This window comes from Paroedura picta, chromosome 6 (genome assembly GCF_049243985.1).
Source record: "Paroedura picta isolate Pp20150507F chromosome 6, Ppicta_v3.0, whole genome shotgun sequence".
Taxonomy (NCBI): Eukaryota; Metazoa; Chordata; class Lepidosauria; order Squamata; family Gekkonidae; genus Paroedura; species Paroedura picta.
This window is the reverse complement of record NC_135374.1, coordinates 126919894-126991339: the sequence shown is the minus strand read 5'-3', so window position 1 is coordinate 126991339 and position 71446 is coordinate 126919894. Positions and strand designations below refer to the sequence as shown.

The 71446-nt window shown below is 47.8% G+C and overlaps 1 protein-coding gene across 1 annotated transcript; it reads right to left on the bottom strand.

The window, feature by feature from the left end:
- Positions 1-48268: 48268 nt before the first annotated feature.
- Positions 48269-60164, bottom strand: LOC143840841 (uncharacterized). The gene is made up of 7 exons (XM_077344312.1): positions 60125-60164; positions 59398-59439; positions 59021-59215; positions 58788-58868; positions 48757-48843; positions 48518-48637; positions 48269-48384 (listed from the first exon to the last, which is right to left on the bottom strand). The coding sequence occupies exons 1-7, from the start codon at positions 60162-60164 to the stop codon at positions 48269-48271; spliced, it is 681 nt and encodes a 226-aa protein (XP_077200427.1).
- Between the last annotated feature and the right edge of the window lie 11282 nt (positions 60165-71446).

Below are 71446 nucleotides of genomic sequence, written 5' to 3'. Positions count from 1 at the left end.
ACTAGCTTACAACAATATGAGTCTCTTGTGGCGCAAGATGGTAAGGCAGCCGACATGCTGTCTGAAGCTCTGACCATGAGGCTGGGAGTTCAATCCCAGCAGCTGGCTCAAGGTTGACTCAGCCTTCCATCCTTCCGAGGTCGGTAAAATGAGTACCCAGCTTGCTTGCTGGGGGGTAAACTGTAATGACTGGGGAAGGCACTGGCAAACCATCCCGTATTGAGTCTGCCAAGAAAACGCTGGAGGGCGTCACCCCAAGGGTCAGACATGACTCGGGGCTTGCACAGGGGATACCTTTACCTTTTTAGTCTTAGTATAGTCCTGGAAGATACAATTAGGATCTGCATGTGACAGACTGACAGCCAAATCTGAGAAAACTGTTTCACGTAGTGACACCTTGTGATGGATGGGAGGGGGGGGAGAGATGTTGTGACAGTTATGGTAACAGAAAAGCATCAGAAGAGACCTGTTCGATCAGACGAGTGAGGGTCCATCTAGTCCAGCATCCTGTCTTTCACAGTGCCTCTGGAGGGCCCACAACAGGGCAAAGGGTCTGTGGCCTTCTCCTGATGTCCCACTCTGGCCCCGGGGCCCAGTGCTTCTGAATGTGGTTCCCCACAGTCCTCCTGGCTAGTAGTCACTGACTTACCCTTCATGAAACTATCTATCCATCAGTTCTGCTGATTTTCTGTGGAGATTTTTAAGAAGTTGTTTCAGCAACAGCTGCCCCCACAGTGCAACAATCTTCACTGTGTGCCTGCAGGGATTCGTTTAAAAAACAGAGTTTCTTCCTGAAATGTTGAAGAGTTACCACTAGAGTCATGCATAACCTTCCCCCTGACATCTTGCCTCTTGAGGGAAGCCACCCTGTGTCCAAATTCCAAAGATGCTCACAGACATCAAAGGTTTGGGGACTCTGGCCTGGGATGTACGTATAGACACACTCAAAGCTTGATCAAGGTAAGATTCAAGCAAGGTAAGATTCAAGTGTGTCTTTACCCATCTGGGACACGTGAAATTAAATATGAACATGCACAGATTTCTGAGGAGCTGCAACCAGCGTGGGAAGCAGACTCAATAGAAAAGGTATCATATAAGGAATCAGGTTATGATTTTGTACTGTGTGCTGAATGTATTATCCTGTTTGCATTGCATCAGTTTTGGATTTTTGTTATCCACCTTCAGCATTGTTTATGGTACATCTTACAGTGTTTTATTTGTTCTGTTGTTTTATTCTGATTTTGTAATCCCCTTTGAGCCTCTGAGTGAAAGGTGGAAGCAAATAAATATCCAGACAGCCTTAGAAATGCAGAGCTTCAAGAAATCAAATTCTTTATTAATAATATTTAATTACACAACTCTTTCCATAAATCTTCACTGACATGTCTCTTCTACTCTGCTCTGGTTAGACCTGTGTTCAGTTTTGGGCACCACAACTCAAGAAATATGCAGAGAAACTGTGTGTCCAGAGGAGGGCAACTGAGATGGTGAGGGGTTTGGAGACCAAGACGTATAAGGAAAGGTCGAGGGAGCTTGATCTGATTAGTCTGGAGAGAAGACAACTAAGAGGTGATATGATAATTATCTTCAAATACTTGAAGCACTGCCATATAGAAGATGCAGCAGAAGGCTAATTTCCTCCAGACCAGAATGACCAGGGATTCTGGTGGGGGGCACAATCTGGGCATGGAATTAGGGGTCACTGTGGGTGGGCAGGGGGTTGGACTTGATGACCCTGAAGGTCCCTTCCATGATTCTATGACTCTGTAAAATGTTTTATTTTATTATTTTATGCAATTCATCTCCCCCGTTAAAAGGGTTACAAACTTTGGTTTGGGATATCCCTGGAGATTAGGAAATGGAGTCGGGGGACGTTGGGATATAGGGAGGAGAGGGACCTCCATGAGAGATAATGCCATAGACCACACCCAGCAAGGGCAGCCACTTTCTCCAGGGGAACTGAGCTCTGCAGTCTGGAGATAAGGTGTCGGTCTTGTCTACTCACACCGGCAGTGACTCTCCAAGGACTTGGGCAGTGGTCTTTTCCATCACCTGCTGCTGGATCCTTATAACTGGATTCACTGGGGGCCATTCCGCACGAGTTCAAAGTAGCAGAAGGCTTGCAAATGGTAAACGCTACTAATTTGCCGTTCCGCATGACGTTGCACACCATCTGCAACAGTCCTGCAACACTAGCGCTAAAATCACTTCGTTGTACCGATTTCCAGTGAATCCAGAAAAGTGGATTCACCCTCAGAAAATCGCTACACTCCTGCCAACAACCTGCAACACTTGCGAAAAAGACTTGTGCGTTCTCAATGTAGCGGCAGCAACAAAGTCCCTCTCCCTGGCTCTCTCCTCCGAACTTCCGGCAAAGCCATTTTTCCCCCTCGGAGCGAGCGAGGAAAGCAATGAACCAGTGAGCCTTCATTCACCCAACGAGGCTTCTCCGGCGACAGTCCCTCCACAGAAGTGCTTTAAAGCAGTGGTCCCCAACCTTTTTTAGGCTGGGGACCGGCAGGGCAACTGCCCCGCCCGCGCATCATGCATGCGCGGCCGCGCCCGAGCATGTGCACATGCACCATGCGCAGCCAAAATCACGCATGCACAGCACTTTGCGCATGCACGCATGCGCAAGAGTGCCGCACATGCACAATTTTGGACGGGCATGGCGCATGTGCGCATGCTTGGGCACGGCCGTGCATGCACAATGTGCGGGCGCGGCCCTGATTCCCTCTCCCCCCTCCCGCAGTAAGAAGCTTCCCGGGCCGCAAGCTTGGGGACCACTGCTTTAAAACTCCCCTAAGTCCCCAAGCACAACACATTCCCCTGTTTGCAAGTTCCCTTTATTTTTGGCCGAAAATCGCACCCGTGCGGGGGGGGGGGTTCACTCGGGGGAGCGTGGTAATGATGACTTGGCAGCTCACACGCCAGCTAGATGGGTTTCTACGTTAGGAAGAATCAAGGCATATCCGTTGCAACGTGTGTGTGTGTGTTTTTAACCTGTGCTTAAAGGGAAACCAGTTGTGAAACCAATTGGCAACATTGGTCCTTGTGCGGAAAGCCCCTGGGACCTGAACGTAGGACCTTCTGTGTGCAAAGCAGTGTCTCTTCCATTGAGCCATGGCCCCTCCATGTCATACAAGCAGAAATATCTTCAAGTGGTAAAATGTTGTGCAAGTTTAAAAGTGAGAAATACCTTGAAAGATTGTTTCTTAGCAGAATGACACAGCGGGCTAAGGTGTAAGAGCCTCGTCTAATAAGTTGTTACTCTGCATAAATGATATGTTTTTAATCATTAAGTGGCACTTCATTAACCTCAGGATTGGGTCTACTGATTCTGAATTAAATCAATATTTGAAACACTTAATTTATAACTGGGGTGGGGTGGGGGGTTATTGTTGAATGCATGCTTCCAATCCTTGCTTGTCTTGTAGGAAATACATGTGTTGTAATGAATTGAGTGTTAAGGATTTGTGTTTTTCCCGGGCAAAGAAAAAATAAGAGATCAAGGCAAGGCTGAAAGAATTCCTGCTGTCTGTTAATTATTGTTGGCAAGAAGTGCAAAAGGCAGGAAATTCAGAAAACAAAGCTAATTACCAGAAACAGCATGGAAATGGGGGAGAGGGGTCCATACTTCCTGAATCTTTTTTTGTGATAAATTCTGGGGTTTAAATTTAGGAGTTGTTTGTCAATGGAAATAAATCAGCAAAACTTTATAGACACTCAAATCAAAAAGAGTTTTGTGTTGCCTTAAAGACTAACAGAACTAGCTTCAAAGCCCATTCCTAAGAACGGGCCCTGAAAGGGTCCCCTCTCCTGGCCCCCGGCCAGGCAGCTTAAGGTGGCTTTGGGCTGCAACTCGCAGCCAGATCAAGTGGGGTGGGTGGGGGCTGGGCAGCTCGTTAGCAGGGCCCAGACAGAGATTCTTAGCAGGCAGTCAGCAGGCCAGGAGGCCCTCGTGAGCAGGTCTAGCCTAGCAGTCCGGGAGGCCCTTGTTAGCTAGCCATCGACCATGACCCTTTGCCCAGGGCCTCTCCCCTCACCTGCTGCTGGCTCCAGGCACTGAGGCGTCTGAGAGCAAAGAGGCTAGAGTCCAGGGACGGAGGGCGGGAGCCGCATGGGCACGGCCAATCAGGGCAAAGCTGGCTGCACCCTGATTGGCCCTATTCCAGCTTGGACAGCCGGACACGTCCCACCCCCTAGGGGAGGGATGCATTTCCAAGGGGAGTCTGAGGGCATGGGCGTGCTTTCCATTTGAGAGGGGAAAGCTTTCCCCTTCTGCCTAAGGCCACAGAAAAGCCCCTTCTCACTTCAAATACTGCTGTGGCCAGCCTCACTGTTGGAGACAAGCCAAACATGTCTGTCCCTCACTCCCTGAACCTTTGAGACCTACCCAAAAGGGCTGTTGTGCAGATGAAACTGGATCCTCTTGCATGGGTTCTGTTGCCTCCACAACAACCCAGTGCAGTAGCCTCAAGTGTTTAACTCCAGAACAACCTGTGTGAGAGGCCACAAATGTTTCTTTTGCACAACAGCCTCCAAAGCAGCCATTTCTGCCTGGGGAGGTGATCTTTATAGCGAAGGTGGAGTTAGCTTGGAAGTTCTCATACAAAGGGTTTACAGGACTGTAGACAGAGACCTTGGGGGGAACTAGGTTTCCCACTTTTATTAGGCAACAATTTGGCTTTGCATATAACAACAGGAACTGCAGTTGCCAGCAGTAGGCCTCAGATTTCAGAAGAGCAGACATCATCAGCCAAGGAACAGACTGTGACAAAATGAGGCCTGGAGGTGGATGGGTGCTCTTAAATGGCTGCCCTGGGCCTGCTGGTTTAAATGGCTGCTAGGGGTTGATAGGCTGTAATGGCCTACACTTCCCAGGAGACTCAGGGAAGGGAGAGGGTCACGTGCCCCAATGAGAAGGGAGGAGTCAGGCTCCACCAGGGGGAGGAGCCTGTGAGTATTTAGGCTCCAGACCACCTGGGAGGGGGAGTCTCCAGGATCCCCAAGGGAGGAGGGGTCCGATCTCCACTCCAGAGAGAAGGCCCTGCTTGCCCGGGGCAGAGGAACAGGGCCTGGCCACAGGAGAAGCAGCCACCCAGGAGGTGGGCAGTGAGCCTGGCAGGGAAGTGGTCGCAGGAGCCTCTCCCCCTCTTCCGCAGGGAGTGTAGGGAAAGAGGAGTGTGCCAAAGCACCCAACCCTAATGTGATTAAAGAAAATCCATGGCAGCCATTTTGTGGTCATGCCCACCCTATCAAAATCTGAACTATGCCTGCAGCAACAAAAAGGCAGGGGTCCCCAATTTACATCTGTCGTGTGAGATAGGACAGCCAACCCTCAAACTACCATCTTTCTTAGCCGCTGGACCACACTTAATTTCAGATGAAAAGTAGCATGGTTTCCCTCCCACTGACTCAGCAGTCCTTGCAAAGTGTTTTCCTCTGCCCTCAACCAATAGCTGTGTGGGTCAGCACAGAGTTCGGTGCAATTCATTTTTAGATATTTATCCCTCACGTTTCCCCCCAAATGGGGACCCAAAGCTGCTTGTGACACTGTATTCCCCTCTGCTGTTTTTATTTATATGTTTTATTTATGTTTACATTTAAGCCTTGCCCCTGCCTAGAGGGGGACAACACCTTGAGGTAGGGTAGGCCAAGAGAGGAAGCAACTGGGCCAAAATGACCCCATGAACTTGTAGCAGGTGACCTCCAGCCACCTTGAGGAATGGTTTCTTTTAAAACAGACCCATGAAAAATGAAGAGACTCTTTGCCTGGTCCAAAGCAACCCGTCAGCTATTCAATCACAGGGTTGTATTGAGATGCTATTTTCTTTGATAGCCAATCTCTGGGTTACAGCCCTCGGAATGAAGAGAAGTTTATTTATTTCCAGGCATCAAGTTAAAATCCTGTATCCCAGCTGAAAATCAGTCATGTTTATCTTTTCTTTTTTCAAATTTAAAATCAGTCTAATCATTCTTGAAACGAGTAAATCTGAAAGGATCACCCTGATGCAAAATATGCTTGCAGACATAAATGGTACCAGAGACAGAAATGCACACATCCTCTTTATCCTATCCAAAGATTAAAGGATAAAATTTAGATCAGATGAGTCTTATGTAACCCACATCTGAGAGGTTCAGGGGTGTTTGAGTTGTGGCTACCTTTTATATATATGAAACACACATAGGGTGGCTGGGGAAAGGAGGGACTTACCAGTTGGTGGGGCCCAGTGATGCACTGACCATAAAATTTTGATCTAATGCCAGAGCATCACCAGTGTTCCCACTGACACACTGAAATAACTTCCAGATGCATGGGACATGATGCCAGTGTTTCTGAGCCCCCCCTCTCCCATTTTGGCACCCCCCCCTAAGGAGCATCATCAGGACCAACCCTAAACACACATGACCGTACCTAAACTCCAATTCCTCACCTCTGTTGGCATGTGAGTGCTTCTCTGAGCTAAAAAGAAATTCCCCATAGAAAATGCACATCAAAACAGCTCATTCAGAGATATTTCTGGGCAACAGTCCATCTATTCAAAGCGAATCTTTTCCAAGGATGGGATATTGAGTAGAAAGTGGTGAAAGAAAATTGTGTATATGTTTAGCAAACTGGTAAACTAAAGCAAATTGTCAAGCCTGTGGCATTTCCAGCCATTGCTTCTAATGAACAAGGGTGTGCAACAAAGTGTCATAGTTAGGGATGGGCATGAACCTCTTGGCTGGTTCTTGGTTCACAGACTTTTAAACCTCTGCTTTCTGTTCTTCATGAAAAAGAGCTGGCTTACTCAGCTGTTTGGTTTAAATGGCTGTGAGACATTTAAACCCCTGCTTTCTGCTGCCCACAAAAAGATGAGGACCAAAAAATGGGGTCATTTAAACCCAACAGCTAAGCTGTTCGGTTTAAATGCCTGGGAGCCATTTAAGGCAAGAATTAGAGCTGTTTTTGTACCCTGCTTCTTACTACCCAAAGGTGTCTCAAAGTAGCTTATAATTCCCTAGCCCCCCACAACAGACACCGTGACTGTTTCTGCAGTTATGATTTGCTGGCAAGTTTTCACCACATCAGATTCTAAATGTAGATTGTGAATGTATTTATGTGCACTCAATCACCATGCATGCATGAAGCACGTTGGCTGCTATTGCACAACTGTTTATCTGCATGGAAGAGCCTCTTGTGGCGCAGAGTGGTAAGGCAGCAGACATGCAGTCTGAAAGCTCTGCCCATGAGGCTGGGAGTTCAATCCCAGCAGCCGGCTCAAGGTTGACTCAGCCTTCCATCCTTCCGAGGTCGGTAAAATGAGTACCCAGCTTGCTGGGGGGTAAACGGTAATGACTGGGGAAGGCACTGGCAAACCACCCTGTATTGAATCTGCCATGAAAACGCTGGAGGGTGTCACCCCAAGGGTCAGACATGACTCGGTGCTTGCACAGGGGATACCTTCACCTTTACCTTATCTGCATGAAAGTTACGAAGTGCTCCGTTGCATCTGAAATCATGAAAGTAAAGTGTGTTTAGAAGCTGGAGGGGAAGATGGGCGATGCAGGATAAGGAATGTGGAGTTCTAGCTTTTGAATTAAGGTGAACTTTCTGGAGTGTTGCCAGAAAGTAGGTGCTACTGTTATTACAAATTCACATTGTAACATGATCATGCTAAAAAAAAAACTAATTTCTTAAAATATATATATGAAGGTGGGAGGAGAGGCAGATAATGGGTGAAGTTGACATGTATCTGTGACTGTGCCCCTTGAGGTGGGAATGGAGGAGGAAGCCTTCCAAAGGGAAATTGTTTTTTCTGAGGATTGTCAAACCACACAGTGAACAGGGATTGCATTCAGATCTACTCCTTAAGAAACCAGTTTTTGAGTTAAAGGTATGTTGTTCCACTGGACCATAGAAAGGCCACTGTGGCATTTTTAGCATCTGCTGAAACAGCTCCTGTGAGGTAGATGAGGCTGAGAGAGCTCTGGAAGGACTGTGACTGGCTAAAGATTACCCAGCTAACTAACTGCATGTAGAGGAGGAGGAGGGCTGGAAAGTCAAACCCAGTTATCCAGATAAGGGACCGTGTTCTCAACCACTACACCAAGGAGTGGGGAGCAGAAAGCAGGTGTTTAAACCTTAAGTGGCTCATGAACCAATATAAACTGGGTTGGTTCACGACCTAGCCTCCCTGTTCATATGCGTCCGTGGTTCAGCCATGAACCAAACCACAAAAATGTGGGTGATGCCCATCCCTAGTCATGGCAAAACTCTTGGGGAAAATGGCTACATTGAAGGCTAGACTCTATGACAGGGGTAGTCAAACTGTGGCCCTCCAGATGTCCACGGACTACAATTCCCATGAGCCCCTGCCAGTGTTCGCTGGCAGGGGCTCATGGGAATTGTAGTTCATAGACATCTGGAGGGTCGCAGTTTGACTACCCCTGCTCTTTGACAGTATAGTCTGCTGTGCATTCTCCCTTTCCCTCCCATCACCCCCCAAATCACCAGTAATTCCCTGGCAACCCTCGCTGCATACATGGGCCCTTATTAGTATTCAGGGAAAAGTTGGAAAAGAAACTGTATATTTCAAGAGAATTATGTCCTTTGTCTGCCTTACAAAATCTTTGAAGATGTTGTCAATGGAAGTCAAAGGGCTACAGATATAAGCAAAGGGGTTTACTCTTTGGGCATTGTGTGGTTCAGCCTGCACAATCTTAGCCAGTTTGGTGTAGTGGTTAGGAGTGTGGACTTCTAAACTGGCATGCCAGGTTCGATTCTGCACTCCCCCACATGCAACCAGCTGGGTGACCTTGGGCTCCCCATGGAACTGATAAAACTGTTCTGACCGAGCAGGAATATCAGGGCTCTCTCAGCCTCACCCACCCCACAGGGTATCTGTTGTGGGGAGAGGAAAGGGAAGGCGACTGTAAGCCGCTTTGAGCCTCCTTCGGGTAGGAAAAAGCGGCATATAAGAACCAACTCTTCTTCTTCTTCTTCTTCTTCTTCTTCTTCTTCTTCTTCTTCTTCTTCTTCTTCTTCTTCTAGCTAGGTGAGTAGCATGTGGTTAGTTCGCAGGAATAGTGCACTTAGTCTAGTTTGAAGACAGACACACAGTCTGTCTACTTCCACAAAGGGGAGATTCCAGATAGATGCCTGTTGGAAAATCGACCTGGTGAACAACCACCAATAATAGCAAGTTGCAGACCCAGGCAACGTCAAGGTGTTCTCCTTAAGGAAAGGTTTTGTAACCCCTGGTTGAAAAAAAAACTTCTTATAGTTGTATTGTATTTGTAACGGTGTTATTATATTGATCTATGATAAAGATCTTACAAATCAGTACACATTAGGTCCCAGTTTTTTTGCACTATGGTGTACATCTCTGACTGATTTATGTGGGTGACCTATAACATTTTATGTTTTTAAAATATTTTAAATGACCTTGAGCTCTGTTTAATAAATGGTTTATTTAATATATTTGTATATGTTTGAAAAGTGCATTTGCTGTCATGAAACCAAGTCGTATCATGGAGTGGCCGGAAAGGGTTTGTGCCAATTCTTATCAACCCAGGCCTTAGCTCTTTTAGTCTGTCCATTTGCAATCAAAACATATGAATAATTCCCCTCACACACAAAACCCCAAACACAGAGATGTTTGTTCTCCCAGCAAATGCTCCTTGCAGCAGCACTCTCTTCTTCCCATTTCAAAGTTTAAGCCCTTTATAAGCAGGCTCCTAAGCCAGGCGGCAGAGATACAGCCCAGGCTGCACAATCCCTTACAAAGGCCCTGGTTCCTACAAGCGCTTACAGGCAGCCAACGGCAGCCTTCTGCTCAATCAGGCTCAGCCACAGGGGGTAACAAGCAAACAGAGGTCATGGAGGTGAACATTAGCAAACAACAAGGCAGAAAAACTCTCTGAGAAATCCAGAAATGCAGGGGTAGTTAACTCCACGCCAATAGAAAATACTAGTATCGAGACTAACACTACAAAAAGAATCAAATTTAAGGGCATTTCTGCACATCAATTTAAAAAACGTTATGCCAGATGAATGGCAAATCTCTAGATTTTCTCGTGCTTCCGAGCCCCTCCTCACCTTTTCTGCTGTCTCGCCTTCCTCTGGGCCTTTTCATGCGCCTCACCCTCCATAACTGCTGCTGGAAATGGTGGAGGTCTCTCGTGGTGGGACGGGCGGGGGGAGCGTGAGGGAAGGAAGCCATGCATGCATGGAACCAATATGTGGATGAGGCCCAGCACTATCTTTTGCTGGATGGATGGATGGATTCCCTCTCCCCCCCCCCCCGGGTACATTGGCCAGATGTTTGGAAGCAGTGACTGGGTGTCTCAGTGACTGAAACTCAGCCCCTCCAAGATGGATTCCTGTGGCTGTGTGGGAAGGGGAAGGAACAGGCAGTGTGCCTCCGATGCCTGGATGAGGTGAAATTAACACCTGTACCCGCATCCAAAAATTTGGGAGTGATCTTTGATGCCTCCCTTTCCATGGAGGCTCAGGTCACTAATGTAGCCCAGACAGCAGTTTTCCATCTTTGCAAAGAGCACCCTACTGATTGTCCTCAGAACACTTGGCCATGGTGATCCATGCAACAGTCACTTCCAGGTTAGACTTCGGTAACTCACTTTACGTGGGCCCACCCTTGGCTTTTATCCAGAAACTGCACCTGGTACAAAATGCAGCTGCAAGGGTCCTCACTAGAATACCTTGGAGGATCCATATTCAGCTGCTGCTACAACATCTGCACTGGTTGCCAGTCTGCTTCTGGGTCAGGTTCAAGGTCTTGGTTCTAACGTTTAAGGCTATACACAGCCTGGGCCCTACCTATCTGCGGGACCACTTATCTGCTTATGCCCCCTGCAGAGTACTTTGGTTATGAAACTGCTGGTTGTCCCAGGCCTCTGGGACATTTGCCTAGCTTCGACCAGGGCCCTTTAGGCCCTGTCCCCAGCCTGGTGGAATGAGCTCCCAGGAGAGCTACAGGCCCGGACAGAGCTATCAATTTTCCGGGGGGCCTGGACGATGGAGCTCTTCCGCCAGGCTTTTGGTTAAGCCTGGGGAGGAAAGCTGTCCCAGGAGTTACGAACTGGAGGTCCCGCCTAGTGGGAAGCACAATGATTGGATCTTCCTGGCTATATCAAAGAGGGCATGCCGCTGGAGGATATGTTCTACCGACGGGAATAGGGAGATAATGTTGTTCCGCCATCTGTTGGATTGTTGGATTGTAATATTGGATTTTAGTTGGGATTAACTGAAGGGGTTTTTATTGAACTTGAATTGTTATATTTTATTGTTTTTATCAGATTGTAAACTGCCTCAAGCGGACTCTGTTGGAAGGGGTGGGGAATAAATTAAATTATAAATAAATAAATAAACAAACAAACAAACAAATAAATAAATAACTAGAATCATATATGCATAGTGCTTTTTGAGCACCATCCATCATGGGATCATGAGTCCTTTGAGACATTTAAAGATTAATCTCGTTCCTGATTTTGGTGGGGGGGGGGAAGAGGAAACTTTCGAGAGGCATGCTTTGTGTTACAATTTTGGAAAAAAATATTCTTTTATTTTTGGCATTGCCTGCACACTTGTCCACCTATTTGTTTGCTCCAGGAAGCTAGCCATTTTTAATAAGACATTCCCGTTCCCAGGAACCAGGGAGAGGGAGGCAGGTGTGGGGGCCTGATGAGGCAGGCACCTCTAGCATGTTTGAGCCTCAATACCTTCCCTCTGCTGGTTGCCTGCTGGCAGATAAGGGGGGAAATGGGAGGGGGAAAGGAAGGGAGTCTGTGTGTGTGTGTGTGTGTGTGTGTTTGCAAATGAGGGAGGGGGAGGAACTAAGGATGAGGTCAAGAAACCAATAGGTAAGGGGGGAGGGAGGGAGGCAGAGAAGGGAGTTTGTGTGTTTGCAGGGGAGGGAGGGGGCCCTGACCAAATAGCCCCAGAGCAGGTATGTGTCCCGCACACCCTCTGAGAGTCAGACTCTCAGTAGAAGTTTTTTTTTTATCAAAATGACATAGTTGCGAGATAAGATCAGTTTCTACTAACTCTCCATTTTGGACTTGCCTTTTTCAATTATCTTCAAAACTAAGGAGTATCTATTAGCAGAATAGCAAGCTGATAACAATGTTTTAATGTTAAAAGAATGAATGCTGATCGCCTTAAAATCTTCAAATAAATACTCTGTTTCACACTGTGGGTTTTGGACCCTGTGTGGCCCAAAGTGTTGGTTCTAGGTGGGCCATTGAGTTGACCCAACAAGGCTTCTCTTGAATTCCTATGTAGACTCCTAGAATCCTAGAGTGGGAAGGGGCCATGGAGGCCATCTAGCCCCACCCCCTGCTCAGTGCAGGATCAGCCTCAAGCATCCAGGAGAAGGATCTGTCCAGCCGCTGCTTGAAGACGGCCAGTGAGGGGGAGCTCCCCACCTCCTTAGGCAGCCCCTTCCATGGCTGAACTAGACTCCTAGAATCCTAGAGTGGGAAGGGGCCATGGAGGCCATCTAGCCCCACCCCCTGCTCAGTGCAGGATCAGCCTCCAGCATCCAGGAGAAGGATCTGTCCAGCCACTGCTTGAAGGCTGCCAGTGAGGGGGAGCTCCCCACCTCCTGAGGCAGCCCCTTCCACTGCTGAACTGGACTCCTAGAATCCTAGAGTGGGAAGGGGCCATGGAGGCCATCTAGCCCCACCCCCTGCTCAGTGCAGGATCAGCCTCAAGCATCCAGGAGAAGGATCTGTCCAGCCACTGCTTGAAGGCTGCCAGTGAGGGGGAGCTCCCCACCTCCTGAGGCAGCCCCTTCCACTGCTGAACTGGACTCCTAGAATCCTAGAGTGGGAAGGGGCCATGGAGGCCATCTAGTCCCACCCCCTGCTCAGTGCAGGATCAGCCTCCAGCATCCAGGAGAAGGATCTGTCCAGCCGCTGCTTGAAGACGGCCAGTGAGGGGGAGCTCCCCACCTCCTTAGGCAGCCCCTTCCACTGCTGAACTAGACTCCTAGAATCCTAGAGTGGGAAGGTGCCATGGAGGCCATCTAGCCCCACCCCCTGCTCAGTGCAGGATCAGCCTCAAGCATCCAGGAGAAGGATCTGTCCAGCCGCTGCTTGAAGACGGCCAGTGAGGGGGAACTCCCCACCTCCTGAGGCAGCCCCTTCCACTGCTGAACTAGACTCCTAGAATCCTAGAGTGGGAAGGGGCCATGCAGGCCATCTAGCCCCACCCCCTGCTCAGTGCAGGATCAGCCTCAAGCATCCAGGAGAAGGATCTGTCCAGCCGCTGCTTGAAGACGGCCAGTGAGGGGGAGCTCCCCACCTCCTTAGGCAGCCCCTTCCACTGCTGAACTAGACTCCTAGAATCCTAGAGTGGGAAGGTGCCATGGAGGCCATCTAGCCCCACCCCCTGCTCAGTGCAGGATCAGCCTCAAGCATCCAGGAGAAGGATCTGTCCAGCCGCTGCTTGAAGACGGCCAGTGAGGGGGAACTCCCCACCTCCTGAGGCAGCCCCTTCCACTGCTGAACTAGACTCCTAGAATCCTAGAGTGGGAAGGGGCCATGCAGGCCATCTAGCCCCACCCCCTGCTCAGTGCAGGATCAGCCTCAAGCATCCAGGAGAAGGATCTGTCCAGCCGCTGCTTGAAGACGGCCAGTGAGGGGGAGCTCCCCACCTCCTGAGGCAGCCCCTTCCACTGCTGAACTGGACTCCTAGAATCCTAGAGTGGGAAGGGGCCATGGAGGCCATCTAGTCCCACCCCCTGCTCAGTGCAGGATCAGCCTCAAGCATCCAGGAGAAGGATCGGTCCAGCCGCTGCTTGAAGACTGTTGGGGAGGGGGAGCCCCCCACCTCCCTAGGCAGCCATTTCCATGGCTGAACCACTGACTGAATCCCCCCCCCCCCCACATCTAGCCAAGATCATTCTCCATGTAGCTTAAACCCATTACTGGAGGTCCTGTCTCTGCTGCCAGCAGGAACCTTTCCCTGCCCTCCTCTAAGTGACAGCTTTTCAGATACTTAAAGGCAGCAATCACGTCCCTTCTCCTTTGTTATTTGCATACAGTTCCTGCCCCAGAGCTCTCCATGTTGTACTCACTCACCAGAAAACCTGTCTCATGCCGATTCACTTGCTAACGTGAGTAAATCTGGTCACTGAGGAGAAGGTTTGCAGTTTAAAACAAAACCGGTATTCCGAAATCACGAGAGGCTGTCGGGGTGCCCTCAGTTGGTAGAAAGGAGGGATCGGTGTGAATGTAAAAACTCCAGTTCCGTTTGGGGCAGCTCCTGAAGCAGAACCCAAACCAAACTGAGCCAGAATTTCTTCAAACTGGCCAGTCAGGACCCCTTTCATGGCTTCAAATTGGGCAGAAGCAAAACTGATTCTAGGAAATGGCTGATCCATTTTGTATCCCCCTACTTGGAAGAAGCAAGAGCAAAATGGCTGACAGCCATTTAAAACTGAACAGCATATGGGCACGCCCACCCCACTGTTATGTTTAAATCGCTGGCAGCTATTTCAGCCTAACAGCAGGGCTGTCAGCCATTTAACCCATCCATGTTACACCCTGCTCAGCTGTTAGGTGGAAGTGGCCTCAATAACCAAGCTGAACTGGATAAAAGTCTGGTCAATGTTCAAAGAAGGCCCCTTCCCTAAACATTGGTTTGGGAGCCGAATTTTGGCTCATGAACCAGTTCATATCCATCCCTGAAAGAAAGGGCCTGTCACACATTCCCATTCTGAGGTAATATTTCCCATTAGGGTTCCCAGATCCGAGCTTGGGAAATACCTGGAGATTTGTGGGGGAGGCTGGAGCTTGGAGAGGGGAGGAACTTCAGTGGGGTAGAATGTCACGGAGTCCACCTTTCAGAGTTGAGCTCTCAGGAGCTCTCCAGCTACCTCCTGGTGACAGGCAACTCTCATTTTCCCATTCAAAATCTGCATGAAAAATCTCATGCTTGGCACTGTGTCACAAGGCTCTGGTAACTTTTAAGTATTTGTGAATAGTTATTTGACTCTCTTTTTAGTCATTTCTTTTCTGCTTATCTTTCATTTTGTTGTTTTACTCTGCCCTAGCCCACCATGGCTCCACCTTTCTCCTCTTCTTTGGGTAGGCATGGGGCAATGCCCATGTGTTTTCCTTCCATCAGGCCCCCATTCCCTGGTCTTCGGGTGTAATCAATAGCCAGGATCTTACAGGCAGAACCGGAGTTTTCTATGGTGGGAACTGGAACCGCATCAGAAGACTTTCAGTCTTTTAATATCCATCTGGGGGAACATTGAAAGAAGTTCAGGTATTTTACTGCTCAGCCTATCTCTGCACTAATGTAGCATTTCACAGGATTTCGGCAATAACCATTGTTGGGTCTCCTCATAAGAGCCCCGTAATAGACATAAATATTCCTCAGGAGAGCCAGAGACTCTCTGAAAGGCCTATAATAGCACTCATAAATGAATAATAAAACGCAGAAAGGACAAGCCACGCCGAAAATGGCAAATGAATATGATGACGTCTGTGCGTATGTGTGCAAATGTGTGGGATGTGAGCTCATTTGGCTGCTTCATGTTTACAAAAAAGGAAGGAGCCATTTTCAGTGTGTCAGCAGGCTCTGAAGAGGAGGTGGAATGATCTGCCTCCAATGTGTGTGGCGCAGAAAGTGGAAAACAGAAGTCACAAGGTCAGTTTATCTAATCAGCGTATTCAAGGAGTCCACGCTTGGTCTGCACTGTGTCCTCGCAACTTGCATTTGTAACTAGAAAGAGCTAATCAGGGCATTCGCCATGCACATAGACCAGGGCAGACTTTCTAACCTTTTTTTACCGTTCAGAAACCCCCGAAACATTCTTCAGGCCTTGAGAAACACTAGAAGTGGCATGATGGTGCAGAATAGGTCTGGGAAGTATTGCTGTGTATGTGCCCACCTGGGGCCAGAAGAGCATCACCATATGATTGGCAAAGTGGCTGAGAGGCCAGGCCAGGCCAGGCCAGGCTCCCCCTGCTGCTCCTTTTTGCAGTACTTTTTATCAGTTAGGGCCCGTCCTCAAAAAACATGATCTTACCAGAGTGATCCATGCTGTGATCATATTTCTACTAGACGACTTTAATGCTTATTACCTGGGGCTGGCTTTGCATTCTTCCATTGGTCCAAATTGTGGCAGCCAAGCTACTATCAGGGATATTTATGTAGAAAGTTGCATTTGGACTGCCCATTTGATTCCAGTAGGGATGCCAACTCCCAGCTGGGAAATTTCTGGCAGTTTGGTGGGTGGAGCCTGAGTAGAATGTAGTCTGGAGAGCAATTGTAATCTCAAGGGATCTTCAATCCATGCCTGGAGGTTAGCAACCCTAATATTCAGTACTAGTTATTATTTTAAAGTTCCAGACATCAGTGACTTGCCCCACTGGCCCAGTCCTTCCTGATCAATATTTTAATCATTGGTTTCTTATGTTTTAGTATGTATTTTAGCTCATGTTTTGATTGTTTAAGTGGTGTACTTGGTTCTAAGAAAGAAAGAAAGAAAGAAAGAAAGAAAGAAAGAAAGAAAGAAAGAAAGAAAGAAAGAAAGAAAGAAAGAAAAAGAAAGAAAGAAAGAAAGAAAGAAAGAAAGAAAGAAAGAAAGAAAGAAAGAAAGAAAGAAAGAAAGAAAGAAAATGGCTTTGAGGTGGGGAGATAGAAAGACAACCTGATTTAGTACTGGCCTCTCTGAAGTTCTGCCTAACAGATCTTGTTCTTTTTGCCCTCAAATGCCAGGTGAAAAGAGCAGCAACCACCCCTTTCCGGTTGCAGAACCTCACCTTTGGAATGATCTCTGGTGAGGCTCAGCTGGAAGTGAAACCACCTAGTTATATGCACCAAACATTTTTTTTAATCCAGGCTTTTAGTTGAAAATAATTAATTTCAATTTTAAAAAATGGCCAGCTTCTGATCTAAGGACTTTTTTATGATGCTCATTAACTGACTGTTGCTCTGAGCTGTCTTGTTTTGCCCTGGCTGGCTTTAATGGCTGTTCATTTTTATGCTGTTTTGTGATTTTACCTTTCTGAGGAAATGTGATGTCTTATTTGTGACTAGTTATAAATCTTGCATAAATATAGTCCATGCCGGCCAATGCAAATAGTAGGAGAGTACAGCTGAGCACACATATTTTTGAAATGAATTAGTAAAATTCACTCCTGCAATGGAATGGAATGGAATGGTTACGAATCACTTTTAGAAGCAGTAATGGCTTTTTCAAAAATCCCAGCATAATTAAAACGTGATCCATTCCTGTGGCATAGTCCTGTCAGTCACTTGCAGTCACAACAACATCAGGAGATAGTTCTACAGCTCTCCTACCACTCCACCAGGGATGCCAATCTGCAGGGGGGCCTGCTTTCCTCCCAGAATTACCAGTGATCACCAAACTACAGACATCAGCTGCATGGCACTGCATCCCAGTGAAGCCCCTCCCCAAACCCCACCCTCCTCAGGCTCCACCTCCAAAGTCTCCAGGTATTTCCCGAGATAGAGTTGGCAACCCTATACTTCATGGAGCAAAGTCTGAGGACTTCCAGCCTACGGAGGCTTCCTCCCACTTCAGTGTCTCTTGGTGCTTCCATTGGAAGTTAGTTCTCCCAACAGCTGATGCATTTGTGAAGGATGAGTACCTCTGCATAAACTTGAACAGCCAGATAATGAATTTTTCATGGTGAGCTAATCACTTCCAGTCCTCACTGAGCCCAGATTCAAGAGTGAATCCAAATATAGTCCCAGAGCATAGCCGAATTTGATCAGCAGTAGATTAATACAGGATGTTAGTACAGTAATGGATCTGGAGGCTCCTTGGCTGCCTTTGTGGTGTGGTTTTGAGAGCTTCAGGGAGCTCACACAAACTCACCCTATGTGGGCCTACCTTTTAGTCTTGGCCAGCAAACTGCAGCCGGTGCAGAACGCAGCAGCATGGGTCCTCCAACAGTTGCATTGGCTACCATGTGCGTGTTGTGTGGGAGGTTGTGGTGGCATGATGACAAATAAGGGCATGGGTGTGGAGATATGCATGTCAAGAACCTGTGGTTTGGAGTGTTCATTGAGTGTGGGAAGGACTGACCTTTGGGAATTGTGGCATAGTGGTTACAGATGAGCTTTCTAGAGCCATGTCTTCAGATGTGTGAAGGGGAAATCAGACTGGAGACTCTTCTTAGGGGGAGATTACATGGCAACCAATTCCTCCCAGTTCTGCATCATTTCCCTTCTTGTGTGAATGAGGCCACAGAAACCGAAATGTCCCCCTGCCCTAATCCACATGGGGTAGTCACGGTACACAGGTGTCTGCCCTGCTCCTTCTGTCTCCAATTTTTTACTGTTGATAAAATGTTATGTGCCCACATGCTTCTTTCATGGTTGCTCCTTAGAAGAAGAAGATTTTTATACCCTGCTGATTCATACCCAAAGGAGTCTCAAAGCAGTTTACAAACAAGTTTTCCCTTCATCTCCCCACAATAGACAACCTGTGAGGGATGTGGGGCTGTGAGAGGTCTGAGAGAACTGGGAATGGGCCGCAGTGACCCAGCAGGCCTCAGGTGTCTCAAAGCATTTTCCAATCGTCTTCCCTTCCTCTCCCCATAGAAGACTCCCAGTGAGGGAGGTGGGGTAGAGAGCCTCACAGAGAAGCTGGCAACCCTGAGAGGAAGACTCTCTGTGCACAGCAGTCTTGACCTTCATCAAGTTTATGCACACCTAGGTAGTGTGGAATTCCAGAACATGAACCTACACCAATCTGGCAATATTTACTTCTCTCTGCAATGTTTTCTTGACCTGAAATAGGTCAGGGAGTGGTAGGTGGCTGCGGGGGCATTACACACTTTTGAGGCCCGACTTCCAGACTTCAAGAAATATGTTCAGACCAGGGACAACCAACCTCCAGGCAGAGCCTGGAGATCTCCTGGAATTACTGCTCATCTCCAGACTGTAAAAATCAGCTCCCCAGGCAAAAATGGCTGCTTTGTAGGGGTGTCTGTGTAGCATTGTATCCCACTGAGGTTTAGGGATGCCAGCCTCCAGGTGGAGTCTGAGGATCCCCTGGAAGTACAGCTCATCTCCAGGAAGTTAGGCTGAAGGGAAAGCTCTCTCTCCTCACATGCATCCCTTCAAAAGGAATGCATGTGGCCACAGACACTCCTTGGCTAGCACAGTCTGTTGCTTGGCTGGTGATGTCTGCCCTTCTGAAGCCTGAGGCCTACTGCTGGTAACTGCAGTCCCTGTTGTTGTCCACCAGTCCAAGTCGTTGCCCCCAAATTCTCACTGTCTACTTTCCTGTAAAGCTAACTCCACTTGAAATTCTGGCCACTTATGCTTTTGAGTTCTTAGGACCTTACTGGCAAGTACTGTTTTTTTTTAATTACCAGGCCAAACTTGAAAAAAGTCACTTCAGTTGCCATGTCTCTCCAGCCATTTACTTGTTCACTATTTACAGTTTACACTGTAGATATTCTTTATTTAGATCTTCCTTCATTTTCCAGACTGACAGGACTGATGCTGGTCAGCCTGTCTCTCTGCCCCCCAAAATACAAACAGTTGCTGATAAGGGCTGGCCAAAGCCCATAGTCCAGGAGAGACACACCCACAACCACTCCACCCCAACCGCAGTCTGCAAGCCTCTACCATCCTCTCTAGATTGCTGCTTTATACATTCCTTTTTGCTATATCATATGCATTAAACCCTGTAATAATTGTACATATCAGGAAAATAACTGTCACAAACCATTCCCCCAGATATGTGAATACATTGCTCTCAGGGAGGATGTGTTTTTTTAAATGTTATGTTTTTAAATTCCATCCTAAATTCGTGCAGAGCAGAATACTACTGCTAAGGTTTCCAACCTCCTGGTGGGGCCTGGAACTCTCCCCGAATTACAGCTGCAGAGATTAGTCCCCTGGAGGAAATGGCAGCTTTGGTGTGTGGCCTATCTGGCACTATACCCCACTGAGGCACTGCCCACAAATCTCCGGGAATTTTGCAGTGTGGGTTTGGCAACCCTCTCCAATGCCTAGCGCCTCAGTTTGAGTCACGTAAAGAATGGTTTGCACACGACTCCCTTATTTGGAAGTAAGCTGTATAGCTAGCATGGACAACTTTATGCAGTGATCACACATGTTCGTGGAGGAGAGGTCCGCTTGTCTTGGTGACTAGAGAGAACCTTCAAATTTAGAGGCAGTTAAGCCTGAAATATAATGGAGAGGAGAATCAGGGGACAGCCTCTGTCTTCTTTCTTGCCCCTTCAAAGCAAATTGTTGGCCACTCTATGGAACCAGATTCTGCACTAGATGGGCCAATGGTCTGATCCAGAAGGCTCTTTTTATGTGAGGGCTGCTTACAGATGGAATAGGCTGCCTCGGGGGTGGGGTGGAGTCTCCTTGGTGGGAAGTTATCAGAAGGAGATTGGATGAGCACCTGTCAGGAGCGTGTGGTTTTGAAGTCCCCAAGAGGGCGGTGGGCTAGACTGGATGGCCCTCAGTGTGATTCTGCTTCTGATGTTCTTTAATATATTTCAAAATACTGAAATACTAGAAAATGCAATATGAAGACCTGATCTTCAAAAACAAACAAAAAACCATTCAGGCCTCAAAGATGAAGCCCTTGCTGAAGTTCCAACTTCATCAGAAGGAGAGATGTTTTCCTGTCAGTCAAGAAGTCATAATTCTGCTAGACAGGAGAAGGTCCTGATGATCTCGGAGGGGGGGGGAGAGTTCTCATGGTGAAACCTTAGGACATTCCGCAGACATTGGAAACCTTAGCACATTCTGCAGACTTTCAATGTGATTTTGCAGCGGGATTCTCCTGTGTGAAACAGGAAAATCTACTTCTAAAGTGCATTGAAAGTGCATTAGCCAGCGTGTGAGGAATGGGCCCTGACAGCCAACACCCAGGGAGGGACCTTTATGGCACACAACCGTGTGAGTTGCACCAGCCACAGTTACACAACACATGGTACAATTAGTTGCAACTCTGCCAGCTAGGCATAATGAACTTTATGCAATATTTTACAGCTATTAATAAATAATGAGCCAAACATTACCTCCATCATTCCGGTTTATTCTAATCTAGAACTAATACTGCGAGTAATCAGGAGAATCAAAAGATGGCCTGCCACCGAAATAAATCATTTATTATTATCCTCTTCCCGTTGTGACGGCCTCCACCCTCGGCTCGTAATCAGAGAACCATGGGGGATATTACAACAGGGCACAAAAAGAAGGGTGGATGGAAGAACGTGAAGAGAGACATTTTATTTTGTCTCATCCTGTTTCTTAATTTTGGCCAGAATTGAATTGTCACATGCGATGAAAACATTGTGTGCAGCAGCCATAGGAAAGCCTGCAAAGGGGGGGGGGGGACAGGAGCATCATCTCTCTGGCCGGGACAGTGCTTTTGCGCTGAGCTAGAGGGTAGCATTAGCCAAGCAAGAAAAGAAACAGGATTCACGCCACATTATAAAGGATTTCTGGGCAGAGTCTGCACTTACTTTCTTTATTCCATTGTCAATCCTGGTGAATTCAGATCGCTTTGAACTCGGATCTTCCTCTTTCCCCATTGAAACAGGAAAGTCTTCTGCACATCGTTAGGGTAGTTCAGAAGGGGGAGGGAGCCAAGCATCCTTCCTTCTGTTCTTGAAGGGGGGGGAGGAGCCAGGCAGGGAGCCTCTTTCTTTTCTTGGGGGGGAGAGAAGATCAAAAAAAGCAGAGAAGGGAAGAAAAATCCAGGACCGACAGAAGTTGAGAGAAATTAGGGGCTTCTCCTTTAAGACAAGCATGTCACATGACCAGGTGTAGCCTATCAGAGGTTCTCTACCACGGAGCTTTCTTTCCCAAATGGATATTGAGGATTAAAAGCACTCTGAGATATTGCACAATAAAGGTAGGGTCACTCCGGATCAATCCTTCTTGCTGCAGAAGGAAAATTTAAATCGCCCCAAATCCAAACGGAAATCGCATTCTGTGTAGAGGGCAGGGACTGAATCGATCTGGGGTTGGAATAAAAGCTCCGTGCAATTTACACCCTGGTGTTGCTACTCATCTAGTACTATTTTTTTTCAAGGGCAGGAATCAAATCCAGTTACCCATGCTGGGAACAAAGCTTCCATAGCCTGGCTTACACAGAATATGCAAGAGAAGGCTACTCAACTTTTCAGTGGAATGCTATCCTAAGAACTCAGTGTGGGGTCAGGGGAAGAACTGGAAAGCCCAAGGGTCGAATTAAAGCTGCCTTGACTAAAGACCAAAGAAACTGTTGGACACCCTTCTCACCTGGGATTGCAGGCCCTGCTCATGGCTGACCAGCCTCAAATACGTTCTGATTTACAGGGATCAGTTTCCCGGGAGAAAAATGATGTTTTAGAGCATGGACTGCCTGGCATTGCATCAGATCAATGTCCCCAGACGCCATCCTGAAATGTCCAGGAGTTTCCCACATAGATCATGTCCAGCCTCTAAAGCTCCCCCGCCCTCCGTATCACCTCAGCTCTGAGAACCAGAAAAGGTGTGAGAGAGGGCCAAAACTGAGCAGAAGGTTAAATGTGGGAAACTAATTTGAACTAATTGGGCCCTCCCAAAAAATAAGTGGTAGTTGTGAATTTCTTGCATGTGGGTGATAGGCAGCCCGTGGTCACCACAGCTTCAAGGAGATGGAGAGGGAGCCAGGGCTTCCCTTACTTGGGGCTTTCCTCCCTGAGGAGGTGCAGAAGAGGGCACCCCCCCCCCTCCCACTCTCCCCCCCCCCTTGGCCGCCTACTGGATTCTGGTGCTCTCTCACTCTATCCCCCCCCCACTTCCGGAATGGCTTCCAGTGCACAGCCTAGCCATCTGTGCATCATAAGATGTTTCCACATCACATGTGTAGGGTCCCTTCCCCTGCCATTGTGAAGCAGTAGTTGCATCTGAAATAAAGGAGCTGAGGGCCAAAGGTGAACTGCCTGTGCCTTGGAAAAGAAGGGATAAATGGACCTTTTTTTCCTTGTACGGCAATGACTTTTTAGAGCATTAAAATGCAGGTGTTCCTTTGACAGGGAGGGAAAACCCTCACCTGGCACTGAAAGGCAATACTGTCGAGAGCAGCTGGTTGGCCTGGGGAGACTGGGAGGCAGCATGGAGATGGCCACAATTACATTGCATGAAGCCAAAGTTCAATGGTCAGCCATGAGTTCTTTCACGGCATACTAATTTGGAGCAGTTTCTGGGAGACACAGATAAATAAATGCCAAAGTCCAGTACACAAGAAAGGAAAACAGTGCTCTTCTCAATGGACTTGGTGGATATTCTTTCCTCTGAGTAAGAGGTTGGGAGCAGACCTTTACTCGTATGGTCCTCAGGGGCTCGTATAGTCCCTGCAGCAGCCTGAAGTGGGCAGCTTGGGGGAGGGGGAATGGGGGCATCAACATCACACTGATGTCATGATGTTCATTCCAGCAGGAACTGAAGTCACCAGTTACGTGGTACTTTTTCAACTGGGTATGCTGGAGACTGAAACTGAGAACTTCTGCATGCCAAGCAGAGGTTCTACCACTAAGCCATGGCCCCTTTCCAATATGTCCATAGCCAAATATTTGAGATATTCCTCTAGAATTGCATCATACTTATTCCCTCCCCATTTTTCACTGGGATTCTGTTTCAAATGTCTGTTCTTCGTTGGACTCTGAAAGCAAGATATGTTATTCGAAAAGTATCCTTTTTAGATTTTAGGACATAGTTTAGCATAAGTAACATTTCTTACAACGGGGAAGACTAAAGCATGGTCAAATTTCCTAACAAAAATCGAGATTCAAGGACTTGATAGAAAGATGACACATTTCAGTTTTTGTGTCAAAAACAAGTTTCAAGCTGTCTCAGGGGAATGCAAGGAAAGGAGGGTGGTTAACCTTCAACAGCTGAACATTTTACTGTTCAAAACAAATATCACAGCTGTGCTAATGTAAAGGTTTCCCCTGTGCAAGCACCGAGTCATGTCTGACCCTTGGGGTGACGCCCTCCAGCGTTTTCATGGCAGACTCAATACGGGGTGGTTTGCCAGGGCCTTCCCCAGTCATGACCGTTTACCCCCCAGCAAGCTGGGTACTCATTTTACTGACCTCGGAAGGCTGAGTCAACCTTGAGCCGGCTGCTGGGATTGAACTCCCAGCCTCATGGGCAAAGCTTTCAGACGGCTGCCTTACCACTCTGCGCCACAAGAGGCTCTTACAGCTGTGCTACCGGCATTTTAAAGGAGAAAAACCATGTCTGTAAAAGACAACAATGTGTAATTCCCTTCAAAATGCTCATTACACTGCAGGGGTCCTGAACTGCAGCTAAAGGGTTAAAGAGCCTCTTTCTTCACTGCACAGCTTGGAGGCAAAGTGAGGCTGCCTGAGCCAGAACTATGCATTTCACACCCTGACTGGCAGGCGTGCTCTTCATCTCTTCTATTTGAGCCCTTGGTCAACATCTTCTGTTCCAGGGGCTAACGGGAGTTCCTGGGAGCCAAGGAAAACTCTGCCCAGGAGTAACTTCAACTCTGTAACTTTTGTGCCTTGGAACAAGTGGCATCTACCCCAGAGTATACATCAAGGTACAAAATGCAGCATGTGAGTTGGCTCTTAGTGCGGTTAACAGAGGTACACCTTGCTTGACTGATTAGGAGACAGGCTTAGGATCCTCCCTCCCTCCCTCCCTCCCTCCCTCCCTCCCTTCCTTCCTTCCTTCCTTCCTTCCTTCCTTCCTTCCTTCCTTCCTTCCTTCCTTCCTTCCTTCCTTCCTTCCTCAGAGGAGCCAGTGCAAAAAGGAAGCACACAAAACAATGAACAATGAAAAAAAGAATGCCCCAAAAACAAGGAGAAGAATAGGTGTGTGTGTGGGGGGGGGGGGAATGTGGTGTTGCATTGTCCAGAAGAGCAGAAAAAATCCCCCCCGGTTGCCGAAGGAAGCAGAAGTCAACTCTCCCAGCTTCAGGCCCGACAGGTAGGAGTGTGTGTTGATGAGTGCATTTGCTCTGCCAAAGCAAAACAGGCAGGCAGCCTGTTCCAGGGCAAAGGAACAGCGGCGAACCTGATGAATACAAAGAGATACTTGAACAACTCGGCCCAATCTAGCCGCAGCCACCTTGCTCTCCTTTTCTTGCCGATGTAGCATTTGTGAGAGGAAAGCAATAAACCAGACAGAGAAGAAATAGTATAGTACAAGACGTTACAGGCTGCAACATTTAAGTGCTTTGGTGCACAATCATTCTTGGATTGGAAAGACTTCAGGCTACTGCAAAGACTCGTGCAGGACTTTCAGCCCTCATCCTGCAAGGAATCAGATGCATCCTCCAGCCTCGGGTGACAACGTCCAGCCAGCCGGGCACTTCTCCTTCAGCAGCTTAGGTCTTGTCTCTGTTTTTGCCTTCGTTGCTCCAGAGGCTCCCTTCTGCTCAAGGCTTCCTGGCTGGTGCTCAGGTGTGGCTCCTGCACCTTCTCTGAATCATCACCAGCTCCACGGGATAGCTCCTGTCCGGAAGGGCACAGGGCCAGGAGAGAGATGAAGCACATTGTGAGAATTCAGCCGATAGTTCCCAATAAGCAGAACTTGTTCATGAAAATTTCTTTATTGAGGATACAACAATGCCAACATCTCTAAGCTTTTGCTAAGACCATTTCCACATCAGGAATTTGCCCTTGAACAGCCTCTCGTTGCTCACGGGTTTTAGTGTCGCTTTCACATGACATCGGCAGCAACCCATGGCTGTGCAGGAGTTGGCATGAGTTTTTGTCCAGTTTGAGGAAGAAGAAGAAGAAGAGTTGGTTCTTATATGCCTCTTTTCCCTATCCGAAGGAGTTTCAAAGTGGCTTCCAGTCGCCTTCCCATTCCTCTCCCCACAACAGACACCCTGTGGGGTGGGTGAAGCTGAGAGAGCCCTGATATTCCTGCTGGGTCAGAACAGTTTTATCAGTGCCGTGGCGAGCCCAAGGTCACCCAGCTGGCTGCATGTGGGGGAGCGCAGAATCGAACCCGGCTTGCCAGATTAGAAGTCCGCACTCCTAACCACTACACCAAACTGGCTCACTACACCAAGTTTGCTCCGCGATGAGGGAAATCGCAAAAAAAGATTTCCCTTTCTTGTCTCACTACAAATTAGGGCACAAACAAGGGAAAGCCCATCTGAAGGGAGAAACGCATGACAGTCTTGGTAATGTTGTGCCCGCCTTCGCACCCGCCCTCCCCTCTCCATTTCCAGATTGAATTTTTAAAGGTAGCGTGGTCCGCGTTGCTACAGGACCGCAAAGTGACATGCCCTCAGTACAAATAAAATGTTCTCTTCATTATGCATGGTAATATTAGGATCAGGCAGCTAAAACATATTCCTCTTTGTGTTTTTTGGTGGTGAGGTATGAACGGGGAAAGAAGGGGGGTGATTAAGCAGCCTTTAGCTTGGCATCCGTGCTGTGAGTTTTAAATCCTTACTGTGAACACACAATCATCGGGTTCCAGTTGCCATGGCCAGCCTATCACTAATCTACCTGAACACCGAGAGAGACCATTATAACAAGTATTCTGAAAAGGGATCTAAGGAAATGTTTTATTGGTGTTGTGTGATCCCGTAGCAACGCAGAAGTGAAAGGGTTTTTTTTTTTAATATGCTTTACCGCTGGGATGTTTCCCCATAGCAGTGCAGAAATGTTTTGTGTTTTATTTTGTAATTAATTTTGGGACTCGGAAGTTTGAAGTTTGAGTCCCCAAAACAACTGCTGTCAAGGGATTGGTGGCTTGTGTTGATTGACAACCCAAGGAGTGGGGGGGAGAAGTATGGCTTGTCCATGTTTCACCCTTCGTAGCCTGGCCAGGAAGACACAACTGGCCTCCACCCACAAGAACAAGGAGAAATAACACATTCCCACACATCAAACAACTTTACAGCTGGAATCTCTAGTGTAAACTGCACTGTCCTAAACCAACTATATTCACACCTAAGGCAATTAATTAGACAGAATGAAAGGCAGGAAAAGGAAAAAAAACACAATTGGCAAAAGCTTGGATACCCGGTTTTGACACACATTCTTCACATGCTCCATTGTTCTGATTTAATTTTTTTATTTATAAATTTAATTTATAGGATCAGGGCAGCTAACAGTGACAAGAATAAGCAGTAATGTCGCATTGTTAACAACTTAATCTAAAAGGACAAATCTGACAGTCTATAAGTCAATCATTTGAGGAGGATGAGTGGAGTAGACCATCAACTGAAAGTTTTACAAGTCCTGAATGCTCTAATTTTGCGATGACTCCAGAGGAACTGAGGACTCACAACCCAGAGCTGCAAGCCCAGCCTGTCAACCCCATAAACTGGGGAGAGGCCATTGTGATCGATGCAAGGGATTCCCACAAACCTGCCAATTTGGAATGAGCCTGTTCGGCCTGTCTACTGAATCTCTCTTTCTGGCTGCCCTTCCGGCCATGAGAGACTCTTGACCTGGACAACAAGGAGCCAGAATCACTCAGCTTCTCCAGCCATTCCCAGTAGCAAGCATGATTTGTGCTGGATTCAGGGAATTTACAGCATTAAAGAATAAGTGTCGTTTGATTCCAGCCACGCATCTCCAGCATATATAAATATCTTTTGCCGTAAGCCCCACAGGAAAAATAAAACCCCGTGGGCTTAGTGGAACCAAACGATGAATTGCATATGATGAGTCAAATGTGAAGTGGAATAGTTTTGAAATACCCGTTTCAGATCACACGGGAAGACTTGCTCCTCTTTCGAATCCCTGGGGGAGGACAACCCAAAGTGGTTATTACTAACACCATTTCCTCATCAAAAACCCGGTGGGGGACCATGATCGGAGTCAAAGGAGCGGCTGAGCCAGTGGACGGTCGTGTTTTTAAAAGCAGGCAACAGAATTAATGACCTGTTTGAAATGTCACAAACAAACAAAAGAACCCCCGTTTGCCTCTCAGGCTTCATCTGGGAGTTAACTACATTTGCCAGAGTGCCAACTGGCCTGTCCCACGAGGACACTAAAAGCAGCGAGGGAAGCAACTTCTTTCCAGTTGGAGTGACAAACCTGGGAAAATGTTCCTTTTGAATACATGCACATGGACATAGACAAAGCTGCCTCACACCGACTCAGACCTTCAGTCTATCAGATTCAGAATCGCCTACTCAGATTGTCAGTGGCTGCCCAGGGTCTCCAGGAAGGGGCTTCCAAATCACCTTCTACCTGCTTGCCTTTAAACTGGAGATGCCAGGGGTTGAACCAGGGACTTTCTGCATGCCAATCAGATACTCCTCCCTTGAGCCCCTCCCCACTCCCCCCCCCCATAGAAACACACACAAAGTTGCCTTACAATGAATGAGTTCCGCATTGTCTACTCAAACTAGCAGGAGCAGCTCTCCAGGGTGTCCAGGTCTTTCATATCAGCTATTGCAGGGGTACTCAAACTGCAGCCCTCCAGATGTCCATGGACTACAATTCCCAGGAGCCCCTGCCAGCGAATGTCCATGGACATCTGGAGGGCCGCAGTTTGACTACCCCTGAGCTATTGCCTTGTCCTTTTAAACTCTGAAAACTATGGGAAAAAGAAAGGCAGAACATTGTATGATATCTCCCCAATGTCTCTCTGTCCAACATGGGTTGTTGCAGTAGTCCATTTTGGAATGTTGTGCCATCTAGTGCTGTTTACATGGGCTTTAATGTGGGAAGATTGAGTGTCAGGACTCGAATTGGGGGGAGGGGTTGCAGGTGGCCATATTGGCATGCAAGCTTAATTGCAAATCAGTTTCAGCAAAGGAAACCTTGCTCTCAGTTGTGCCTTCTCAATAAAGAGATTTCATTTCTACAGACAAGTCTGCTTATTGGAAGTTCGCCTGGGCCGTGACATCTATATGATTTTGTTTAGAGCAAGAGTCCCAGAGCACCTTATAGACTAGCAAAATTTGCAGCAGGGGATGAGCTTGCATGAATCACTGCTCTCTTCTTCAGAAGAAGGTACCTGATGAAGTATGTTGAGACTCATCTCTTAACACAAATTTTGTTAGTCTTTAAGGTGCTACTACACGGTTGCTCTTTTCTACTGCTACAGACTGATTGGCATGGCCTCCTGGCTACCTGATTCTATAATATGTGATTTTCTGTTTCACTTATTACCTGTCTCCACATGGGAACCATGAGTGCAAGTGGGGGAAAGGCTAGCTGAACAAACCTTCTTTTAACAGCGTGCAATTTGATTGGGGGTTCCGTTACAGTTGTAGGTGTATTTTTCTTCAGAGAAATTCCTGAGCAGCAGTTTAGTTCAGTGAAAAAAAATAATATAAAGATTGAAAGGCATCATCAGGAACATGTGTAGTGGAGAAAAGTCTCTGCTGGAAAACTAGAGAGTTACATTGGTGGCCCACTGGAGAGAGCCTTCTGGAGTGGTCCTTTCATGTCTAAAGTCCCTCCCATTCACTCTAGCTGTCATGGAGGTCATCGCTGTCATGAAATAGAAGAAGAAGAGTTGGTTCTTACATGCTGCTTTTCTCTACCCGAAGGAGTCTCAAAGCAGCTTATTGTCCCCTTCCCTTCCCTATCCCCACAACAGACGTCCTGCTCGATCAGAACACCTTTATCAGTGCTGTAGTGAACCTATGGTCACCCAGCTGGTTACATGTGGGGGAGGGTGTTATCAAACCCGGAACTTCTAGTAGGAACTTCTACTTACCTCTCCTTTCTGGGATGCTCAAAGTTCAAACCAGAGGTCCCCAATGCCCACTGTTAGGGCCCAATGACAGCTATCATGGGACCTGTCCAATAGTTTGAGAAAGTTCATGGGTTCAGGTAGGGCTTTAACCCAAGCAAGGCTTGTGATTAGTCATGGCAGATCTGACTTTTATGATTTTTTTTCAAAAGTAGCTGCCGCTCACAGCACAAGGATCTTAATTATATGATTCAAGGTAAGTTGTGTGTAGGCCAGAAAATATTTTAAAACAATTTGGTCATTGTACAGGCATCCTGCTAAACAGAGCTTCTGTTTGAAATGCTGAAAAGTTACTACTAGAGGTATGCAGGACCTGACTCCCAGACTTTTTGTGGCTGGCCCCGCCTTTTTGTCAGCCATTTTAAGGTTGGCTCCACCTCCTATGGTGGCCATTTTGTAGTTCTACTATCATTCTAAAGGTGTTCATAGGCACAAAAATGTTGGATACCCATGATTTAAACTCAGATAAAAGCACCTGAGGTTACCAAGAAAACCACTTTGTTTTGGATCCTGTGACGTTAGATTTAGCGGAGGGGCTGGGGCTGAGTGTTAGAGCATCTGCTTTGCATGCTGAAAGTCCCAGCTTCAATCCCTGACATCTCCAGCTGAAGGGACCAGGCAGTAGGTAATGGGAACAACCTCTGCCTGTGATCTTGGAGAGCTGCTGCTGTTCTGAGTAGACAATATATACCTTAATGGGAACAACCTCTGCCTGTGATCTTGGAGAGCTGCTGCTGTTCTGAGTAGACAATATATACCTTAATGCAGGGGTAGTCAACCTGTGGTCCTCCAGATGTTCATGGACTACAATTCCCACAAGCCCCTGCCAGCGTTTGCTGGCAGGGGCTCATGGGAATTGTAGTCCATGGACATCTGGTGGACCACAGGTTGACTACCCCTGCCTTAATGGACCAAGGATCTGACTCAGTGTGAGGCAGCTTCATGTTTTCATGGAATCGCATCGGTCCAGCTGCTGTGGAGTCTGCTTCCTCAGCCATTAGCACTTCTCCTAGAGCAAGGCCGGTGCTTTCTAAGGAGTACTTGAGCAAGCAGAAGCAGCAGCAGTCGGGGAAACAAACAGCGCAGCAAGGGGGCCATTGCTGTAGGATCTAGGCCCATATTTCTCAACGGAGTACTGCCAAGGGAAGATCTGCCAATCCTCTCTGTCCTCCATTCTGTTATATATATTTATTGAACATCCTTGTCAAATCTTAAGGTTCCCAAGGTGCTGACTGTTTCATTCTGCCAAAAAAAACCCACTTCATTTATCCAGCAAACATCAGCACCAGAAGTCACTGATCAAGGGGGTGCAGAAGAACAGCAGCAATTTATTTGCAGAGATTCAGCAAACACCACGGTTTGGGGCAAGCCACAAATAGTTAGCAGGCCCTGTCATTCCGTGGCCACTTTTCTGAAAAAAAGATATTTCCACTTGATTGGTTATGGTGACTGTGACATCCACTCACACCATCCTTTAGCTGTGCAGCAACAGGAAGCAGAAGCTAAAAAATGTTTTTAAAAAATCCTTACAAGATGGCAATGAAAAGAGAATGTTTCCTACCCACCTGCTATAAGCCCACCACAGCCCATGTCCTCAGGGTCCTCATTAAACCAAGCAGTAGCAAAACAGCAAGAAAAGATCTGCTACAGAGAAGGCATACTGAGAACTTTACAGCAAACATGTTCTCCAGGCTAACTACCCTTCTTTGAACTCTCTCAGGTATGTCCTGATTGGATCACCTCAATGGCCCCTGGTGAAGTTTGCCTTGAGCATAAGAACACAAGAAGAGCCCTCCTGGATCATACCCATGAAGATCCATCTCATTCAGCATCCTGCCTCACACAGATGTTTTCCGCACGAGAGGGATTGCTCCCTGCTGCCGCTTGGTTTCCGGACTGGGGCAAGTCACCCTGATCTTTTCCTGTTCCTGTCCAGGGGAACATTTGACCTGCTATACCCCATCTGCCCTGGATTTGTGCCCTGGGGTGGTGAGGACTTTCTTTTTTTTTTAAGAACATGTGATTGCATAACGTATTCACACTGAGAGAGGCTGAGAGAGCCCTGAGATTACTGAAGAAGAAGAAGAGTTGGTTCTTAGTTGCCACTTTCCTCTACTCGAAGGAGTCTCAAAGCAGCTTACAGTCGCCTTCCCTTTCCTCTCCCCACAACAGACACCCTGTGAGGGAGGGGAGGCTGAGAGAGCCGGGATATCACTGCTGGGTCAGAACAGCTTTATCGGTACTGTGATGAGCCCAAGGTCACCCAGCTGGCTGCATGTGTAGGAGGAGCGGAGAGTCAAACCCGGCTCACCAGATTAGAAGTCCACACTCCTAACCATTACACCAAGCTGGCTGTCTGAAGACGAGTTGGTTTTTATACCCTACTTTTCACTACCTCAAGGACCCCTAAAGTGGCTTACAGTCAGCTTCCTTCCTCTCCCCACAACAGACACCCTGTGAGGGGCTGAGAGAGCTCAGGCAGAACTACTGAGCAATAACAGCTCTAACAGAACTGTGACTAGCCCAAGGCCACCCAGCTGGCTGTATAAGGAGGATCAGAGAATCAAGCCTGGCTCTCCAGATTAGGAGACGCCACTCTTAACGCGTACGCCATGATCCTATACGATCTGATTCTGTTCCCTGTGATGACACAGCTTCCCTGGCAGGAGTGTCTGGGCTAATCCTGCTGCTTTGTCTGGGGAAACGTGTCCCTTCCTGCCCATTTCTGCAGCCCAGGCCTTGCTTTGTGCCCTCAGTGGCTGGATTCAAAGCCCAAGAACCACCCTGGCAGCCGATCCAGAGGCAGCCTGGCAAACCAGCTGTTATGATAGAGATTCTTCCTGCTTTCAAATTATTTGAACACAGACTTGGATGTGCATTTTCGTGTTATTAATACAATCCACGGGTGTTTCTTTTCATTGGGTTGTGTCGCATTTAGAGACCACTTAATTTAATTTAGCCCTCATTTCCTTGCAGAGAATATTGACTCGGTTGCCACAAACCCGAAAGGGAGAACGGGGCCTGGCTTCTCTGCAAGCCGGCTGGAAAGACACTTTAAGAATCCCTCAGGGGGCCTGAAGGAGGCTTGTGCGGCGGAGGCTGAAACGGCTCGCCATTGTGCCCGCAGGCTGGTGCAAGTTAAGTGGACGGCTTCCGATTCCTTCTGCTTTTGTTCCCTGGGAGGCCTCGGGGAAAATAATTGCCCAGGCATTGAGCCTGAACTTTCCCAGGCTGATGACGGGCTGAAATTAGACTGCTCAAATGGAAATTAAAGTTATTGTTATTTCTGCCTTAATAGTAGAGTGGAAACCAGGGTGAAGCAGGGTGGGGATTGCGCACTCACGTACCGCTTCCCAGATGCCTTTCTCTGGAAGAAAAGCGTCTCGTGCAGGATCAGGATTAGGGCTGCTGCCTGCAGGTTCAGATGCCCCCAAAGAACCCTCAGACTGGGTCCAATTGAACCTGCTGGAAATTGGGCCTTGTTTGACGCCTTCACTTGCAGCAGAAGATCCTTGACCATAGAGACAGTGAGAACAATGGCCCCTCACTTTTATGCTGTCTCTGGTGCTGACCCCTTAAGGTTAGATTGAGGGCCATTCCGCACCAGGATCTATGTAGCAAATTGGTTGCAGAACGAAAAAACACCATTTTAAATAGGGGAATTCGTCATTATGCATACCTGCCTTTGTAGTGGAATCCAATTGCGTTTCTATTGTTTCCCACAGGTTTCCGGTCTTGGCAAAAATCGCTAGCCAGGAAGTGATATTGCCGAGCTTTGTCCCGCCCCTGGCCGTCAATCAAACGAGCAGCCAATGAGCAATGTCAAGCGTTGCAAGAACTCACAACAAGCTTCTTTAATAAAGAAAGCGTTTATTGAGAAGTTACTTCATACACCTAAGCTAAGAAAGTCAAATCTGCCTGAGTTCACATTTGCCTCCCCTTATCAATAGTGTTCTCCCGCCCAAAACTTGAAAGTTCCCAGGGGAGGGGGAGATGAGGCACCAGGTGCCATAAACCATAGTGTTACTTCTCGCACGTCCTTGGTCGTCTCCGGACAAGATAAGATGTTATGGTTACAAAAGGCAGACCCAGCCGGCAGGTTCAAAAGACAAATAATTCACAGCTCCCTGAGATAGCAGGATGCAGCAGAATAGTTTCGATTTCAGGCATGCTGGCATAATATATGGGCCTTGGTTACATGGGGCCCCAGGAACAGAAAGGCAAAAGGCAAAGCAAACAGAAAGGCAAAAAGGCCAAGCAAACAAACATGGAGAAGCTCATGTCAACTTATGGCAGGAACAGGCAGTGATCCTGACAGTTATCATGCTCCCGAGAAGCCCCTTTCCCTTTAAGGAAGGTTTAAAAAATACACACACGTTGCAACGAATCTGCGTTGATTCGTTGCAAGGAGAGACCTATCTAGCTGGCAGGTGGCGTTTGAGCTGCCGTTTCATTGTTGCCACGCTCCCCCCGAGTGAACCCCCCCCCCCCGCACAGGCGCGATTTTCGGCCAAGAATAGAGTGAAAAATAAAGGGAAAATAAACCAGCAAATGGGGATGTGTGTTGCTTGGTGCTTGGTGACTTAAAACAGCTCTGGGGAGGGACTACAGCGAGGGAAGCCTCGCTGGGTAAACGAAGGCTCGCCGGTGCGTTGATCTCCACTCCCTCCGAGAAAATATGATGATCGCTTCGCAGGAAGATCAGAGGAGAGAGCTAGGGGGAGGGACTTTGCAGAAACCGCAACAATGGTAATGCACAGAACTTTCCCGCTAGTGTTGAAGATTGGTCTTCCTGTATCCTGCTTCTCCTTCAGATATCTTCCGCTCTCCATCTTGCCTGCCTGCAGTATGGTGGGTGGAGAGATGCAGGAGGCCTTGCCAGTTAAAAGCGAACAGGTAGAAGGTGATTTGGAAACCCCTTCCCTGAGACCCTGGAGAGCCACTGACAATCTGATAAGGTCATTCTGACAGTGATAGACTGATGGTCTGAGTCAGTATGAGGCAGCTTCCTATGTGAATGTATAATCAAAGATTCCTAGAGTTGGAAGGGACCATCCAGGCCATCTAGTCCAACCCCCTGGTCAGCCTAAAACATCCAGGATACGTATCTGCCCAGCCGCTGCTTAAAGACCACCAGTGTGTGTGTGTGGGGGGGGGGTCCCCACCTCCTTATTCAGCCCATTCCACTGCTGAGCTAGACTCAGAGAATCCTAGAATGGGAAGGGCCATCCAGGCCATCTAGTCCCAACCCCTGCTCAATGCAGGATCAACCTCAAGCATCCAGGAAAGCAGAGAGCAGGGTCCACCCGCTGCTTGAAGATAGCCAGTGAGGGGAAGCTCCCCACCTCCTGAGGCAGCCCATCCCACTGCTGAACTAGACTCCTAGAATCTTTACCTGTGAAATCTCCTTCCCCGATATGTAGCCAATATCGTTCTCCACATAGTTTAAAGCCATTACTGCAGGACCTCTCCTCTGGTGCCAAAAGGAACCTTTGCCTGCCCTCCTCCAAGTGACAACCTTTCTAATCCTTCAGGAGAGCCATCTTGTCCCTCCTCCCCCACCTCTTCTAAGATTGAACATTCCCAAGTCCCTCAGCCTTTCCTCCCAAGGGGCTTGCAAGCTTTTTGGTTTTTGACTTAAGGTTGAGGTCATTAGCACATTGTGGGAGGTATGTCCACACAAAGGCTTCACCCTACCTTAATTTATGAATATTAGAATGGAGTAGCCAGCTGTGCGTTACATGGTTTTGAAGACAGAATTTGTTATCAAAACATTGTTTTTAGTCTGTTACCTTTTTTAACAGGATGATTTTGGGAAGGTACTTTTTTTGGAGATAACTGAGAAATGCTAAACTGAAGGGGGGAGTTACTGGAGACCCATTTTATTTTTTCAAGCTACAGTGCTAAAGTTGTATCATTACTTCTGACATTTTGTTTGGTTACCATGTTCTCTTTTTTACTATATGGTAATTTGTTGGTTTTTGTATCACTTGGTAATTGTGTACTGGAATTGGAGACACTTGTTCAAAATGTATCCGTTTTATAGCAGACTTTTTGTAAACAATGGCATCGCATTAAAAGGAATGTTCTGTAATTGGTGGTTCTGAATTATGTAATGTGTACTTAGTCTTTCTACGGGTATTGTTACATGAAATACTCATATTTAGAGGAAAGGGAAAGCGACTGTAAACCGCTTTGAGCCTCCTTTGGGTAGAGAAAAGCGGCATCTAAGAACCAACTCTTCTACTTCCCTGTAATATCAGGGCTCTCTCAGCCTCACTTCCCTCACAGGGTCTCTGTTGTGCGGAGAGAAAAGAGAAGGAAAATGTATGCCACTTTGAGCCTCCTTTGGGTAGAGAAAAGCGGCATCTAAGAACCAACTCTTCTTCTTCAGGAATATCAGGGCTCTCTCAGCCTCACCCACCTCACAGGGTGTCTATTGTGGGGAGAGAAAGGGAAGGCGAATGTAAGCTGTTTTGAGACTCCTTTGGGTAGGGAAAAGTAGCATAAAAGAACCAACTCTTCTTCTTCTTCTTTAGGTAACTACCTCTGCACTACTGCTTTCAAAGGCCCCAATCCTGGCAAACGCAAGGGCTTGTAAAGGAACAGCCCAGCAAATGGTTGTAGCTCAATGACAGAGCAGCTCCTTGGGCTGCAGAAAATCTCCTCTCCAGTGGAGAGGGTCAGGTAGTAGATGATGTCAAAGATCTCAGCCTGAGAGCCTAGAGAGACACTGCCAGCCTGAGTAGACAGTACTGATTCTGAGATGGACCAAGGGTAGAAGGCAGCTTCATAGAATCATGGAAGGGGCCATACAGGCCATACAGGCCATCTAGTCCAACCCCCTGCTCAATGCAGGATCAGCCCTAAGCTTTCATGTTCATTCAGTGCTTTAAAACATGCTACCTGTTTGCTATTTCATCTTGCCCAACTGCCCCTCTGCTGTCCTTCCAAAAACTCTCAGCCTTCCACTTTCTGGCATCTAAAATGACATTCTTGCTACATGCTCATTAAAAATGTTGGCTTCTACATCTGACAGCTTGTTACAGACAGAGAAACAACCTTGACAGTCAGTGCAAACTTTGCTAAATGCATACAGAACATGTCCCTAGCTGTTGTGTAGAGAAAGGCAAGGTGGAGAAGTCAGCTTTCTTACATGAAAGGTGAAAGGTGTGTGGTTTTACTTCTAGCAAAAGAGGTATAAGAGTGCAGGGAAATCAGGTTTCAAGCAGGTGGGTTAGGGGCAGGGACATGAGGGGGAGTATGACATCAGCAATGTTAGCTAAGTAGCTACCACATTTCCAGAGAAAAACCTTGAAGTGACGTCAGGTAGCTCTCAGAATCCATGGAAACTTGATGTGAAATGCTAGCCTGAGAGTGGTCCTGTGAGCATTTTGCCTTCTGACCAAAGTCTACTCTCAGCATCTTAAGAGAAATGAGCGGATAACCCCAATAAACCCAGACTCAGTCGATGATAGAGAGGAGAGCTTTTCTTCCCAAATGCATTGGTTTTGGTTCAGCAGTCCTTGAAAGCCGTTTCTGATATCTCCTGTGCATTGGATGAAGCTGAGAGTGTGGCTGTGCAAAAATGATTTGTGTTTGCTGTAATCCATATTTCAAGAGGGCATAGGAGACGGTGGCCTTGCACCGGCCATGACTTACTGAACCTGTGTTGTGCCTCAAAAGCGATGTCAGTTTGCCAGGTGTCCAGAATCATTTATCGCACTGCTGACACTTTACAGGGCAACAGGGGTGCTTGGAAGGCATCTTCTCAGTAAAACATCAGTTTCCCATGGAGAAGATACCTTCTGTGCACCCCTGTAGTCCTGTGAAGGTTTGTACAAGACATCTGTTGTCTACTGTTGTCAGTTCAGAGCTTGGCTGCTGATCACGCTCTACCTGGCTGGTGCTCGGGTGGGAGATCTCTGGAGAAGACTGGCGGTTGCTGTGCAGAGGAAGGAAGTGGCAACCACTGCTGCGTATCTCTTGCCTTGGGAACTCCATAAAGGGCTGCCTTCCGTCGGTTACAATTGGGTAGCACTTAATAATGTCATTGTACATCATACCATCATTCACATTCATCTGGAGCAACATTATTCAACTAGGGTTCTGCGCGGCCTACATATGTGTGCCATGTTACACACCAGCGCCCATGCCTCCCTCCCCCCCCCCGCGTTGGCCTGGAACGACCGATTTGGGCGCTGCCATGCACAACTCTATTTTCAACTAGGGTTTCATGAAACCTTGGGGTTTCTTGAACACCCCCCCTCCCAAAATGGCCATTGATGAGCCTGGAGGGGGTAGGAAGGGGAGGAGCTCTGCTTCCCAACCATATTTTGCATGATTGTGCCCTTCAGGGGTTTCTCAAAGCCTGAAGAAGGTTTCAGGGGTTTCTCAATGGGAAAAGGGTTGTGAAAGCCTGATCTAGGTGAAGAATCGAGCCAGGCAAATGCTGTTTATTCTCTTTATAGAATCATAGAATCATAGAGTAGGAAGGGGCCATACAGGCCATCTAGTCCAACCCCCTGCTCTACGCAGGATCAGCCCAAAGCATCCTAAAGCATCCTTTACACCATGACAGACTCATATCTACAACCACAAGAAAAGCGACAGTATAACCTATATCAGGGTTTTCAGACTTGCATGGCACAGGCCATTAACAGATGATTTACATGTCATACGTAATTGGGAAATGCTGATCGCTGCACGATTCAGGCAATAGCTGAAAATTAAGCACTTCTGAAAAGTTCAGAGCGTGAGGTGTAGGCCTGCGATCCACATTCCTACTGAAATCAATGGTCTCAGAAGTACTTAACATTGGCTCTACCCCACATTCATTACTGGGGGAGGAAGAACTGTGTTTATTGCTCCCGGAATGGTACGTTTGTATTTATCCTGAAGTCCATTCCTGGCAATTGATATTCTCCCCACCAGCACAAGATGTGGAATCACGTCCCAAATCAGGGACCAAAGTCACACCCTGTGCTTTCGCTTCTGCGAGGTTAAGATTTTCTGGTCGTCAGCAGAGTTTTCCAGGGAAATGCCAGCCAAAGTAATTCTGCTCTTTTTGTCTGAACTCCACCCCCCAAGGAAGAGTGCTCTATCACTTTAAAAGCTTGTGATCAGCATTTTAAGGATTAATCGAGTGTTGGCTTTTCCTGCTACTAAACTGTACGGTTGCCCTACAAAGACTAGGAATGCTGATTGCCTCCAGTACATCCTTGTATGTTTCTAGTGTGGAAGTTCTCAATGTACCACTGGTGGAAGGAGGTCCCCAAACGCACCTTTTGAATAGTCTTAAGATTTTGAAAGACAAGCTTTTTGCAGGTATGTTGGGAAGGGAATAAGAAATTACAGTTCCAGTGAGGCAGTGGGAGAATTCTGAGGCATGGATTTATATGGATCTGGACAGCTTGAGGGCCATTAATAAATAGATGCTGTGGTAAGGAATGCAAAGCAAAAAAGCAAAAGAAAATATGTTTTACTTTTAATAATGGGCACAGCAGTGGTGGTTGCGGTGGTTTGAGCTGGGGAAGAAACAGCTGTGGGAAAACTATAGTTGGTCGTCTTTCAGGTGGGGCCTACAGATCTTCTGGAATCACAGCTGATGTTCCAGGTTGCAGAGATCAGTTCCCCTGGAGAAAATGACTTCATTGAGGTCCTTGCATTCCCTAAACCCCAACCTCTGCAAGCTCCACCCAACATTCTCCAAGCTCTGCCCAAAATTCCCCAACCCTGAACTGGTGACCTGGGCAAAACAGTGCATAGTCCCAAATGTACAGCCCATCTTTTCCACCATCAAACATGATCAAGATCATTACTGGCCTGAGACCCCATAGAATGGTGGACAGCAGGACATCTGCCTATCGGGGGGGGGGGGGAGCAATATCTCCAGAGTGCTGCCTGCCAGCAGCCACAACCATACCATTGCCACCACCTGCCCTGCACAGCCTCAGATACTGGTAAAACCCGGTCAAACTCAGGATCAGGGCATCTGTAGAACCAGAAAGTCCTCCCAAACCCACTGAGATGGTGGGGTGGTTGATTAACAGGAGAAATGCTGTGCATAGAAACACCAATCAGGATGATCCTGTTCCAGATGAAAGCATCCGGCACATGAATGTTGGGTCATTCTCATGGTACCTCTTGGGAAATAGCAAGTAGACAGCAAAATACTGTCATGAACCAGGCAGGAAACACCTCTGTAAAGTCACTGAAATAATCACTTCCTTGAGACCACAATTCTGCCGGGCATTTGGTTGAGACCAGGCATAACCAACAGCGACTGAAGGGCCCCTGCTCCCCTCCCTCTCAGGACCCCACCAGAAGGCACTGTTGCATTGTTTACACTGTTTATATTGTTACATTAATATTATTGTAGGGTTATTCATGCTATTGTGCATATGTTCCATGTTTCATGTATTATTCATATGTTCCATGTAAACCGCTCTGAGCCTCTGGGGAGGGCAGCAGATAGATAGATAGATAGATAGATAGATAGATAGATAGATAGATAGATAGATAGATAGATAGATAGATAGATAGATAGATAGATAGATAGATAGATAGATAGATAGATAGATAGATAGATAGATAGATAGATAGATAGATAGATAGATAGATAGATAGATAGATAGATAGATAGTGGTGAAATATTTATTCAATAGACTAGAACAAATAGGCATTGCTAGGAATAGTTCAATGAGCAAACTCCTTGGCAGAGATAAAGGATCAATCTCCTCCTTAGGGGTTTTATGCCTGAGGATGGGTAGGGGGAAGAGGGAAGAGGGGTTCTCTAGGCGAGAAAATACAACAGTTCTCAAGGGAGCAACCTGGAACACACTTTGATCTAAAAGTTGCAAGTGTTGAGACTCCGCAGAGCCTGGCAAGGTCCGGAAGAGATAAGGGTGAGCTGCCGGAGAGACGCTTTGGAATGCAAAGGGAGGCCGGAAGCCAAAAGGGGGGTTAGGAGTTTATGGCCACTGAGGGAGCAAGGGGGCCAACCACCCAGGAGTCACCGGGAGAGTACCTACAAAACACGGGACAGGAACCGGGGTTCATGACAGATGCTAAACATAACAGGTGCCAGAGTCATGGATTGCTGCAGCTAGAATATTTCTATTAAAGAATGGGCATGATTCCGGTCAGATTTCAAACAGTTACTATACAACGGCATCTTCCTAAAGCAGGGTCAAGTCAAAACCCTCCTCTGGCTAGCAAGGCAGGAATGGGATGGGTGTTGATACTGGTTTAGAAATACCAGCCTAGCCCCTTTGCCAGCAAGACTGGCAAAACTTGGACTGCTAAATATCCCTGTTGGTTAAGTTCTCACACCCTTTTCACTCCCTCGCCACACTCTGACACTCTGGAATTTTAATACAGGGTGAAAGAAAGCTGATAAGCTCATGCAGATTTGGTCTGAAGCTGCAGAATAAAGTTTCAGAGGCCCCTTTAAGACCAATGCAGTCCAATTCTGGGTATAATCTTTTGTGTGCAGTTTCTGAAGAAGTGTGCACATTCACAAAAGCTTATACCTTGAATAAAACTTTGTTCTTCAAGGTGCCCCTGGACTGAAGCTGGTGCAGAATACTGCAGCTGAATTCATTCTTTCCACCCTTTGCTTTGCTCTCCCCCAAGATAAAGGATGCCAGCCTCCTTCCTCCCAGAATTATTACTTATCCTTCCTCTCTCCAAACTCTGACCTCCCAGGGCACCAACCCCAAATATCTAGGAATTTTCCAACCAGAATTGGAAACCCTACCCAAGAAAGAGAGTTACAGTATGAAATGTTCTCTCCTGACAGATATTCAAGTGGTAGAAAAATCTAAGATTTTCAGATATTACCAATCGTCATTCATATATTTCTGCATAGATTGGTTATAATAATTAAATGACCCACATGCGTTTAGGCTTTGGTTAGGTAATGCATATCTCCATTGCTTGGGAGACAGGTGGCTGTCACTTATGAGAGCTGCCAGGAGAAGGGACTCAAAGCAAATTTATTAAGCTGTTCAGTTAATGATCACTTAATTTAGACACAAACTACCAAATGCCTCTTTTGACGTTCCATAAAGATCAGTCCAGTGTAAGTGATGAAAGCCTGTCTTGAAAGAGGGCTGGAAATTGTTTAAAGCCACCCTTGCTATGATCCAAGGTCCTTGTTTCAGGTCAGTAATAATAATAATGGTAATAATAATAATGTATTATTGTTAGTTAAACTTTTATCCCACCACTCCCTGTCCAGCCAGTCTGTGACAGCTTACAACAAATATAAAATACAAGAAAACCAAGAAAACAATAACCTTTACAAACTCCTACCACCCTTCCAAACCATCCCACCCAAGTCCCAAATATTATTGTTGTTGTTGTTGTTATATTCGATTTATATGACCATTGCTCTCGGAAACCGGCTTGCGGCGGTTCACAATATTTCAATACAAATCAGTACATTAAAACCATTAAGATTCCCCATTAAAAATCCCATAAACCCCCATACTAGAAGAAGAAGAAGAAGAAGAAGAAGAAGAAGAAGAAGAGTTGGTTCTTATATGCTGCTTTTCTCTACCTGAAGGAGTCTCAAAGTGGCTTCCAATCGCCTTCCCTTTCATCTCCCCACCCTGTGAGGGAGGGGAGGCTGAGAGAGCCCTGATATTACTGAGGAAGAAGGAGAGTTGGTTCTTATATGCCGCTTTTCCCTACCCAAAGGAGGCTCAAAGCGGCTTCCAGTCGCCTTCCCTTTCCTCTCCCCACAACAGACACCCTGTGAGGTGGGTGAGGCTGAGAGAGCCCTGAGATTACTGCTTGGTCAGACATTTTTATCAGTGCTGTGGCAAGCCCACGGTCGCCCAGCTGTTTGCTTTTGGGGAGTGTAGAATCAAATCTGGTTTGCCAGTTTAGAAGTCCACACTCCTAAGCACTACAGCAAGCTGGCTCTCCGAAGCAAGTATCAGCTGCCAAATGAACCCAGGCAGGTATAACAAGGCAGGCATCAGCACCAAGGCGCCAAAAAGTAGGAGTCAAATCTTTCGTAACATGGTCTCAACCAAACTCCTGGCAGAAGAGCTCTGTCTTGCAGTCCCTGTAAAAATGTAAAGGTTTGACCAGGGCTTTCTGGGAGCTCATCCCACCAGGCAGGGGCCAAAGCCAAAAAGGCCGAGGCTAGGCAAACCTCACGAGGGCCAAGGACTTCCACCCTATTTGCCCTCACAGAGCTCAGAGCTCAACGGCCACAGATGGTCAAAACCAGAACCTTGAACTCGATCTGGTATTCAACTGGTAACCAATGCAGCTGCCTCAACACTGCCAGGATGTGAGCCCTCCGTGGTGCTCCCTTGAGGACCCTAGGAGCTGCATTTTGCTCCAGCTGGAGATTCCAGGTCAAGGACAAGGGAAGGCCCGTGCAGAGCAAATGACAGAATCTAGCCCTAGTCTGCACACATAGGATAATGCACTTTCAATGCGCTTTGGCAGCTGGATTTTCCTGTGCAGAACAGGAAAATCTACTTCTAAAGTGCATTGAAAGTGCATTATCTATTGTGTGCAGACTAGGCCCTAGTCTGTAGATAACTGCCGCATGGATCACTGTGGCCAGGTGTTCCTGAAACAAATAGGGTGCTAGGAGCCATGCTGGCAGCAGATGGAAAAATGCTTTTAGCAGGGAGGCCAGCTCTTCCTGATGTTGAATCTGGTGTTTGGTCTGATGTTTGGTCTGGCCTCAGCCATCGGCCTGGTGGGATAGTTCTGGCTTACAGGCCTTGAGGCCCTGCAGGGCCCTGATTTCCCTTGGCAGACCAGGCCCAAGGCTGAAAAGGTAGATGTAGAGCAGTAGACACGCCATCTTCCATTTTCCTTTAAGCAAATCAATGATTAAATATGCTGTTCGTAAGAATTTCAGTGGAAGAATGTGTGTGTATTTCCCACCTCCTTTCCCTTGGGGACCTTCATACATCTGCAAGTCAGAAACTTGCAATGTTCTCTTTTTTGTGCAAAATTGTATATAAATATTATATACAATGTTCTCTTAGGGAGGTTTAACCGTATCCATTTAGTGGAGAGACTATGTTTTCATGGTTGTATGGTTCCTGATCTTCTTCCGCATATTATTCTGTTTTGCCCCAAGTTTTCTCTATACCGCTATGTGATATCTGACATTCTGTTTCCCTGCCCCCAAGCTGGCAACACCATACATGAATTACGGTAGCCTGCCGGAGATTGCAAAGCAAATAATTGTATAGTTATTTCATTGGAATGCAGTTCTCTTGGTTCTGATGAAGATTTTGGCAAATCCCCCTCAGTTATTTTTAATCTGCCCAGGGGTCAAGCATCATTTCAAACTGAACATTTAATACCCTGGCAGTGAGTCATTCCTTGAAAAAGTTTACTGCATACATCTATCGTTTTCTCGCTATGAATGTTAAATAAATAGATAAAATAACCATCTAAAAATACATGTTGCTTTAAAAGAGGAAATGTAATTTATGGATGGCTTTTCCTCTTAACAAAGATACAGTACACCTCTCTTGGAGAACCATGACACCAAACAGCCTGGCTGAACCATTATTAAATTAACATTTTGTCTATTTCCAATAACAATGCTTTAACGGAAAGCTTTCATCCTTCCAAACCTGAGAGCTGTTTCTATCTAGCAATCAATTTCACAATCTTATTAACAATTTCTAGGGGGGGCTTGGGGCTATTGGGCGAATATATCTGAGGGCCATTTCGCACGGCTTCAAAGTAGCAGGATGGTTGCAAATTGGAAACGCTACAAATTTGCCATAACCCACGACGTCGTACACAATCTGCAACAGTCCTGCAACCGACCCGCAAAAAGCGCTTCGTTGTAGCGCTTCTAGGGGAATCCAGAAAAGTGGATTCACCCTCCGGATAGCGATACACTCCTGCAACCAATCTGCAACAGTAGCGCCACAGACTTGTGCGTTACCATTGTTGCGGTTTCTTCAAAGTCCCTCCTCCCGAGCCTTTCCTCCTAACTTCCGGCGAACTGTCCGCCATCTTTTTTCTCCGAGCGAGCGGGGATCTACGAGGCAACGAGACAGCGACTGGCTTTCAAGCACGATCACTTTCTGAAATTCTGCCCGGACACCACAATAGTTTTCCAAAAGCACAGTGGCACACACCGTCACGTTCCAAACATTTGCCCAAAGCTTATAACCCCGTCTACCTTAGGCCAGTACTAGCGGAGTTAACGTACGGGGATCATTTTTAAAAACTTTCCTCTGAGCGTGCCAACGAACGTTCGCCGCTCGCAGTCTCCTGTTTAGATTACTGGGGTTCAATAGATATGATTCGAGGTGATTTCATGAGGGGCGGTTTATGTGTAGTGGGTCTTTGTGTGGTTCCGGGTGCGTGGTTGTGCTTGGGTGCGGACAACCCCTTCCATCGGCGGCTAGACCTCCGGCAAGCGGAGTCGCCGTCCGCCGTTCATTTTAAAAAACTGTCCGCTGAGCGTGCCAACGAACGTTCGCCAGTTACATGTCATTGATTTATGCTTTGGTTGGTGAATATTATTGGGGAACTGTCGCGTACCACTGCAATTGCTCTCGGTTTTACACCGGCATGCGTTTTTGTAATGGCGGACATCTCACTAAAATGGCTCCCGCTGCATGTTCAAACTGCTCTTCCCGCGTGTGGACGAATCAGCGCATGCGAGAAGTCAAACAAAAGGCGCCAATCTGGCCATTAGGAGCAGATCCTGTTCCCACGCGAGGAGTTTTGAACGTGACATGTGACCTAATGTGGCCAATGCGCGTGTCCCCTACTGCCCTCTACCAATCAGGAGCCGGCTAGTCCCTTTGTCTTTGTGTGCGGGAAGGTATATGATCCGTTGCACCCTGCACCTCGCACCACCATTTTGCTCAGCTACTAGCGAAAGCACCATGGAATCCTCTTCTCAAGCCTCGTCCGTCCCTGCAACCGGCCGTGGCCCAACTTGGAGGGACGCGGAGATCAGGGACCTGATCGCGATTTTCTCGGAGGAGAAAATCCAGGACGCCTTCCAGTCCTCTCACAGGAATAGGGAGGTCTTCGAGCAAGTGGCCATAAAGATGCGTGCCCTGGGCCACAACAGGACCGGCCTTGAATGCCGGTCGAAGACCAAAACGATGCGGGCGGAGTACATGAGAGCCGTGAACCATAACAAGGGTTCCGGCAATGAAAAGGTGACCTGCCCCTACTTCGAGGAGCAGCGCCCGCTGTACGGAGACGGGGAAGGAGCCGGCAGGCCGAAGCGCGTCGGGAGGAGCCTTAAGGTGGTTCGGAAGCCGGCTGCCCCGGTCGAGGAACCACCCGCTGAGGAGGATCCCGGCGAGGGCACCTCGTCCAGCTTTCGGCCTCCACCCCCCGTCCAGCAACGACCAGCGGAATTGGTCACGGTGGACCTGATGGCCATCGCTCCTGGGGAGCCGGAGGAGGTTCCTGAGCAAACGCCCCTTGCCTCCGGTAAGTAATTTTCTTTTTATTTTATATTTTATTGTTTTTATATTGAGCAAATGTGTGTTCTGACGTTTGGGGATCGTTTTCTCGTGTGTTCGTTGCTACGCATAATATGATAGGATGTTTGTGGATTGCTTTGGGTGGCTTTTTAAAACGGTTGTGTTTAACCAACAACCCAAACAGTTTTGCAGCATGCCTCAGCCATAGGCCTTCTGCAGCGCTCTAGCCACTACTTTGGGACCTTGATGTGTGGTTCCGGTTGTGTGCTTGCTCCTTTTTCACTATTGTATGCCTTGTGTTCGTTGCAACGCATGCTATGCTTGGATGTTTGTGGATTGCTTTGGGTGGCTTTTTAAAACGGTTGTGTTTAAACAACAACCCAAACAGTTTTGCTGCATGCCTCAGCCATAGGCCTTCTGCAGTGCTCTAGCCACTTCTTTGGGAGCTCGCTGTGTGGTTCAGGTTGTATGCTTGCTCCTTTTTCACTATTTTCTGCTCTTGTCCACAGAGACACAGATGCCTGGGACGGTGGTCCTCGAGTCCCCTGCAGCAGTCGCAGAGGACAGTGATTCTGGGGCGTCCACAAATGTTGGTAAGTATCAGTTGCAATAAGGGGGGGGGGGGGTTTAACTGCTTTGTGCTTTTCTGTTTGTGCAGGGCAGCAGCACTGCCAAGAGACAGAAGATAGTCCCTCAACGTTGCTGCTTTAGGGTTTGAAGCTTGCTTTGCCACACTTTGGTCCTAAATCATGTTCTTTTTTCCCTTTTTTCAGATTTTATACCCGGGACACAGGAGGAGGAGGAGCGTGGGGTGGCTGGACCTCCTGCCCTGCGCAGGAGGATACAGATACAAGATGGTGAGCGTGCATGAACTGTTCCTTTCGAGCCATGGCTGCAGGGCAATGTCTGTGTGCAATAACTGTGTGCTTCCTTTTCATTTTTGTGCTCCCCTGGCATTGTTCTGAGTCTTGGTTTAACATGTAACCAAGAAAGGCCACCATGGGCAAACAAACAATAACCATGTGCTCCCCTGGCATTGTTCTGAGTCTTGGTTTAACAATATGTAACCAAGAAAGGCCACCATGTGCACCAGGGTGGGTTTTGACTGTCTCGATGTTACTAACAGTTCTGTTTCTCTTTTTTTGCCAACAGAGGTCCTTTCTGAAGACGACGAGCCAGCTGGCTCACCACCCAGGGGCGCTCTCCCGGCTGAGGAGAGGCTGGCGAGGGAACGCGGCAGGCTGCGGCGCGTCTCCGTCCTGACTAGTGTGGGAGAAAGGATCCTGGAGCACTGCCAGGAGGAGTCCAGGCGTGCCGCTGCTGCAGACCAGGCGATGCTCTCCCTCGTGGCCCAGGAGGGCAAAAAATTCCGTGCCATCCTTAGAGACTCGAACAACTCACTACGCGAAAGCGTGGAGGAAGTTCGAATGATAAGGAGGCTGATGGAGAGGGCGGTCGCGGTTATGGAGGCGGCCCCCCCTCCTCAGATTACAGTGCACGTCCCCCCCCCCAACCCACACCCCCCCACCACCTCCAGCACCCACCCCACCCCCCACCACCACCTCCAGCACCCACCCCACCCACCCCCTCTCAGAATGCCGCGACCCAAACGAGAAGGAGGACTGTTCTCGGGAAGAGAGTCGTTAAACCCGCGGACAAGTTCTCCCCCTCCTAGTTTGGGCCATTTTGTCTGTTTATCTGTGTTTGCTGTTGTCTGTTCAATAAAGTTTATGTTTTTGACTCTGTCTCTGTGTACCCTCTCTAGTGATTGTGCCTATTCTGGCACCGTTGTGTGGGTTGGAGGTTGGAGGGTGTTTTAAAGGTTAAAGGTGTTTTAGGAGTTTGGGGTGAAAGGTGTGCGAGTGTAAGGAGTCACACTGGAGTCTTTTTCAGGAAATTTACAACAACATTTTATTTTCAGAAACAGTTCAACAGGGGAAAAAAACAAGGGAATGTAACTTGGACCCCCCCACCACCACCCCCACCCTCCAAGAAAGCCAACTTTTTTTTAACAAATTCAAATATTTAACAGGGATAGAAAAATGGGCAAAGTAACTGGGAACCCCCCCAACACCCCCCACCCCAAAACACAAAAAGAAAACAAAACTTAGGTCCCACTGCTCCCCTCCCCAGCCCCTTCCAGCTCCCTCACTCTCCTGCTCAACCGTCCCACGGACCCCCGGACTTTGCGGCGGAAGAGTTCTTCATCCTCCTTCTTCTTAACTGTGTGGGGAGGGAGAAAAAGTACACATTAGTGCCAGACATATTTTCCAATTTTTTTAGTTTACATGCATACACTTTTTGGTGGCCTTAGCCACAGTGTGAGAAGAGTTGGGCAGTGGGGAACATAACCTACGTTCTTCCGCCTCCCTCTGCTGCCTTTGCTGCTCTAACTCCCCTTTCAGGTCTGCCACTTCAGCCTCTAGGGCAGTCACCCTGGCCTCCATGGCACGCAGCCTTGCCTCCATAGTTTCTGCTATAGAAATCAAACAAAGAATTTAATAGCACTTCAAATAGAATCATCACAGCAGGCTCCCATATTGCTCCATGGGGGAACACACACATGGGTCTCCCGCACAGACATAAAACTCTCACCTGCAGCCTGTCCCGAGGTGGAAGGTCCCTCTTCCTCCCCCTCCTCAAGCTCAGGTGCTTTTGCCATCTTGGATGGTGATTGTGTGGCTGGGCAAAGAAAAAGAGAAATCCTAATTAAAAGCACACAAACCAGAGATGAAACACAGCTGGTAGACACACCACAGTTAGAGTCAAAGCGCATAACCAAAGTGGTTCTACACAGTACTGGCGGGCTAAGTCAGAGGGGGTTGACAGCATCTAAGTACTTTCTCGAATTTCATTGGGGACAGTAGGGGAAAGAGGCAGCTAGTCATGCCATGCATGTTTAAGGTCAAAACACAACGAGGGCAGCACTTACCCATATGCCTCCTCATTTCCAGGGGGGGCTTCCCAGCCTTCTCCCATATTTTCACCATCTGGTCGTGGAAGACCGTCCTCCCGCTTGGCTGCGGGACCCCCCCCCCCCCCACTGTTCCAGACTGTTGAGGAAGTCCAGCTTCACTCGCTTAAATTTTGTCCGGACCTGCTCCCAGGTCCGGACATAGCCCCTCTCCCTCAGCTTCGATGCCAACACCAGGTAAGCACCCTTGGTGTGGCAGTGGGTGCTGGCCATAAGGCGGCCAACACTTTTCGATTGGAGCACCAGCTCCAGAAGTGCCTCAGCCTCGGCGCGCTGCCAGAAGGAGCCCTTCCGTGGCTTCGGCATCTTCGGAATGACGGTTAGGGAACGAACGTACGTTGCTCCGATCGACCACCCCTATTTTAAATGTATCAAAGCTGCCCACCAATAAAATTATTCCTTGGAACATAAGTGGATTGATCCTCCGGTTTGACAGGGGTCGCCAATACTTCCTGGCTACCCGCCTCCCCGGACTTTCCCCGTTCAGCGCTTCCGTATTGTGTGTGTCAATTTCAGTGGGGAGTTAGCATTTAGGGCTGTCAAAGTGCTTTTGGACCAGAGAATCCCCGTTTTTTTGCTGGCAAAGTACACAAACCGCACAAGACAAGGTTAAACAAAGAACACAAAACTTTATTCAACAACAGAGTGGGAAAAACAATTAAACACGCCTCCTGTTTCTGTAGATGTGGGTGGCTATGGCGTCCCGAACCTTGCACCCCTCAGCATAGATCCTTTTTCTCCTTGCTTCAGGGATGTCTTGAGTGTCCTCAAGGACCACAGGATCAGGTTCATCCACAGGGAAGGGGATGTTATGTCCCTTGTCCTCGCATATGTTGTGCAGAATGACACACGCGATGATCAGCGGAGTCACATTGTCTATATGCACATGGAGTCGGGACATCAGGCAACGGAACCGGGACTTCAGACATCCAAAGGCACGCTCCACTACATTCCTTGCCCGGGAGTGACTGAGGTTGTAGTGGCTCTGCACGTCTGTCCTTGGCCGCTTGTAGGGAGTCATGAGCCAGCGTCGTAATGGGTAGGCTCCGTCACCGAGCACCAACGCCGGCACACGCACGCCCTCAATGGTGGCGGTGGGGTTTCCTGGAACAAAGACCCCTTCGTCCATGGCTTTCCTGAGGTTGGATTCCCTGAAAACAAGGGCATCATGCCTCCTGCCACTCCACCCCACCTCGGCATCGATAAACCGGCCGGAGAAGTCCACAGTTCCTTGCAGGAGAACAGAACAAAAGTCCTTCCTGTTACCGTACTCCTTTATGCTTCCCCCGGGGGCACGGATAGGGATGTGGCTTCCATCGACGGCCGCAAAACAATGCGGGAATCCAAGCCTGGCAAACCCGTCCATACTCTGGAATAAGGGAAAGAAAAGAATATAAGCCATGGCATGTCAGCATGGGGTGTATCGCGTCTTCGTTGCTGACCTGTCAAACAAGAAAAAAAATTTAAAGGGCAAAGGGGATCGAGTGACACTCACCGCTCCAAGCCGGTCTCCGAGGCACACGACTTTGCTGAACAATTCCGCCTCCATGGCGAGGCAGAACTCCTTAAGGATATCGCCAACCGTAGTGACTCCGAGTCCGAATTGCTGGGCTACTGTCCGGAAGTACTGAGGGGTTGCCAAGTACCACAATGCGACCGCCACCCTTTTTTCCACTGGCACGGGGCGCCGCATGCCAGTGACTTGCCTCTCCATGCGTCCACGTAGAGCCTCCACGAGTTCAAAAAATGTCCCCCTAGACATTCTAAAGTTGGCAATCCAGTGGTCATCATCCCAGCGAGCCCACACAAAATTTTCCCACCAGTCAGAGGATCTTTCGTCCGCCCAGAACCGGGGGGGGAACCGGACCTCTGCCAGAGCTTGCCAGTGCCTCTTTGCCGCCATGGTTGCCCGTTGAGAACGTCTTGTGCTGCTGGTCATCGCTCTGGCAATACGTTCTCGGTATTCCTCTGAAGCAGCCCTCCTATGCTGCACAGTGGTGCGGATACGCTGGACCACCGCAATCATCTGAGCCAACAATTGAACAATAATCCTCTCCATTTCAACGTTAACCTGTGCTGCGGGCAGTAGGCTACGCAAACAAAGAGAGGCCGACCGCGTGTCTGCCCAGGTGCATATAAGCAGGTAACCTGTGGGCGTGTACTGTGGGCGGGGATTAACCTTTCAAACATATCAATGCATCAACCTCTGGTTCATAGAAAACAATAGAAAACACGTTCCAAGGGCGCCAATGATTTGACGATAACGCGTTGCTACGGGTTTTCCTGGGTTTTTTTTAAAAAAAGGGGACCCCGACAAGTCCGGCTTTAGGGTCGAGGTCAAAGGTGTGCCCGCAGTTTGATTGACGGGCACGGGAGGCCAGAAGCGCTAAAAAGGGACCTCCTTTGTAGCGAAAAGACGGAGAACCGGAAGCCTGTGGGTTACGAAAGTGACGAGAAGTGAAAGTGCTAAATTCCGCAAAAACCGCAGCTGTGCGTTACGGGCACAGCTAGTTACATTTCGCTAGTTGAAGTAGCGATTTCGCTAACAGCAACCAAATAGCAACTTTGAGCTCTGTGCGAAATGGCCCGTAGTCTTTCTGCTGTGGACTTGCTACTACGGATCATCTCTGTGTGTCACATATACAGTTAGTTGGCTTGATATAATAACCAGCTATTGTTTTCCTTTAAACATTTGTTTAGATAATTAGATAGTCCTCTCTTGTTCCCACTGAGAACACAAACGCTGTAATCCTAAAGGATAGATTCAAATGGCAGCCGTGTTGGCCTGAAGTAGCACAATAAAATCAAAGTCCAGGAGCACCTTTAAGACCAACAAAGATTTATTCAAGGCGTGAGCTTTCGAGTGCAAGCACTCTTCCTCAGACTATCCTAAAGACACCATTAGGAGAGTAAGCCCCACCAAATAATATAAAACTTGCTTCTGGGTAGAGCTTCTTAGGATTAACTTCCAATGTGATTTACATTGTTCTCTTCATTTTAGACTCTTGACAACAATCCTGTGAGGTGGGGCTGAGAGTGTCTGATTGGCCCAAGGTCACCTGATAACCTTCTAGAGCACAGTGGAAATTCACATGTGGGTCTCCAGCACTCTAACTGCACCACTTCAGTGGCACCTTTTGCAGCCGTGTTAATAGTTGCGCCATTTGTGTTTTGGGGACAATGGTTTTCATTGATGATTATATGATTTCTCCTTTAGAAAGTGTAGTTAGACAGATTCTGGTAGCATCCAGACAGAAGTTGTAGCTTCTGCCAAAGACTGTTTCCATGGCTGCTTCCAACACAAAAGGTCACATATTAAACTCAAAATTAGAGGTGTGCATAACAAAGTACAAGTGAATTATGGCTTCAGGCCTTCACTATGATTTTCCAGAATGGTAAAATAAATGTGAGTTTCTTAAATGTTACCAAAACAATCCGTGGTTTATTCTGTCTTTATTCTGTCTTCGAGTGCTTCTCACTGACAAAAACCTGTGCTCGTGTTTTTCTTTGATTCTACAGATTTCCTGCATTGGCACTTCTCCCTTTCAATCAGATCCTTGCAAGGCAGGAGCCCAAGTGCTTCCCGCCAATCATCCGGGGGGGGGGGTGCATGTTTTCCCCCTTTGCAAGTCTTACAGTAGGGAAAGTTAGTGGGGAGTTAGTGGCACCTTGTTCAGGGGCTTGTAATATTTATCCCCTTGGCCCAGTTTTCTAAAGCTTGGGATTCTTTAGAGGGTAGTTAGCGCTAATTCCACACCAATTTTAGTATCCTGTCCCAAAGTCCTTAATCAGTAAACCATATATTTTCAGAAATGACGGGTCACTCACTACCTAACTGGCCCTACCCTGTAGCTGAGCCCCTATTGGGAGGGAGCCCTCAGCCAGGAAGGGCTGATAAGGAGTGAGCTATCTGCCCCCAACTTCCTGCCACCCTCAGGAAATATTGTTATTGCTATTGCTATTGTTATTAGATTTATTTCCCACCACTCCCTGGGTAGGCTCGTGGTGGGTGACAGTTGTCTTAAAAACCCCAATTAAAACCCCATTAAAAGACATTAAAAATCATAACATAACATGGCGGCAGCCAATCACAATCTACTCCCACCTACCAAGGCGATAGAGAATGGGGGAGGTGAGCTATACTTCAGACCCCCCAGGCCCAGTGAGTAGCTCAGGCATAGAGGGAGGGAGAGGAAAAGCAGCAGCAGCAGAAGAGGCCCCAGTGAGTAGCTCAGCCCTGGAAGGGGGGGGGAGTACAGTCTTCCCCAGTGAGTAGCTCAAGCATGGAAGGGTAAGAGGAGAGTGAGTTGCCCTGATGCAGCAATAGTGAGTTACCCTGGTGCAGAGGTGGGGTGGGGAAGGGATGGGGGAAGCTGAGTATGGCCCAGTGAATTGCCCTGATGTAAACATTGAGGGAAGAGGGGGGACGTAGAGCTGCTCAAGTGAGTTGCCCTGGCATAGAGGTGGGGTTGGGTGGTGGAAGCACCTCCCCTCCCAAGCAGCCCTTTTCACTAGGGAAACTGATCTGTGCTGTCTGATGAAGAGTTGCCTTTCTGGAGGATCCCCAGGTCTTCCCTGGAATTTGGCATCCTTGGACCTTTGTAGGGCACAAGGCTGCAGTCCACCCTCCCAAACAGCCCTTTTCTCCAGGGGAAGAGACCTCTGCTGTCTGATGAATGACTGTCCTTTTGGGGGATGCCCAGATCCCCCCTGGAGGCTGGCAACCCTGGACCTCTGTGGGGCACAAGGCCAGAGTCCCCCCTCCCAAGCAGCCCTTTTCTCCAGGGGGCCTGATCTCTGTTGTCTGGAGATGAGCGGTCACAGCAAAATTCCCCCTCAAAAACAGCCATTTCCCCCTCAGGAGATGATCTCTATAGTCTGCAGATGAACTCCAACTCCAGGAGGTCTCCAGGCTGCACCTGGAGGTTGGTGACCCCTGGGTTAGGAATGTTCCCTGAAGCTTGGAGGTGGAGCCCTAAGAGTCCGGGGGTGGGGAAGAAAAGGCGTAAAGGCTGCCCACCAGCCTATGGGACCCAGCTTGGCCTCAGTTCTCCCCCCCTCCCTCCCAGCTGTCTTCTCCAGAAGAACTGGTGCCTGGAGATCAGTTGTTATCCCTGAGTCCCCACCTAGAGGTCGGCAGCCCAGCTGGCTGCACATGGAGGAGGAGTGGGGGATTAATCTGGGCTCCTGATATTAGAGTCTCCACCTGTTGAATTGCCTCCAACACGCTGGGTCTCAAGATCCAGTAGGAAATGGGACGGGAGGAGGGTCAGCACCCAGGAAAGCCACAGGGCAGGCATGGGTGCTAGTTCTCACTGTATTCCTGGGTATAACGGGCTTTGCCCCTAGTCATCACTATAACAGTTGCCCCATTCCCATTGAAAATAATGGTACCAGACTCCAGATCCACATGCATTTGAATCCTCAAATTGTAATGCCCTACAGCTAGATGAGCAATCACGATAAAATTTCTCCTCTGAAATCTAGGTCTGATATTAAAATGCCCCCCCTCCCCTCAACACACATCTTTACTCTAAAGTTTGCCTCAAAGTGTATCATTTCAACTGCCTTCTAGGTTGGGAAGCCTAGCATGGCAGCAAAGATTTCTACAGGAAAGTGTGAAGTTACATGTCTGCCAGTGGTCACAAGTGTCATATTCCAATGATATCAAGAGTTCTGCAGATACAAATATCCTTGACCTTTCCTATCTCGGCTATAGAAGAAACAAACTTAGAATGTGTAGCCTTTCTCATTAGAACACAGAGTAATACAAGCAGCTTTCTTCCTATCTTCCTTTCCTTTTAGCCACCCCCAGACCATTAATGATAAGAGAAGCATACACATCTCTATGGCATAATTTCAGTAACTTCCTCGAGGTCAAGGGCTCCCTTTATTGTTTGGGTATGTATGTATAAATGGTGTGGTTGCAACAGAACATAGGCTGGAAGAAAGGCAAAGTGCTGGGCCAAATAATTGCTTATTAAATTTAGTATCTGTTTCCACTTGCCAGCAACGTAGTATTAAGTCATACCTTAAGCTGACTTATCTAGGAAGGAAAGCAAAACACACAACTCCTCTAATGTGCTCAGAAATCAGCAAATGATTTGTTTTTTATCTCCATGCCGTACACCAGCCGCACAAAGGCAGACGCTGAGACGTCTATAGCAGAGGGCTTTCTGCTTGACGGGCTCGGCAGTAGCATGCGGAAGAGTGATCCATTCTCATTTATGGAGGTTGCGTAGGCCTAACCCATCTTGGCTGTGTTTTGCAGGGGAAAGGTTGCTACGAATTTAGTGGGAACTCCAACGTTATTGGAGATTATTGTGATTTACTGGCAAAATGTCGCAGATAGACTCAAACTCATTTTGCTTTTCTGAGATTCTTTCAAAACATCAACGAGGATTTTGTTCTTTAGGGCTTGTCAGAAGAAATTCTGGGATTTGTTTTGACATTCTTTTTTTCCCCAGGGTGGGGGGATACTGCCTCTCCATGGTTTCAGGAACCGGCCTTTGCGGTGTCCTTTTGTCTCTGCACCGTCTTCCTGTCACAGCAATGAGAGTTATGCAATTTGTCAGTTGTAATTTCTGTTCACAGATGCTCAGTTTTTTTTAATTGCAACTTGCTTGTTGCCTAGGTAAGCTGAGATGCCTTTAAAGGATTCACATCCATTAAAATAGATGTGGCTGTTGACTCAATAGTGAACCATCACTAACCACTGCAGCTGGATCAAGCCACATAAGCGGTGGTGCAGGCAGACTCGGCCGGACCATGCTCCAGCACATGCAGCTGCCATGCGCAGTGCCCACTCACCTGCCCTGTGGAGGGTGTGTGGTGAACGGGGGAGGCAAGGCAATCCTGGGGCTATTTAACAGGGATGCCCATGTGCTCTCCCTCCTTCACGCCTCCTGCCTCCCTGCTCTTTTTCCACCCTCCCTCCCTCCCTGCACGGTGAGTCACAGTGCCCCTCGGATGAGAAGGAGCTGCCTCGCTGGGTGGGTGATGGTGGGTGCCCCAATAGAGGCTGACACCTGTAGGGTTTCTACCAAATCCCACCCTCCTGAGGGCCCAGCAGGCCTGGCAGTTTGGGGAAGCTTCCCCTGGGATGTTGCTCAGTCGCCAGGAGGCAGCGTGCTGGTGTGAGGGAGGGGGCTTAGTTTGGTCAGCTGGCCACTCAGAAGCCGGATCCGCCCCTTGGTGTTCGCCGACACTCACATACGTAACAATAAGCTGTGGCCAGATATGCCAAACAGTGTTGTTGTTCGTGTCCTCTGTGTGGCCTGGAAATGCCAGCCTGCCAGGTAAATACTACTACCAGTTGCTGCTACCAGTACAACTAGTATAATAATTATAATACAATAAAATTAAAGTCAACCATTTATTTTTATTTATTATTGGATTTATATGCTGCCCCTCCCAGCAAGCTGGCTTGGGGCGATTAACCTCAGTGGTCAATAATATTAAATAATGCACTCCTATCTAAAAGCAATTCTGAAGTTTAGCTGGGTGCTCAAGGTGTAGCCCCAACAAATACTTGTATAGTATACTTCTTTTTGGAGCCCACCTACTAAGTGATGTAAAGGACCACCACTCTCAGCTATTGTCTTATTCTGCATAGAGAGTGTATTGCGTGTGTGTCAGAAAATAGCTGAGAGTAGTGGTGGTCCTAGACATTGCATATCTTAGAAGTTGGACCACCCAGCTAAACTTCAGAATTGCTTTTAGATGGGAATGACTCTCATCTGAGAAGGAGAACGTCACAGATTTACTATTCCAGGTGCTTCCTATTCCAGGAGTCTGAGGAAGGGTGCCTGCACTCGAAAGCTCACGCCTTGAATAAATCTTTGTTAGTCTTAAAGGTGCTACTGGACTCTGATTTTATTCCAGACTAGATATTAAGCCCGCTGTGGCCAAAAGACAGCGGGCCCTAGCATGGTGGGTGGGTGGAGGGATGGGGCGAAGGAAGGAGGAAAAGGAGAGAGACAGACAGAAAGACAGAAAGAAAGGGAGGAAGATAGAGACAGAAGAAGAGGGAGAGAAACAGGTAGCCAGAAAGAGGCAGATGGGCGAGAGGGAGGAAGGGAGGAAGGGAGAAACAAAGGGAATGCTGGGAGGAAGGGAGGAACAGAGTAAGGTAGGTGGCCTTGGGACCTTCTGCCGGGCCCAGGGGCAGGCGAGGGTGCCCCAGGGCCCGGCAGAAGGCTCCCTGGGCTTCTTCCTCTGAGCGGCGACTCCCCGGCCGGCCCAGGTGAGGCTGGGCCAACCAGCCAATGGGGAGTGCGGCTTCCCATTGGCTGTTTGGCCCTCATGTGACACTCGGAGGGCCCAATCAGGAGCCGCGAAGCGGTTTTTATCCCAGACAGGGCCCGCCCTAACTCCTCCCCACTTGCCCTTACTCCTTTATTCCTCCCGCTCCTCCAGAGCGGGGGGAGGGGTTTAAAGATGAAATACCCTTATCAGGGCTATACTGAAACATAGTAGGATTTGAATCTTAGAGATTAGAAGAAGAAGAAGAGTTGGTTCTTATATGCCACTTTTCTCCACCCGAAGAATTCTCGAAGCAGCTTACAGAGAGCACAGAATCGAACCTGGCATGCCAGATTAGAAGTCCGTTCTCCTAAGCACTACACTAAACTGGCTCTCTTTACACTTTAGAGATTACACAAAAGTTTGATATGAGCTTTTGAAAGACAAAACTTCCCCCTTCCGGTTTGAGAACAAGAATTTCAAGTTAAAAGATATCAGGAGTCAAAGTTTAATTCATCAGATTCCCTAACTCATGTAAGTATATAACTTTGATCTCTCTCCCTCTCCCCCCCCCCTCTCTCTCTCTCTCTCTCTATCTATCTATCTATCTATCTTTAATGTGTCTAGGTAAGGTTCTAGTAAGGCCATTGCCTTCAACAGACACAGAGGGGTGTGACTCTGTTTCGAACTGCAGTGCTGGAGACATCAAAACTTCTTTTGCTCCCTAATCTCCTCATGCCCATCTCCTTAGCCTTGTTTCTCCTGGAGGCTGCAGAATGCCCCGGGGCTGACCTTGGATCACAACAATGGAATGATGCATCTTGGAGTCCAAAGGGAAATACTAGATCATTTTCCAGGTTGTGGCAATTTAAAGGCTGTCCTTTTCCCTCCACCCAGTCCCATTGTGTAGGATCTATATATAGATCTGCAGATGCCCAAGTAGGCTATCTGGTTCGACAGTACAAACAGGAAGGCTCTTGGGGAAATGATCCAAGTATTTCTGCAGAATGCATTAGCAGAAACCACGCATGAAAGGTGAGTGTTGACCCACTGAAAATCAGCAAGATAGCTCTCTGAACTGATCTTGTTGGTTCTATTCTTCACATTGTAATGAATCATCCGAGAGATCATCCATTAAAATAGAGGTATCAAGTATCCTATTAATGTCAACAATTAAAAATTGATGAATGCAATTGTATCCCAAATGATTGTGCTAAAACAAGAAATGGGCATCACCCTTGCATGCTTAGATTTCCAGCAGCAAAATCACAACTACTTAGGCTAAATTAGGGTCCAAGGGAATACAAGCCACACAGAGTAGAGAAAATATTCTCAATTTGTCAGAATGTTTTGAGCTTGTGTTAGAGGGAAATTGTCCGGGCGAAGGCACAGTAGAGGAGAAGAATACCTGCCTCGAAGAGAATGGGTCCACGGGAAGCCTTGGAAAGTCTTTGCTGTGCAGCGGCCAGTCGACAGACGAGGCACAGAGCTGCGGAAGAAAACAGAACAGACCTGAGCACGGAGATAGTCGGCAGCAGAGTAAAAGCCTCGCCCGGACTACAGACAAGAAACGGAGAGGAGACAGAGAGCGAACAGCGGCGAGGGGACCGGCTGTTGGGGGCCGACACGAGGGTTACTTACCTGGGAAGGGAGACACGCAGAAGAACAGATGGGGCGACCTGAGACCGAGAGGGAGTGTTGGGGGAGCGGTCTGGGCCACAGCAACACCCGGGCTGCCTCCGTGCGGAAGGGCCAGACCCCGAGTGCACCATCCTCGGAGCAGGGGTGAGGGAACGCCGTGGGGGAAGACTGGGCCAGGGGAGGGTGAAGGAAACGCTCAAGGCCGGGAATGGGGCGATAGTGGGCGGAAGCTTTAAAAGGTCGGGGGGTGGAGACTGGAGGGATATAAGAGGAGGCTGGAGAGAGCATGGTGGTGGGTCGTTTGGGAGAAAAGACGAAGCGCGAGATTCAAACCGGGTGTGGTGTATGGCGAATAAACAAACTTATCCGTTTCATACGTGCCGGTTTGGTGGTGTTGCCAAGAGGGTGAAGCTGGAATCCTGCAAAAAGAGAAGAGGAGAGTTGAGACCTACAGAGAAGTAAGAGGGGCCCTTCACAGTGGTGGAGGATGCAGGCATGAAACGCACCACACCCTGGCCACGCCCCAGTCTCCTGACCCCACCTGGCTGGACTCCACCGGTGAAATTGGTGGGACAACCCGAACAGGCTGAAATGTCCAGTGTACAAAGCTGAGAAGAAGATCCTGCAGGGAGGAGCAAGAAGAGTGCTAGGGAGGAATAGTGAGGCCAGGACCTTCTCTCCTGTTAAGCGTCACACTTTGTCTGTCTCCAGATTGCTACTCTTTGGGGAAATTTCCTGCTCCTTCTCGGAAGCCACATCTTCCAGTCTCTCTCTCTCAGCTAGACATGTAGTCAGGTCTCTCTGTCTCTCCCCTGCACTATCAAGTATGGTAATCAAGCCTTCAATAAATCCTTTTTCCTATTCCTTCAATGTCTTATTTACTCTGCCAGCAGACTGGACCCCTTCTCCCGCCTCCTGTCCCCAGGATCCCAGGCAGGAATTGAAGCTGTGCTCAGTATCTTGGGGCTGGACGGCAGGCCGAGCTTCGTCCCCCCTCCCAGGTACCCCATTCTCTGGCTCAGTTTGCTTTTGGGAAGGGGGCTGGCTCTTCTTCCAGCAGGAAGGATGAAGAGCAGGAGGAGGCTGAGGGCAGGGCAGACCCACCATTGCCCTCCACGAGGGAGAGGACACTCCTCAGGGCCATTGGGTAGGGTGTGAGTTGTCCTCCTGCAATTTGAACTTTCTTGTGGTTAAAGATGAACACAAGGCTAATGATCTAGGATTGCCAATCTCCAGGTGGGGGCATAGACTTCTCCCGAAATTACTATGGATCTCCGGATTACTGCTGGAGAAAATGGCCGTTTCAGAGGATGCACCTATCATACCACATCTCTGATGTGTTCCCTCCCTCCCTCCCCAAACTCCATCTTCTCTGGCCTCTCCCCCAAACTCCTAGATATTTTGCAACATGGAGTTTGCAACCCAAGGATCCTCTTATATCCCACGTGGGAAGGTGTGAGATGTCCAGGTAGGATAGCTACTTACAAACCTCTCTGTGGGACAAATTCAAAACTTAACCCTTCACAATGACCATGAAAACAGCCCTCACCCTTGATATGACATGGGGAAAGACTTCCAAGGCCATTTGAAGAGCACTCTTGAGCCCATTTCTCTTCTGGATTGTGTCTGACAATTTTGGTGGGTGCATTTCCCCCGCTCCTTAAAAGGTACCCCTCATCAACCTTCTTTCAAACTCTCCTCACACTGGAATCCATTCTGTGAATGCTACTAATATGCCAGTTGGAGAGGCGAGACGTGAGCTGTTTTCTATCTGATAGCAATCAAATTCTGCAACCCGGACAAACGGCAGTTCCCTTCTCCTCCTCCTCCTCCTCCTCCTCCTGGTAGAAAAAATAACAAATTAAAAGGGATAAACTTCAGAGCCAGACTCTGTCAGGCGAGCAGATGTACAATCTATGAAGTCATAGCCAATTTCCCTCCCTTATCATTCAGCCATGGAGGGAATACAGAGAGAGAGAGAGAGAGAGAGAGAGAGATCCTGCTTTTTCATCCTGTCTGGTGTTGAGACTCTCCCTGCAAGCTGGCAGCTTCACTGCCAGACCCCGGGACAAGAGCATTATCCCCTTAGGAGCAGGGACTGGTTTCAAGCCCAGGTGCTGAGCAATTTGAAATGCATGAGTTGCTTGTTGGGAAACAATCATTCCCTCGGAGAGTGTTATTGTTCTCATCGCGCCATGAACTGTGCACGCAGGGAATGTGCATTTCCTTGCTTTCCAGCTAATGCTTTGCATGCATATGCAAAAGGAGAGAAAATTGCCAACTCTGCTTTGATTTGTAGGGTGCCAAACCAGAATGCAGCATTTTGCTGTGCGGGTTTGTGTAGGAAGGGGAAGCAAGATAACACCTTGGGCAACACCTGGGCAACATATCTGAGGACAAAAGTCAGACTCCCCGTTCTTGTTCACTAGATCGGGGGACCAACAATCTCAAACTGGGAGGCATATTTGGCATTCTATGGTTACCACAAAATGGTGTCACAGGAGGTGGAGTCATGAGGGGAGGGGGAGAAAGGAGAGGAGGAGGAGGAGGAGGAGGAGGAGGACGAGGAGGAAGCCCAAGTGCAGGGGCAGGAGGAATGATTTTTTAAAATATCCTAGTAAAAAGAAGTATGTGAGCGAATAAAATAAACACTACAATAGCAGCTACCATTGAAACAATGTTATTTTAATCTACATAGCCTATAAGCTCTCCAGTGGCCAATCAAAACTCATGCCTGTCAGGAGCCTCACCTGGCCCCGCCCACTTCTTGAAACCAGTTATTGGGCACCAGGAAAGGTGTTGCCAGGTGCCAAGCAGCCCACACTGAAGCCCACTGACTTATATGGAAGCTTGGTTTGACCCAGCAGGATAGGTCATGAATATGAAGGATCAACAAAAAAATGGGCTTTGAAACCACTTTCTGCCCAATCACTATAACAAAGATGCTCTAGAAGGCGGTGCTCACCAGCCTGTGGGTTCCTATGTACATTCTGGCAGAAGAAATGCCCAGAGATTAGGGGGCAGTACTTGGGGAAGGACTTCTATTTCTTCTTGACTCTGTGGCCTTCCATAGAGCATGACATGGTTCTTCCTGTGCACACTGTGGCACCCGACGACACATTTTTCTGGTGCTCACGAGAACGTTTTGGGAAGTCGGTAAGGCCAGGCTTCGTTCAGCAAGACTTCTGATTGGCCACTTGATTTGATTGGTTGTGCAGATTTTTAAAAGTAGTTTTGTTTTGGCAGCAGCTGCCATGACAGCACAGATATGTGCAGTGTGCTACTGGTGCGCCAATCCTTTTGTGCCTGGTAGTCATTTCTGTGGCAGCCATTTTGTTGCTGCAATTACCCTCCCGTGTCAGAATTCCAAATGTGCCTGCACGGCACACAGCATTCGCCTTTCAAATCAGCCATTACCTCCAGGGGGTGTGATCTATGTTGTCTGCAAATCAGTGCTATTCTGGGAAAACTCCAGCCTCCACGTGGCGTGTGGGAGCCCGACCTTCCCTAATCAAGGTACCCGGTGAAATCCTGGGGGAAAGGAGAGGCATTAACAGCAGAGAAGAAATACCTCGAGTTTAAAGAACTAGATGATGCCGAAAGGATTGGGTGGGCAGAAGGCATTGCGATGATAGAAGGAGGCTGCCATCCCAGAGACACAAAGAAAGCACTGGAGTCATTTCCAGGGAGAGACTGCCAGATTTACAAGGAGGGTTTCTTGCAGTATGCATAAAATATTTTTTACAGTGCTATTATCTTTACCAATATTGCCCATGCTCCGAAAGAGGGAATGCAGTGCTAGGAATTCCTCTTAACTGGGTTTGCTCCTTGCTCTTTGGTTAATTAAAACAGTTGATTCCAAGTAACATACATTCAAGAACACTGAAGGAAAGTAGTAAATTAAGACCACATTCACTCAATGTTATATATGATATGTGGTTGGTTTGGTGTTTTTTTGTTTCGTTTTTTTAATCCAAACGCAAGAAGATGCCTCCACTCAGTTGCTACAAGAATGCCTAGCCCAGAGGCAGCTCCCGTTCAAATGTCATTTATCTCTACCGTCTTAAACACCTGTTATCCAACCAGTTAACAATTAAGAGTTCAGTCAGAATGCCAAGTGTCTCTTAAGGGTGCCAGCTTTTGAATTAAATAAAAATTGAGGGCACCGAAGGTGGACACATGAAGGAACCGAGGAAGGACCTGGTGGATCAGAGGTGGGAAACAGTCTGGTCATGAGAAGCCGAGAATGACATGCAAAAGCAGAGGTCACTTAGAATAATTGGAATTCTAAATTGACTAGAAATTACGACCTTCACGCTCGCAAGGAGGGACGGCCTTCTACCTGCAGCATTGGAGAGGAGCGTGAAGAACAGCCCAAGGGCTGAGAGGCTCTGCCCAGGTAGGTAGGGGGAGCTGGAGTCCCGAGAGCATGCCCTTCTTAGAGGTTCTCTTTATGAGGCACCTCGCTCTGAAATAATATCTCCTCCACTTAGAGCTGTGACTTGCAGCACCAACCAAGAAAAAATTAGGTTTCACCAATGAGAAGGAAAGGCTGTTCTACGCAAGCAGATAGAGCAGGGGTAGTCAAACTGCGGCCCTCCAGATGTCCATGGACTACAATTCCCAGAAGCCCCTGCCAGCATTTGCTGGCAGGGGCTTCTGGGAATTGTGGTCCATGGACATCTGGAGGGCCGCAGTTTGACTACCCCTGAGATAGAGGGCTAAATTCTGCACAACAGCCAGTAGATAAAGACAGCTATTTGTTTTTATTCAAAGACTTTTGGTTTTATTCACACACTCCAAAAAAAAAAAGTGGTTTCTATGTTCCTCTAAGGGCCTGGTCCTCAACATTTAGACCCAACTGGAACTGCAACCACACCTGATTTTTCCTTGCTTGGTTCTTGTCCTGGGGAGAAGAGCTAGATTATCACTCAGCAATGGGCACTAATGCATTGGGAATGGAAGCAGAGAAGGAAGAAATTGTTAAGGTATCTTTTTAATGTCGTAAAGTGTCTTCCAGGGGCTTGATAGCCCACTTTTCTGCTATCAGTGTAATTTTTTAAAAATCATCTCTACAGAAGAAGTTTTGTGTCACAGGATTCATTTCAAAGCCCTTGAAATGGGCTGGGTTTCAGATTTATATGTGCCATTGCCTTTTGTCCAAAAATATGGCAGATTTTGACAAGGGACGTGCACATACTTTGAAATTTAATGATCACCAGTTAAAATATGAGGAAAAGGCTTAAATTATTACAAGACTTTTTCCATCCCGAAGTGCCAGAGATATTATTCTGGGCTTTCATTGCTTTCATTATGTGGTGGTGGAACATTGGAAGGATTCTCTTGTCTGCTTCAGAAAAAAAAGAGAAATTGCCTGCGAGTCGAACCGCTACAGCAAGTCCCTGATAGGAAGAATTTTCTTCCCCTTTCAATAATTTAGCTTTCTCTTCCCGATTTGTATGCTTCCTTCCTCGAAGTCCCAGCTCTAAGGGTCATCTATATTGATTTGCTTCTTGTGTCAAGATAAAGCCGTGAACTGTAGGAAAAAAGCAGAATGGTAGTCGGGCCAATTAGATCAGCTATAATACTCGAGTGGCAGAACAAGTATTAATAAAACGCTTAAAGAAGGAGAAATCCTATTTTTTTCTTCATCTTTTCATTTGAGCAAATCCCCTAGACTTTCAGTCTGCTGGCTTCCCTTTCTCTTGAGTCCCGCTCACTCTGCACGGGAAGCAGGGCTTTTTCACGCCCCCCAAAAGGAGTGAATCAAGAAAAGGCAGTACAATCTAAAGAGAAGAGACACCTACACGCTGTATCCACTGTCTACCCATCAGGGAAACGGATCAGACACGAATATGCATGTAACGTCGGGGAAGGAGTGAGGGAATTGTTCCTGGGGTTGCCATGGCTATGGCGAGAAGCATACAAGAAAATACAAAAATAAACTATTAATCATGGATGAAAAGACCACCTTTAAAAAAATTTAATGAGATAATGCAGTAAATAAAAACTTTTAACTCTAGAAATTCCTTATAGGCAGAACAAGAATGATCTAAAAATATGATTTCACTGTGGGGGCAAGTTCTAGTCTCAGATATGTGGGACGCATCATAAAGTAGTCAGCTCAAAAATCAATTTTCTTGATGCAGGGGGGAAAGGCAGCTCATCCCCAGGTCTATGACCACTGCAGTTTTTCCCTCCTGATCTTGACTGGCGTCTGGCCGTAAAAGAGCATCAGGTGATCACCCAGAATTGAAGCAAGCATCGGATTTTTACTGAATACTACTTTGCATGCCTAACCTGGAGAGAACCCCTTTGCCATTCCAAGGAAGGAGAATTCAATTGGAAATTGGGGTCTGCCTTCAGGCCCTGAACATGGCCCAGGCTAGGCCAGTCTCCTTGGAAGCGAAGAATGTTTGGCCCTGGTTCTTACATGGACAGGAGACCACCTCTCAGAAGATGATGAGATTAGTGTCCCGTCAACCTGAACAGCTGTATGCCACCCCACTTTCAAGGAACTGGTCAATGGCAAGAGGGTCTTAACGTCTCAGAAGCCACGTCACCTTAGCAGGCAGTGACACAGAAGTCAGACCTTCAAGAGGGGTACTCAACTTATTTCTATACTCTGAATGGACATAGCAGTCAAGTAGGAGATGATCTCTCTTCTCTTCTCTATTTTCCCACTGCCACATGGACATAACCTTTCTTAGTATGGTTGCTTTACATAACACCCACTGGTAACTGCAGATGGTGATACTCGCAGACGGCTGAGGGTAAAATCTCTTCTATGTTTCGAAACAGTCAGATTTTCCATATGCTCTGGCATCTTTTGGTGAAGTGGACTTCCAACCGCAGCAGAGGGACAATTGCATCTGGACCTCAAACCAGTACTTCGAATATTGAGCCCCTCAGTGCATTCTTCCAGTGAATTGAAAAGTTCTTTGATATCCCGGTAGCAGAACACAGCTGGAGAGAGCTTGAAATGATGTCATTTGGGGCCCAACAGCTTGTCCCAGCCTGTATGTGACACACATTGAGGTGGGAAATCACCAAAGAAGTCTAGGGATACTCTGCAGAGGCATCTTGCCTTGCAAACCCTCCAGAGTAAACATCAGTAGGCTGCAACTTGACAGGACTTTCCACATCCACCATCTACCTTCAGTGCTTCAGAAATGGGGGATGAAGCACCCATGACGTCTTCTTGGGCAAGGTACCTCTTAAGGTCAAAACAGCAACTCTCTTGACAATCCTTTTCAAAAGGATTTCTCAGTAGAGAATGTACAAAACTATAAATGGGTTTTGTAAACAGCACTTTTTGAGATCCCACCAAGTTCCCCTAGGTGCTCAAGGTGAGATGGATCTTCCAGCTGGCTTCACAGTTTTTATTTGATGAAAGCCTGTGACAATTGGGAAATGCATGGAGTTTTGTTTAATTCATTTAAATTTCTTCCTTATGGAACTCAATGCAGCTTACAATCTGTTCCACTTAATATTTCTGGTAAGGCCTTGGAGGAGGAGCATGTCTCATGGCTTAAGTGCCACTCAGTGCTTAACACCCACTCAGGGCAGCTGTCCCACCCCTGAGTGCCTCTTCCTCCAACCAGCTTCCCTGTCTGTCCACTGCCAGCCAATTGCCTTCCATCCCCCACCCCTGACCACCCCCTCCTCCTTCCACTTCCCTCTGAGGCTCAGAGGCTGCAGATCTCTGCCCCTGCCAGTGAGTTCCTTTCCCGGGGGCCTCCAGCCTGCAGCCTTTCCAGGTCCCCAATCTAGCGCCTGTTGTATTTCTGAATGCAACGGGCTTGGCCCCTAGTACCCATATCAAGTGCATAACGAAACAGAATTTAAAATCACCAATTTAGGACAGTTTTCATCAAGTGCCATCCAAAATGAAGACAGAAAGTGAAGGCTCACCTCTATGGATGGAGCAGGGAATAACACCCACCAATTTCCCAGCCCTAGTATTTCCTCCCACTCCACTCTGTGGATGTCCTGCTTCCTCCTGCACTTTCTGATTTGTCAGACTCTATCCCTCCTTTTAGACAGAGAATGATGCCCCCAACGAGGCCATCCCTACCCTTCCTATATGGCATCTGTGTCTAGGCATGACAATGTCGCACTGATTACCTTGGACGCGTCACAGTCCCGATAGTGCTGTCCTCACAGAGCAATCCTGTCAGAGTTCTCTCAGCCCCACCTTCCTCACAGGGTGTCCATTGTGGGGAGAGGAAGGGAAGGTGATTTTAACCAACTTTGGGTACAGAATGCAACAACCATGCAACACCCGTTTTCAGATCTGGCCATGACTTCAGTTCCTTGTTTTAGTACTAAACATTTTAGTTCCTCCATCCTGGCTGTGGTATGATCACAGAGATAAACCGACATCCGTTTAAATATACCCTCACTGTAGACGATTTTTCCTTTGCCAGCTGATGCTTGTGGATGGGGGTCATGGGTGACGGAAAACTCACCAACATTTCTGCTCTGTCCCGTTAGAGCAGGGGTAGTCAAACTGCGGCCCTCCAGATGTCCATGGACTACAATTCCCATGAGCCCCTGCCAGCGAACGCTGGCAGGGGCTCATGGGAATTGTAGTCCATGGACATCTGGAGGGCCGCAGTTTGACTACTGCTGCTCTAGAGGATCGGATAAATTCCCCGTTATCCCTTGAAGATTACTTTCCCCAAACTGGAGATTCCACCACTCCCCCCCAGCCTTTCCCCAAGAGGTCAGTCTAAAATCTCCTCTGCTGTTCAGGGTTCCTCTTGGCCATCATGTCAAAGGAAAGAAAGGAAAGGAAACAGGATTGGCATTCCAGCATGCCTGGGTCATTTTAATGTCAAGAAAAATCTTTGTGTGTGTGTGTGTGGGGGGGATGGGTCTGTTTCTTTTGCTTTTTCTTCACCCATTGTCAAACGTAATAGGAAGGGCATTGTTAAAAATTGCAACAGGATGTCATTTTCCCCTCACAAAAGCCATGAAACTCAAGACTAGCAGCTTTCCTTTCCATCCTGAACATCCTGAATGTCATGGCACCTGTAGGTATTATAGAGGCCCCAAAAAGACGTGGGTGATCGTTTTGACCATATGTGCCATAATCCAAATTAAACACAAAAGCTGTGTAAAAATAATCCATCACAAGCTGGGAATGACAGAGGCAAGGCTTCTTACACTGTCCCTAAGGCAGCTTCTCCTGCCCAAGGACTGCGTGTAATACTCTTGTGCTTTGGCCTGAGTCATGGAAGGGGACACAATCTTGGCCAAGCGGGCTCCTCCGTATTGGAAGTGTTTTAAACAGACTTCTACAGACTGAAAGAGCCCTAATATTACTGAAGAAGAAGAAGAATTGGTTCTTATATGCTGCTTTTCTCTACCCGAAGGAGTCTCAAAGCGGCTTACAGGTGCCTTCCCATTCCTCTCCCCACAACAGACACCCTGTGAGGTTGGTGAGGCTGAGAGAGCCCTGAGATTACTGAAGAAGAAGAGTTCGTTCTTATATGCCGCTTTTCTCTACCCAAAGGAGTCTCAAAGGGGCTTACAGTCGCCTTCTCTTTCCTCTCCCCACAACAGATACCCTGCGAGGGAGGGGAGGCTGAGAGAGCCCTGATATTACTGAAGAAGAAGAAGAGTTGGTTCTTATATGCCACTTTTCCCTACCCGAAGGAGTCTCAAAGCAGCTTACATTCTCCTTCCCTTTCCTCTCCCCACAACAGATATCTGGTGAGGGAGGTGAGGCTGAGAGAGCTCAATCAGAAGCGCTTTAGTAGTGGTGTGGCGAGCCTGAGGTCACCCAACTAACTGCACATGGGATAGGAGCACAGAATCAAACTCGGCTTGCCAGATTAGAAGTCTGGACTCCTAACCACTACAAGAACCACTACATTGAGACTCAGGATTGTTCCATCCAATGAGAAGGGTGAAACCTGGATGATCTCCCACTATTACAAGGGAGCTCCAAATTACAAAGATCGGTTTCCCTGGAGAGAATGACTGTTTCGGGGGGGGGGGTGTCTCTATAGGATTGCACCCCGCTGCAGCCGTGCTCCCCTCCCCAGGCTCCACCCCCAAACTCCCAGGAATCTCCCCATGTAGAACTGTTGGGACTGCCAGTGAGAGCCAGAAAGAGTTAGCCACGGGGGCAGCTAAACTGAATTGCAGGGGATCCGAAGGGATGGAGCATCATACCTAAAGCCTCTTGCAATAACTCACCCCACAGCGGATCTTGCTGCGGAGTCGGGCTCCCCATAGATAAATACCTAGTGTGGTGAGTGGACCTGGGGGACAAGGCTTAATTATGAAGCACTGGTGGTCGTAACCATTGATGCGTCTGGATTAGCCATTTCCAGACAGACGTTCTGCTCCTGATCTAAGCAAACAAAAAGGATATTCAAATTACATTTTTATCTCCATCCACCACTGCTCCGTTTACCAGAGTCCTCTAATGGATGATGCATTACGCTGAAATGAGAACATAATCTAATCACATTTATTATTATCATCTTCTTTAATCTGCTGCTCTCTGGCAAACATGACAACCCCCCCCCCCACACACACACACACACACAAAGAACTTCATCCTGTACAAATGACATCAACAGGCCCTGAACTGAGACAGGGAAGTTTGGGCAGAGTAGAGAATCATACAAGACAGATTTTCCTCAACTTTTCTGGTGGCACAGAGGTGGTGGGTTGTATATACTTGAAAACTCCTCAACAGAGAAGGAGGAAACCCTAATTCTAACAAACTGTCATGTAAGGAAGCAAGCAAAGTGGAGTCCCACAGTTGGAGAGATTATCATTTCATTCTCAAATACAGTATTGTGATAGAATCCTAGAATCACACACTCCGGTGAGCCAGGGGCGTTGGCAGAAGGAGCAAGTTGAATCTGCAGCATAGGCCTCTAAGTCTACGTGTCCATTTCAATTCAACTGCTGACAACTTTTCTGACCTGGCATTCACTTTTGGCTATCAAACATCACGGGGTCAACTGAAGCCCAACTGTTTGTAGGGTTGCCAATTTCAGGGTGGAGTGGGTGGGGACCTCCCAACATCATAGCTGATCTCCAGACGAGAGAGATCCGCTCCCCCGGAGGAAATAGTGCTTGGCTGGGTGGGCTGTATAGCAGACTGTCCTGCTGAGGTCCCTCCTCGAGCTCCATCCCTCTAGGAATTTCCTACCTTGGAGGCTGCAGCCTTGGGAGAACGCGGCCCAGGGAAAGAGTCTCTGCTTTGCAGAGCTTTAGGTTTGCCCGGGAGCCTGTGATCTGCTGTGGTCCATCCTGCCCACTCTCTATGAGGAACAGAATACCTCAGAGGGGGAAAGGTCGTCGTTTGGGCATTCAGAAGCCTGTGTATCCCCACGGAAAAGTCTCCCTGTCCATGAACTACAATTCCCACAAGGCCCTGCCAGCAGCATGTGCCAGAGAGGTGACTGCAGCACAGCAGAGGAAGTTCTCCCACCCGCAGTTACAGTCAAAACAGTTTAGAATGCATAATTGCACAGGGAAAAAAATAACACAGGACCAAAACACATGCGTAAATGGAAAGGTTTTTAAAATGTCTGTACCGAGATCAATATAACAATAACAATAAAACAGATATCAATATAACAAATCACAATAACATCTCAGCTAGAACAGCATTTCAACAAGCAACTCTGACATGCCCTCGGTAATTTTGACCTCTCAGTCTGGGCGGGGGAAGGACCTGTAGATGTTCCAAGTCAGTCGGCCTCAAGGGAATGCCTGGTGGAGGAGCTCCCTTTTGCAGGCCCTGTGGAACTGTGGAAGTTCAACCAGGGCCCTGATCTCTTCAGGGAGCTCATTCCACCAGGTGGGGGCCAGGACTGGAAAGGCCCTGGTTCTTGTTGAGGTCCGACGCGCCTCTTTGGGGCCAGGGAGGCTGGCATTCCCAGCACTGGAGAGCAAATGAAAGGCATATGAGAAGCCACATTCTTAAGAAGAGGACTACAATGTCATGGAAGAAGAGCATCCAATAATTGTATACTTAACCCATAGAGTAAAGGAATCCATAACACAGTGATACACAGTTGTGCTTTGGCCTACCTTCAGGAAACGATACAGTCTGTGCTTCACAGGAGGTCAAAGAGGAGGCCCATTTCCACTTGAGGCCAAGGGTCCCATTGGTCTTAAAATTGATTTCAAAGACATGGGCTTGGACCTTTGCATTCAAGCAGACAACTTTGACTCATCTTGCAATCTCAGCAGCTGCTCCTGACATAACCGAGGTGGCCAGATTGAAATAAATGTCATCCTGACAGGCTTATTGCTAGCTAATGCTGACCCAGAAAAGCATGAAATAAGTGTCTGATATAATTTCCCTATTGAAAATCAATAATTTGTTCATTTATTAAGGGCACAGGATGCTACATCAAAAAAAGAAGCCAGCATAAAATTTGCATCACA

What these genes read in the sequence shown, in the direction of transcription:
- LOC143840841 (XM_077344312.1), bottom strand. Translation starts at nt 60,164, where the DNA reads ATGGCCCTGAGGAGTGTCCTCTCCCTCGTGGAGGGCAATG. An exon ending in CACCTCGGGACAGGCTGCAG is followed by an intron (nt 48,638 to 48,756) that starts GTGAGAGTTTTA and finishes TGATTTCTATAG; the next exon opens with CAGAAACTATGGAGGCAAGG. An exon ending in GCAGAGGGAGGCGGAAGAAC is followed by an intron (nt 48,385 to 48,517) that starts GTAGGTTATGTT and finishes CTCCCCACACAG; the next exon opens with TTAAGAAGAAGGAGGATGAA.